Here is a 65,221-nt window from a genome sequence, read left to right as displayed (position 1 = left end):
ATCGGTTGTGTAACGCTGTGTGGAAGCTACCTGGTCTGTCGCTCCGCACTAAGCTTCAGGTGTTCTCGGCCACGGTCATTCCCTCCCTTCTCTACGCTTGCGAAACGTGAACCCCCCTAATGGAACATCTTCGCCGGTTAGAAACATTTAGGCTGGCCTGCCTACGATCCATCCTGGGTTTAACCAGGCTGGATTGTGTGAGGAGCTCACAAATCCTTGAAAGATCTGAGCAAGGTCCCATCGGTGAGCTCCGCAGGCAAGGCTGCGATGGCTGGGTCATGTAGCCCGCATGCCCAGCCACCGCATGCCGAAACAGCTTTTGTTCGGCCGGATTGAGGGGGCTAAACGGGCGCGGCACGGGCTAGAGAAGAGATGGAGTGATGTGGTACAGGAGGACGTGGAGCTGAGTGGACTTGCCGATGACTGGTACCAGCGGTGTCAAGATCGGCCTCTGTGGAGGAGGCTCGTGAAGGACGCTGCTGGGCAGTTGGAGGCAGTCGCCCTCCAACAACAACGGAGGGCGGAGGGGCGACGCTCACAACAACGAGCGGAGCGCCGGGTGGCTAAAGCACAGCAGGTTGGCACAGTAGGGGGCACAGGTGGTGCATCAGCCAGTCATCTCAGTCAGTCGACCCGTGGCAACTGGGTCTGCCCTGTGACCTCCTGCCAGCGGGCGTTCGACTCTTCACGTGGCCTCAAGGTGCACATAGCCTGGCACAAGCGTCGTGGTGACGTCACCGCCACTTAGTGGCGAATGGTGGTTGTTGTTGTGTGTGTGTACTGTGTGCGCGTGTCGACGGTCATTCAGTGTGTCGGATGCTGAGTTCCGATATCATCTGCGGCTGCTACGGCGCGCAGTGATTTACAAACACGCTATGCAACGAACCCACCCCCCCAGTTCAATTTTCCGCTCACGATCAACAACAACAATAACTTTTGATTTAAAGCTTTCGTGACTGCAGTAATTCATATTCTTAGTTCTTTCGGTAAAGTCACGTTGAAGGGAAACAATAAAATAATAAAACGTCGTGAGAATTTTTATTTTATATATTTTATTATTTTATTGTTTCCCTTCAACGTGACTTTACCGAAAGAACTAAGAATATGAACAACAATAACAACAACAATAACAACAAGAGTGAACGAGAAATGTGGACCTGTCCTCTGGGCCTCCCCCCGTGGCCCGGTGTGTAGTAAACATCGTCACTGGGTCTGTCCCACCAATCCCTCCCTCGTGTGACATCGTCTAACAAGCAGCACTTGCCCAGACAGCCCGCGAAAGGCTATTTACGGGCCGGGGGATCTTTGTCTTTGTTGTGCGTGTCACCCTTGAGTGGCAGTGACACCCCTGCGGTGGAAATTTACCTCGATTCACGATTCACAACACCACATATGATGGGGGGCAATGGGGCGAAATACACACACACAGCCCCACGACCAATGTCAAGACTAACTCTCTTCCATATACATGGGCGAATCTCTGATCGGTGATTTCGTGTGTGGGGTGTTCGATGTTATCGTATTACCACTCACCGCGGCTCGGGCTCCGATACACCACCAACCCCCCTCCCCTCCCCACGGGGATAGTGGCGATGTCTGTTGGTGCTGGAATAAACAAAACTTGGCATTACCCGACCTGCCAGAGGCTTCCAGAAGCCCAGCGTTTAGAGAAATGAAAGTGTTCCCACCCCTAACAACTCGCCATCTCTGCGGCACGCAAGTCATCACTATAACACGTTAGTCATCACTGTAACACGTTAGTCATCCCTCTAACACGTTAGTCATCCCTATAACACGTTAGTCAACCCTGTAACACGTTAGTCATCACTGTAACACGTTAGTCATCACTGTAACACGTTAGTCATCCCTAGAACACGCAAGCCATCCCTATAACACGTTAGTCATCCCTATAACACGTTAGTCATCCCTCTAACACGTTAGTCAACCCTGTAACACGTTAGTCATCCCTATAACACGTTAGTCATCCCTATAACACGTTAGTCATCCCTGTAACACGTTAGTCATCCCTATAACACGTTAGTCAACCCTGTAACACGTTAGTCATCCCTATAACACGCAAGCCATCCCTATAACACGTTAGTCATCCCTATAACACGTTAGTCATCCCTATAACACGTTAGTCAACCCTGTAACACGTTAGTCATCCCTATAACACGTTAGTCATCCCTATAACACGTTTGTCATCCCTGTAACACGTTAGTCATCCCTGTAACACGTTAGTCAACCCTGTAACACGTTAATCATCCCTATAACACGCAAGCCATCCCTATAACACGTTAGTCATCCCTATAACACGTTAGTCATCCCTCTAACACGTTAGTCAACCCTGTAACACGTTAGTCATCCCTATAACACGTTAGTCATCCCTATAACACGTTAGTCATCCCTGTAACACGTTAGTCATCCCTGTAACACGTTAGTCAACCCTGTAACACGTTAGTCATCCCTGTAACACGTTAGTCAACCCTGTAACACGTTAGTCATCCCTGTAACACGTTAGTCATCCCTGTAACACGTTAGTCAACCCTGTAACACGTTAGCCATCCCTGTAACACCTTAGTCATCCCTGTAACACGTTAGTCAACCCTGTAACACGTTAGTCAACCCTGTAACACGTTAGTCATCCCTGTAACACGTTAGTCATCCCTGTAACACGTTAGCCATCCCTGTAACACGTTAGTCAACCCTGTAACACCTTAGTCAACCCTGTAACACGTTAGCCATCCCTGTAACACGTTAGTCATCCCTGTAACACGTTAGTCATCCCTGTAACACGTTAGTCATCACTATAACACGTTAGTCATCCCTGTAACACGTTAGCCATCACTATAACACGTTAGTCATCCCTGTAACACGTTAGCCATCCCTGCAGCACGCACGCCGGCTGAGCAGAGATCGCGACCCCGGGTTTTGGCAGAAGTAACCGTGGGACATTTGGGAGGCAAAGACGTCCCCGGGGTGTGCGAGGGGCCGGACCACCACACCATCACCGATATGCGCCTTGCCGGCCTTAATAGGTGTTCGCTAACAATACTTTGCCGTAGCAATAGCGTGCTTAGTGGTTTCATAACTACGACTTCCGTCCGTGTTACCTTACCCTTTCGCAAGCAATAAAACCCCATAAACAAATGCTGTGCTCGTTTGCGGTAGCAGCGTGGGAAGTAAAATCAGATTATGAAGGAAAACAATAGGCGAAACAGGAACAAGCTGCTACATCAGATCCATGAGATATGGTGGCTACGACTTGGAAGACAGATTTATCCAGCAGTGGTTTGATCATGGCTGCTAATGCTGATGTAAGTATGAATTGTAATAATACTATAATTAAAGTCACGTAGGTATAAAATTAAATAAATTATTATACCTACGTGACTTTACCGAAATAACCAAAGGGTATGGATCATTGCAGTCAGGAAAACTTCAAATCTAGATTAATACTATAATTATCACGGGCACCAATATCATCTCAATCGTCAGTGGTAACAGCAGAAATGCCCTGAGCAGCAGCAGCAGCATGAGTGAGTGAATATATAGAATCGACAATGAAGTATAATACTGGTAGGAACCTCCTGGTTACTACACCAGCCCACAGGGGATTATTGTGTCCGTCCGTCCGTCGTGCATCCAAAAATGGGAGGGGTGGGGCTGGGTGGGGAGGGGCTGGGTGGGGCTGGGTAAGGAGGGGCTGGTCACCCCGTGTGCCCGCCCTCACAGTCGGGCATATTTGGGGAATACACCACGTAGTGCCGCCGTTGACCCTAGCCATTGACCGAGCAACCCAACGTTCCTACCAGCTCCCACCGCAGGAATGTGTTTCTGAACAATCCATAGTGGAGTGCAATCTGCGAGAGAATTTACAGCTGTAGATCGAGGAACACACTTTCGCCACTAGGGGACGCTATAGTTATATAAAACGACTTAAGGGCAATACCGCCCCCCCCCCCCCGCCTGTGATGAACCTTCCATCATTTCCCACCAGGAGCCAATTCGTCCTTCTTGCAAACCACCATTCATTTCCTACAAAGTGGTACTAATTTTATCTCACTCCACAGGAATGATGATGATGATGATAGAGGGCTGAGTTGACCCATGACCGGTGGCTGATCTCAAAACTTCCCACGGAGGATGGAGGTGGGGGGCGGGGTGATTAAAAACACGGCTCACTAAATTTGAAGCTTTTTTTTTAAATAGGACCCGAAATTAATATATACAACGAATCAATCCATTTGGTTGGTAAATATCAACAAAAACAATTGTAGTTGTTTCATGGGGTGGTGGGTGGGCGGACCAAAGGATGTTGATCACGTGGAGATTTCAGAAACTCCCAAACCCGCTGGGCTGCGAGGTGGTGGCCAGAAGGTACAGCAAGTGGGATCGTGACCTTATCTGTGTGGCAGAACTTTGAGCCTTACCCTTTCGTACACGTGGTGGTGGGTTTTGGATTCTTCAATCCATCCGGTGCGGGGGTATGTTTCAGAGAAAGAGACGTGCAAACTCCAAGTATACAGGGGTCAGGGTGGAGAACCAAACCCACGACATCCTGTATACTAGGCGAGGTCGTTAACATCTCGCCACCGCTGCACCTCTTCTGGTCTTTCATTGTAATTTCAAGCATCCACCCCCTCGGTGCTTCTTGGCGCACTTTAACGTTTAAATCGTGGTCCATGTTTGTTAATGGCCGTGTTTCTGATCACCGCTTACGACCTCGTAGAATCAAACAATAGCCAATAACAATATACAGATCGTTTGTCAATCCACTGCTGGATGAGACCCACGCGCCACGCCGTGTCGGTCGGTCGTGGGGGTTGCATGACCATACTTCACCAGGCTGGTCGGTGCGGATTCGTGACCGGGAGGGGATTTTATTGGAGTGAGGAGAGTCGCTCAATACAGGTTCATTCACCGTGGCTAGGAATCAAACTCAGGTGCTGAAGGTGATAGTGCATGGCATGGCTCGTTGGTCTAGGGGTATGATTCTCGCTTCGGGTGCGAGAGGTCCCGGGTTCAAATCCCGGACGAGCCCATTTTCTTATTATTTTATCATTATTTTTACTATCGGCGTTACTTTACGAATATGTAGAGCTTATGCACGCACGCACACACGATACGTTTTAATAAATACAAGTTATATCTTCTTTACAACTTTCGTAGCATCGGAAGACTTTTTAAAATAAAACAAAATAAAATTCTCCAACCTGTGTTGTGGCGATGTGGGCGTGCACTATCACACCCCTCCCACCCCCTCCGGCCCGTGGGCACCAGCGCAGTTACACCGCCTGTACACTCGATAGCTGTACGCCACCGCCTCCAGCATGCCGGCAGAAGTGAGCTTTACTCAAACTGTATTGTTATAGATTATTGATTAATTCAAGTTCAACGTACATACATATGTAATGACAGTAAAGTCGACATGCGGGGTGAGTGGACTAGTGGCCACGGGAGGTAATGACATGGGAGTCAGCTTCCAGTGCGAAGGAACTAGTGGCCACGGGAGGTAATGACAGGGGCATCAGTTGTGAGTACGAAGGGACTGGTGGCTATGGGAATGATCGAGAAGGGGGGCGTGGTCAGGTGACGGAAGAGGACGGTAGAGTCTGCCGGTGGAGCGAGCGTCCAGAGTCAGTGAGAAGGTTCGGGAAGGGGGGGGCGTGGCCTCGTGTTGCTATATAAGGGGGAGATGCGCGGGAGACTCGGGGCTGTTGCAGTGGGGGTCTCCGCCTATGTCAAGTGAACGTGTCTTCAATAAAGTGCCATCTCAAGAGAAGTGTGTGAAGTTGTCATTACCCATACACGAAACGTGTTACACTCGTATCTGTAGTACAACTTTAATGGTGCGGTTTGTTGCTGGCCGCTTGGCGTTTCGGGGCCTTCGGGCCTCTGCTCAGCATCCGTGATTTTTATGTATCTCGATTTTATATATTTACATATATAGATAACGAAAGATGATGTTCTGTCTCTCTCCCCCTCCTCTGTTCCGACCATGGATGAACTCGTCCGTCTGAACGGGGCCCGTAGCTATCTGTGGTGCTAAAGTTGAGGGCGCTTTGTTTCCTCTCACAGAGCTTAAAGGTCGTGATCTGAACGTGGCTCTTTCACTCCAGCGCTGTCCTACCAGACAGTCTCGTCCCTTCACCTGATGAAGGCCGCTTGTGTTGTGGCCGAAACGTCGTGAGAATATTATTGTGTTATATTATTTTATCAATTTATTATTTTATTCTCATTCTACGTGACTTTACCGAAAGAACCAAAGAAGATGATGTTCTCTTTATGATTCACTCCCAGTTCACTTTCCCCGTTCATCTGAGCACGCACCCGGCTGAACGTTCGGGGTCGGGCGAATCAGTTTTCATTCCGCTGAAACACAAATTAGTTCCACTGCAACAGACGGCCGCCTCATTTCGGAAAACGAAATGTATTCCACGTAAAGTAAATGTTCATTAAAATCCAAACAAACGGATCAAAAAGGAAATATACATCAAGGAATCATCAACAATTATTTACAAATGTACATATTGAATGAACACAAAAATGTTCTGACATTTTTTGGGGGGGACAGGGTGGGTGACAGGGGTGGGGGGGGGGGTCAGGGTTAATGGCTCCTCGTTCCCCCCCCCACCTCTTTTATCCGCGCAACTTTATACAACGCATTGCCATGTGGTTCTCCCACCCTCCCCTCCTCCACCGGCATCGCCGCGAGATATTCATCTTCAACACATAGCACACCATGAGAGAGGGTGGCAACCCCCAGCTGGCTGTGGAGCGCCGGGGAATCCCACGCTTCGATCGTCGACGTTCCGCGCCCGCGCGCAATCTTCAGTCCGAACTTTCCAAGCCCTGCGCCGCCGCCGCCGCCGCCACTCGCTCGAAGATCTGGTAAACGACGGCCCCCGGCACGCAGCCTTCTCGCAGGATGCGGATTCCGACTGCGGGACAAGACAACGACGGTGCCGTAGCATGGATACCGTGCAGGAGAAACGTAATGTTATCGCCGGAGGTGAACGACCGCCCCGCGCTCACGCAAGGCGATTTTGAACGGACGAGTTCAACGCGTGCGGGCTCAGCTTTCGCGGCCGGAAATCACGACTCTCGGATTTTGATCGCGTGAGTTAATATATTACGTCGTAAAACCCTCCTCCACCCGACACGGCAAATTAATAGAGTTGTCTGTCACGCGGTGAACAAACGTGGCCCAATGTATGGTAGCACCGCTTCAGCAGCAGCAGCACAACATTTTAATAGGCACGACGCTTCACTGATAGTTACAACCAACATTGTCAGGTAGTTGCCAGAATGTCGTAATAAAAGACGAAGGTGATACACTTATAACAACAAAAACAAAGATGCCCCATTTAGCCTCGCACACTGTTGTGGCAAGTGCTTTAAGCGTGCACGCATGAAGGCCAGCACAGCACACAAAGGGGTGGGGGTCCAGCATCACGCACGGCCGCATTAAGTTAATAGAAGTCGACTTCAAATCGACATTTTTGTTTTAATTATCGTTTTCTTCCCTGCGCATTACGTTAGCCTGAGTCGACCTCGGGGAAGCCGAGGACCGGTTCAGATAATCGTCACCGGTGTTAGCCGTAAACGGGAATCGATCTCGGATCGCCGAGTTCATAGTGCAGCAAACTCACCACACTACACGGCCGTTCCCCACACGAACACACGCAAAGACAAAGATCCCCCATGTAGACTTTAACAGACTGTCGGGGAAAGTGCAATCAGCAAGCAACCAATTATTGTCGGCTTGGCGCACGGGTGGGCAGTGTGGCCAACGCCACAGCGTCCGGCCGCCTTTGTCTCCCCCGGCTCGATGCAGTCGCTCGCACGCAGACACACGCGGACCACTCACTGCCGTCGATGTCGAGGCAGTTGACCACGGTGGACGCCACCGTCTCGTTGGAGTCTCCGTCGCACAGAACCCCGTCCAGCTTGTCGCCCAGGCGCCTGCGGGGGCCGGCGAGAGAGACTCTCACCACGGAGCGGAGCGAGCGCGGCACAGACCCACTCCGGCGGGTACTGCCGCCGTGAGTGTGTGTTGTGGTGGTGGTGGAGGTGGTGGAGGTGGTGGTGATGGTGGTGGAGGTGGTGGAGGTGGTGGTGGTGGTGGAGGTGGTGGTGGTGGTGGTGGTGGAGGTGGTGGAGGTGGTGGTGGTGGTGGTAGTGGTTGTGGCTGCTGCGTCCTTGTTGCTCTGCTGCTCACCGGATGACCATGTCGTGGTGGGTGCTGTCGGGCTCCCCGCTCGGGTTGGCCGAGGTGATGGCGATGGGGCCGGTCATGGACACGAGGTGCGACGCCACGGTGCTGTCCGGCACGCGGATCATGATGCTGTCCGCTGTGCCCACCAGGTCGTACGCTTCCCCCACACCTGGGCACACGGAGGTAGGGAGGGGTGGGGGAGGTCAGTACAGCAACAAGGACAGCAGCAAGAGTAGAAACAGCGGGAGCAGAAACAATAAAATAATCTATGAGCGGTAGCAGCAGCAGCTTCAGCAGCGACATCAGTGACAGCAGCAGCAACATCAGTGATAGCATCATCATCAGTGATAGCATCATCATCAGTGATAGCATCATCATCATAATCAGCAGCAGCGTTATCAGACTGAAAACCACTGCTGCCACTATCATCATCGTCATCATCAACATCACCATCAAAGCCACCTCCATCATGACCACCATCATCATCATAACCATCTCCTACTATCATTATTCTACAATCATCATCATCATCATTATTATCATAACCAGCAGCACCATCAGCATCGGCCACCGGCAACCGCGCGTCGCGAGACTCATCGGCAGTGCAGGTTACCGAGTCGCAGCAGCCAGTCCCCCTTGGGCACGATGCAGCTGATGCCCCCCGGGTAGACGCCGCTCATGAACTCCCAGAGCAGGGGGCTGAAGGGGGGGCGCACGGACGCGAGCTGCTCCAGGCTCGAGATGCAGATGCACACCGGCTTCTCCTGGGGCCGGTCCTGCAGGCGGGGGGGGGGGTGCAGGGGGGGGGGGTGCGGGGGGGAGGGGTGCAGGGGGGGTACAAACAGAACAGAGAACCATTTAATAATCTTTGCTCGCGGGTCACCAGTGTAGGACCCCACCCCCTCTCCACCCCTCCCCTCGCCCCCTAAAGTTCTACTGTGGGGGAGTGGGGGAGTGATCTCGTCCAGCGCGGGTACCCAGAGAGTGCTGCGATCACCACAGGAGTACTCTGATCACGTCACGAGCCCTGTGCGAGTAGCTAGAGCAGGGCTGGGCAGCCTGTGGCTCCCGCGTGCGACTCTACCGACACTGAGCCGCCTTTTGTTGTTTTGCCGAATTCTAAACAAATTTCTCTTCTCGACATTCTCCGGTTTGCCAACCCGTGACCTCGAGCCTAGACGGCGGTAGGTGCCGTTACCCCCGCCGCGTTCTACGAGTAACCCACCACCTCCTCGAGTACCTTGATGGCGTAGATGCGCTCGATGGCCCCCGGGTGTCGGCACGAGGCGGCGAGCGCGTACACGGTGTCCGTGGGGACCCCGCACACCGACCCTCGCCCCAGCAGATCCGCGATCTCGCGCAGGCCGCTCGTGCGCCGCGACACGGGGGTCACGCACGGGGGGGCCGCGGGGTCGCGGGTGGCACGGGTCTGTCGGGGGGGAGAGGGGGCGCATGGGGGGTGAGGAGAGGGGGGCACGGCGCATGCGAAGTGATTCATTCGTTACAATCGAATCATTCATTAATTTACGAATTCATCATCCATGACTCATTCATTAAATCAATGAAGACAGCGAGCTTTTTTTGCACGTCCAAGGACGGGTGTATATCGCAGTAAATCTGAAATATTCAATTTAAAATTGTTCAGCTCATGATTATTAATGAGGGGGGGGGTTGCCCCATGTGGAGTGACGTCAACCCCTCATGGTTATTGTGGAGGGGTGCGGCATGTGGAGTGACGTCACCTGCACATGATTATTAATGAGGGAAGGGGTGCGGCATGTGGAACGACGTCACCCGCTCATGATTATTGTGGAGGGGTGCGGCATGTGGAGTGACGTCACCCCCTCATGATTATTAATGAGGGAAGGGGTTCGGCATGTGGAGTGACGTCACCCGCTCATGGTTATTGTCGAGAGGTGCGGCATGTGGAGTGACGTCACCCGCTCATGATTATTGTGGAGGGGTGCGGCATGTGGAGTGACGTCAACCCTCATGGTTATTGTGGAGGGGTGCGGCATGTGGAGTGACGTCACCCGCTCATGATTATTCATGAGGGGAGGGGTTCGGCGTGTGGAGTGCGCGACCTTCTTGCGCGTTAGTGTCAATTTCCACACGGGCATGAATATTAATGAAGGGGGGGGGGGTCTCTTTTGCAGTGACGTCACGTACGGATGAAGCACTGTCCTGCGTAGATTTATTTTTTACCGTCACTTTCTGTAAAGAAACGTCATATTTGAAGCGACTTTGCGTAATAAATTATTAAATTCAGCTCGACCTTCCTCTGTGTTCGTGTAAAAATCCACCCACTCATGATTATTAATGAGGGGGGTGGGCCTCATGTGGAATGACGTCACGCGAGGGACGGACAGACATTTCTGGGTGATTATATTAGGTAATGTGAAATGGGTTTGGCACAGCCTACAATGGGCACTGTCTCCATTTCTAGCATGTTGTATTTCTCTATCCCCTGTCCCTGTGTCTCCTTGCCCCCATTTCTCCGTGTCACTCTGTCCCCGTGTCTCGCCGTGTCCCCGTGTCCCCGTGTCTCCCCATGTCCACGTGTCGCTATGTCGCCCCGTGTGTCCCCATGTCTCCCCGTGGCGTCCCGCTCACCCGCAGCAGGGCGCGTCCCAGGGGCAGCAGCTGCCTCTCGAAGACGCAGTTCGACACCGATGCGAGTGCCCCGTACGCACAGCTGAGCGCCAGCAGCGCCAGCATCACGTCTGGGGAGGGCGGCGGGAGGTGTGAGTGATGACCCGTGGTGATGGGTGACCAGGGAAGCTCATTGATGATCAGTGATGAGTACGTATCGTCGTTTTTGCATTGCTCCCTTACTGTCAAACACATGTCGCGACTTGGCAAGCCGGTGCCGTGTACGCCTTGTGCCACACAGGGACAGCTGCCACTGTGGGTTCCCTTGGCTAAATTTGCTACAGGGCAAATGGATGGTTGAGATGAGATAAGGCGCTTTGAGATTCCGATGGATTTAAGCACGCATCATTTTGCGCGCACATCTTCATCGGCGAGACTGGGATAACTGATGACAAGTGGTGGTGAGCAATGGTCAGCGATGGTCGGCGATGGTCAGCGACGTTCATCATCGACAAGTGATCAGTGATGTGCGGAGATCAGTTGTGTTGATGGATGTTGTCTTTACGGGTGCACTGATAGCTGTGTCATTGACATCATCTTCATCGTCCTCACCCTCTAGTGGTTGGGGGAGGCTCTTGAGTGTGAAGAGGAGGAGGCAGATGACAAGGATCTGCATGACGAGCGTGTGGAAGAGGAGGACGAGGTTCCCATACGCGGCTGTGGTGGCGGGGGGGGGGGAATCGGGAAGATAGGGGTCACGGGGTCACAAGACAGCGTTTGCATTATTCCACCGCAACATCACCTCGAGGAAAAGTGCAGTGCTTCTTTACGATGCGTTCTGTATAGGAATCTTGTGGTCGAGCCACGGGGGCGCGATCAGCGAAGGAGCTTAAAGGTCGTGATCTCAGCGTAGCTTTCTCACTCCAGCGCTGTCCTCCAGACAGTCTCGTCCCCTTCGCCTGATGAAGGCCGCTTGTGTTGTGGCCGAAACGTCGTGAGATTATTATTGTGTTATTTTATTTTATCAATTTATTATTTTATTCTCATTCTACGTGACTTTACCGAAAGAACCAAAGAAGATGAATCCTTGCAGTCACGAAAGCTTTAAATCGAAATATTTACATTTTATTTTTTAAACACAACAAAACAATTTGTAGAAAAGTATTTTTTATTAGAAAAATAATTTCCCATCTCCAGCAGCTTGGTGGGGTGTCGCCCCAACGCCCCTAGTGGACGAACCGCGCCTGAAGGAGACTTCCTATCCAGTGCCAGTGTCCACTTACCCACAAGTATCAAGAAGGTGTTGATGACGAGCGCGGAGATCGCTCCTGCCATGAAGCCGTCAATATCATTATCAGGGACCTGGAGTGGGGATCCTGGAAAACCATCATCAATAATCAACATCATCATCATCACCGTCAATATACTCGACGTCACCATGTTGTTGAGGCTCTGAGATCTGTCTTCCACTAAGATCGCACCGAATTCCCTACGAATCTGCAGGCCTGACCGTCAGAATCAGAGATCACAACACACATTCTTCCACCTAACAGTGGCAATAGGGGCAGCGCTGCAAGTGACACTTTTTAATGGATTTAACGAGTGATTTGGAATCGCGGACAACTGTGGCAATTTCCTTGTCTTCATTTTTGCATGTCAAGGATATGGACTTGCATTTGCTGTTCCATCACTATATAGTCCAGCAGATGTTCTATTTTGTGATTGGGTATCCGCCCAAGATGTGGAAACATTAGTGATGCAAAAGCGTGTTGGCGATTACAAGCCCATTGGCTGCACAAACATCTGGTAGCCTCCTATTGCTCTTGTTGAGATGATCTGTCCCACGCCTTCCAATCACTTCTACAAACATGCTAGCATTATTATCCGCTCAGGAAATAAAGTAACCGAATAGATAACTGTGTTCCACGGGACAACTTTGGCCAACAAGCTGAGACAGCAGATCACACATGACATTTTCCTCATCAGCCTTGCCTGTGTCCCTCTACATATGTTAATCTACAGTGGGGGTATAGGCCACCCCCCAGCCTCCTGTTGATTCCTCGCCTCGGGTTGATTGGGAGGTGATCACCACCGCTCACCCGCCAGCCGCAGCCAAGTCCACACAGCCCAGAAGGCCGCGTAGCAGAAGGGCATCACGGATCCGCTGGACGCCGGGCGCAGGAGTCCAACCCGGGCCACGAACAGCTGCAGCAGAGCCCCGGGCAGCAGCACCCAGGGCAGGGAGAGGCGAGCGCGGAGCGGCTCCGTCGAGTGCAGCGCGGACATCGCGGCCACGCCGTTGCACAGGTAGAACGCGGCGTCTGACAGCTGCGCCATGGAGGGGCCGGGCTGGTTGTTGCCCGCCTCGTTGTTGCTTCCGCTGCTGCTGCTGCTGCAGCAGGACCTGCGGAGTGCGCCCAGGAAGGCCCGCAGGCGCTGCGAGGTGATGGGCACGGCTCCGATGGGGACGAGCGGCTTCTCGGCGATGGAGTTGATGAGCCGGGCGAACGTGGCGTACAGGCTCACGGCGGCGTGCGCGCAGCACGCGGCGCCCAGGAACGCGTAGCGCGCCCTCGCCGGGATCTGCGGGATGGCCGCCACGGCGAGCAGCGCGAAGGTCGAATTCTCGGCGGTCTCCAGGACGTCCCTGTCCAGCGACACGAGCAGCAGCACGACCGCCGCCACCAGCAGGAACCAGTCGCCCACCATCGCCAGCTGCGCCGAGTCGAGCTCGCCCGCGGCAGCCGAGGCGAGGGCGACCTGCTCGGTGGACACCACGAATTCTTGCCACGCGTGCACCAGCCAGAAGACGCAGCGCAGCACCGACTTGGCCCCGTGGTACGCGTCCTCGCGCAGGAACGCGTAGTAGGCGGCGAGCAGCTGCGGCGCGGAGTTGACGCTGAGCCAGAGCGCGCCCGCGGTAAACGTGTGCGGGAACCCGAAGCAGTAGAAGGCGAGGATCACGGCGGCGACGGCGTCGCAGAGACAGCAGAGCGCCATGGGCTCGGCGTACTTGGTGTTCTTCTTGCGCTCGTTGCCACCCGCGCCGCCACCGCCTCCACCGCCTCCACCGCCGCCGCCGCTCGCTGCCCTGCCGGTACCCAGCAGCAGGACGTTAAAGAGCGCGTTGCCGAAGCCCGGCAGCACGTAGCGCTGCGTGATGCCCTTGAGCAGCAACGCCACGGAACCGTAGAGGCCCGCCGCGAGGATGATCATCTCAAAGAAGCCCGCCACTGGGGCCGCCCAACCAAGCGGGTACGCGGCCAGCACGGCCTCGAACACCAGCACGATCGTGATGGTGCCGAACACGGGCGGCATGATGTAGTTGGCGGTGGCGGAGCAGAAGGCGAGGATGGCCGACACACAGATGTACGCCACGAGGCTCGCCACGGCAGTGTGTGACACTTCTATGGTCGGTTCCGTCGTGTTGCTGATGACTATCATGCCGTGATCGTACACGAGACTAGTGATATTGGAGAGGTTGGTGGCAGCGGCGGTGGTCATGGCGCCGGAGATGATTCGGGATGCTCCGAAGCCGCTCCAGAGTGCGGCGAAGGCCAGGAAAGCCGTGCCGCCCAGATGGTCAAACTTGCGGAAGGTCAGGAGGCCGGACACCAGCTGCGTCATGCCGCCAATGAGGATCAGGTGCACGCCTGGAGATGTGGAGGGAAGGGAGGAGAGATGGCGAAAGGTGAGAGACGAGTGGGGGATGAGGGCAGAGTTGGGATGTTGTGTGGTTGAAGGCATTGTGTGGGACACAATTGTTGGTTGAGCATGTGACAAGTGTTGCAGACTTTCGTGGTTCCAAGCCCGGCAGCCGTCCTGGTTAACACTGCAGATGTATTAACCGTACATATATACCACTATCTGTTTTACAGATTATGTGATGTAAACAAATAATAGACTATGCGTGATACACGTAGGAGGCTTTCACGACCAATATTATTCATGATAAAGATTTTTGGGTTAGACCGTGTAAGTATAATTGTGTTGTAACCCTCCACCACCCGACACAGCCAATTAGTTGGGGAGTAAATCCGCAACAATTCAAACACACCGGTGGGCTGAAGTGGTAACTAATTGTCGTTTTGTTTACGTGACAAATCCATTACTAATTGGCTGTGTCGAGTGGTGAAGGGTTACAACACATTTATACTTACGCAATATAAACCAAAAACCTTCATTATGACTATGCGTGATGATTTCATGGTCCAAATTTACTGAATTTTGAAAAATTTCCCACGAGCATGGATACAAAATAGTCACTGTCATATCTTGAGAATTCCAAATAAGTATTTTTTGGGGGAGGCCTATTTAATTGGAAGTTTTTAGGCCCGCCCATTCATTTTCACAAGCCCTGCCCCTTCATGTTTGTGCCCCACCCCTTCCTGTTTGGGCCCCACACCTTCCTCTGGATATGGGTTTTTGTTGAAAGGCAATATCGATTTTTTTTCCCCTGTTAGACTTGGCAACTCTGGGCAAAAGCAAAGTTAATTTGAGTGAGAGACAGCGTGAGTGTGGTGGGGGTGGTGGAACGAGGGGGGAGCGTGCTCGCACAGCAAGAGGTAGTTGTGAGCGGGGACCATAGGGGTAGAGGTGAGAGGGATGTTGGTCATTGTGACGCCGTAGAAGCTCTGCCTATTGTCCACCCCCACCCCTACTGTCTCCACCCACCCCTACCATGCCAACCCCCTCCACTACCTCCTGCTACACGCACACAGTCTATCCCCACACCTCCAGCACTACCCACTCAGCTGTCTCTCCGTCAAGTCAACTTGGCTTTTAGCACAGAGTTGCGGCGAAGTCTCGTGGCGGAATAAAAAGCCCGTGTCCGGAGGAAGGGTTGGGGCCTAAAGAGAACCGGTGTTGCCAAAAGCGGAAGGGGGTGGGGCCTCAAGAGAAAGGGCGGGGTCTAAATATGAGTTGCGCCTGGTGAAAACACATTTGTATATTGAGGAGTGTTTCAACCATGAACCTCCCTTGGTTATTTAAAGGAAATAAAAGCGTGTAATCTATAAACTAAAACAACAACACTGTATTTTATTTCACCAGATAAGTGGCTCATCATGTGAACATTTAAAGTAGCTCTTTGCCCCAGAGGGCTTCGCTGAGTTTTGAGACTCATTTAGAGGAGGGACCTGCTTCATTGTAAAGTCTGACCCTATCGCTAAGACATGGGTCAACCAGGCTCTGATACTATAGTATATGTAACTTATATTAAATATATGTATTTTACCAGATAGGACCCACTGAGCTCTATAGCTATTTTACAGAAGCGACCTGACCACAAATGATTGCTCAACGAAGAGGCTTATCACGTGAAAACGTACTGCAGACAAATACTCTAAAACGCATGTTCCTAAATGTGTAGGGGAAAACCGGAGGACTCGGAGGAAAATCTAGGCGACCACGGGAGAACATGAAAATTATAAATATACAGGCATCAGGGTCGGGATCGAACCCGCGACCACCTGTATAACCAGGTGAAGTAGTTAACATTTCGCCACTGTGGCGGCCCATAAATAAGTGCAGCTGGCAGAAAAAAAAAACTATGCCATAAATACGACCACGGGCCAACGAGTATCCTAAATCTCACCGGGGCATCCCAGCTCTAATGAATGATAAGTCCTGTACGGTACATCACGTGAGATCATTGCTGCAGTTGAATACTGGCCCGAGACGGGGTGGTACCTCCTTTACAGAAATAAAACAAAATTGTCAAAATATAATTTCAACCTTTTGTCATTTCGCTGCTGTTCACGCAGTGTAGGGGGGCGGGCGGAGGGTGGTTTGACCATACTTCACCACGCTGGCCAGTGCATATTGGTCAAGGTTTGGAGTGTGTGACCAGGATCGGTTCAGAAATCGTACGCCACTGATGTTAGCCGTGGCCGGGAATTGAACTCCGTTCGCGGGGTTCATGGCAGCAGTGAGCGAACTCGCAAGATGTGTCGACACAAAGCCAATAATTTTACATTTGCAACAAAAATTCTGTTCTGCAGCATGCATTTGATCGTCTTTCATGAAGCCTGTGATCACAACGCATTATATGTTAAATTGTTTTCTGTTTTTTCATCTTTGCCGTACCACCATCAATCGCCATGTGAATGATCAACCGCAAAAGGCACCACCTCCTCCTCCGTCATTACCGTTTGGTCATAATGACCCCTCTAACTTCGTCATCGTAATCATCATCGTCTTCGTTAATTGCATTACATCCACCACGGCCACCTCTAAACCATCATTCAAAGAAAATTCGCCATCGTCGTTGACGCCAAATTCACGATCAACATCGTCGTCGTCATTATTAAAACTGCCACCATCAACATCATCAACTATGATCAACATCATCACCACCATAATGATCACAACCATCGCCACTACCATCAGCAAGACCACCTGCAGCATCATCACCATCGTCATTAATTTAACTACCCCTCCAAATTACGATCGTCCTCATCATCATCATCGTTTCAACCACTTCTTCCATCAGCGCGATTGTGGTCATGGGGGGCGTAGCGAGGTGTGACATGGGCCCTCGTGCAAGGAATCTTACCTCGTATCATTTTATAATTATAGAGCCCCCTTTGATCAAGGTGCTTCACGTGATTAAAAAAAAAACCCGGTATGAACAAAAACATGCTGTTTTGACATGGCAGGGGGCGTGGAAAGGATGAGGAAGGGGTGACCACGATGGCGGGTGCATCGTAGGGGTGAGGAAATAGGAGGGGAAGGAAGAAATGGAGCGGCGGGGTGTGGGTGGGGATGAGGGCAGTGTGTGTCAGTGTAACGGCACAATTGTTTAAAATGTAAAACTTTCCCGCACACTACTCAATTGGGTTTATACACACAGCTATAATTGTCACCCCCCTACTGGCAGACTAATGTCCCAGGTCACTCTTGCAAATGAGACTCATCGTGGTCTCTTGAGGTCTCACCTGGTTAAGCAAAATAAAGTTGATAATAAAAACAACCTCCATCATCATCGCCATCATGAACACAACAATCCACACGATCATTGTCATTCAACCGCCTCCATCATCATCATTATCAACACTTCCACAGCCACCATCATTATTAACATCATCACCATCGTAAACCCACCTCCACGATCATCGTTATCAATCAAAACCACCAACATCATTGTCATGAAACCATCTCAATCATAAAGATCATCATTAAAACCACCTTCATCGTCATCAACAAAACAATCCATACGATCATTGTCATTCAACCGCTTCCATCATCATCATCATTAAAACCACTTTCACAATCACCATCATCACCATCGTAAACTCACCCCTACGATCATCGTGATCAATCAAAACCAACAACATCATTGTCATGAAACCATTTCCACCATCATCATTAAACCACTTCCAAAGCCACCATCATTATTAACATCATCACCGTCGTAAAACCCACCCCCACGACCATCGTTACCAATCAAAACCACCAACAACATCATTGTCATGAAACCACCGCTGTAATTATGCTCATCATTAAAACCACTTCCATTCTCATCGCCACCACCTCCCGCCCCCCCGTACCGGACAGGATGTTGTTGGTGGGTGAGAGCTGCTCTGCAGCGCGGTGCGACGAGAAGTTGTGCATGGCCACGAGCAGCGCGCTCACGGCGTTGGCGAGGAGGCCGAGCACGCCGGGCTCGCTGTAGAGCACGGCGGCGAAACCGCGGCTCTCATCCCCCGTGCCGGACATCGCGACGCGGAGACGCGACACGCACAGAGACGCGACACAGAGACGCTGCGCAGAGACGCGACACGGAGACGCGAAACGAGGCACACAGAGACGCGACACGGAGACGCGACACGCGACACGCACAGAGACACGACACGAGACGCGACACAGAGACGCTGCGCAGAGACGCGACACGCGGGCAGACGCGACACGGAGCGACGATGATAATTCGACTGATTCGGCAGGAGTCGACGAGTGATGGGGTAGGTAGGCGCGCGACAGCAGGGATCAGGGCTCGACACGAGAGGGACGCGGCGCGGCTCTGAGCGAGGAGTCTTAAAGACGCGGAGTGGGAATTTCCAAACTCCCGCGTCTCTGCGATTTCCAGAACCCAGGTCCCTTATATTCAACTTCGCCCACCCACCCACCGCCCCGAACCTCTCACACTCCTCCCACCGCCCCCCCCACCTCCACCACACCCCCCACCACCCCCCACCACCATCGACCCCTCCCTCCTGCCATCTGCTTCCCTATACCTTAACCACATCTTGGAAATGACGTAACCGTGGAAAGGATTTCCAAATCCACTCTCTTCAGAATCCAACTCGCGTCTTGCACATTCACCCAGTGCGTCGATCTGTGTCACGGGGTATGAGGGGGCGGCGTGAGCGGGGGTGTTGAGAGCGGTGGGGGGGGGGGTTAGTCAACTGTGACGTACGTTGATGTCGGAAACGAGACGAGCCAATCAGCGCGCGAGTAAGCGATGGAAATTCCGCGGGACACGGACAACGACGACGTCACCGACGGCCAAGCCTCGACTCTTTGTTTTGCAGATTTGCTTCTTGAAATTTTTTTGACTTTTTGAGCAACTGATCTCCACGCCTCCCCCCCACCATGACCAATTTATTTCCCCGCAAATTGCAGTCACGTGAGAGACGCGGGTACATAAGGGGCGAACTCCTAGACGGAGAGGACATCGTCGACTTGTGGACCTCACGAGACTCCGACTCGACGCCCTCCTCCGCCTCTCCTCTTCGCGACTCAAGTCACCACTCGGCTCACCATGACCTCCTCGGCGTTGCTGCTGCTTTCCGCTAAACAGGTGAGATCGGCGGCGAGCGCGCTCCAAGCCCCTCGCTCTCTACTCGTGCACCTCGCTGGGTCTCAAGACTCGGTGTCTTGCCCCAGCACGCTGCTTGCTTGAGACGTTAATAGTTCACAGACCCTTTGTAAATCCACCCGCGACGCGCCAGATCTCGACAGATATCGCAAGCTAAGCCGCGTTGAGCCTGGGAAGCTGATTGGATGGGTTGAGCAGCATGCACACACAGGTTGCTATGGGGTGGCGGACCTACGTGGTGGGACGTTGTTCCCCTGCTCTCCCGTCTGTGTATATACATAAGAGGCTGTTAGGGCAAGTGTTGTTGGCGAGCACCTATGAAGGCCGGAACGGCACACGAGGAGGTGGGTGGCCAGCACCACGCCCGGTCGCCTTTGTCTCCCGAGTGGCGATGTTTTTACGCAACCGGGTACTCATTTGAGGCTGAGTCGACCTAGGGGAGGCGCAGGACTGGTTCAGATAATTAATCGTCACTGTTGGGTCGTGAGCGGGAATCGAACTCGGTTCGCCAGGTTCGTAGCGCAGCGCGCTAACCGCTAACCGCTACACTACCGCTCCTCATAAGTTCAAAATACGTACGGTGCGAAAGAAGTTCAACATATAATAATAGGGGTTTTCCCCTTTTTCTGGCAATAAAACTGAAACAAACAACAATAAGTGTGTGAGGTTATCCCACTTCCCCAAATCTGGAATAAAAAAGTATCATTTTCATTGAGTGCGTCTGAACTACATTCATGTGTTCGCAATGAATACAATGTTATTATTGTGCATACATTCATACGTATTTGAAATGTTTGAAAAAAATATATCCGTGTTATAGATTAAACAAACATATTTTCGAGTCGAATCGTGACCAATTTAATATTCAAGTACATTAAAAAAACATAAATATTCAAGTATATATCATGTTTTCCCACCTGATGACGGACGCTTGTGTTGCGCCCGAAACGTCGTGATTTATTTTATTTTACACCTACGTGACTTTACCGAAAGAACCAAAGAGTATATAAAAAAAGACTAAACCACAATAACACTCAGGCCTTCTTCAGGTGAGGAGCCTGAAGAGTCGCCGGCTATGACACGGGGCTTCAATTGCTTGTTAGTGTCTCGTACAAAGACTGCAGCTGCCGATAACTTCAAGACCAGCAGATGCCAACGCTCGCGAGTCTAAGAACTGCTTCTTGTTGTGTGTTTTTTTTATTTTGTTGTCCTTTCGCCGTGTAAACATCAGCACTGGGGAGACAAAGGCGGCCGGGTGTGGTGCCTCGGTCACCCCCCATCCCCCCGTCGCCCAACGTGGGCCGTCACCGCCCTTCATAGGCACCTCCGATTAGCGCGGTTGGCAACGTACGACGCGAAAGAAGCTCAACGTACACACGATGACATTTCTAGAATTTTTTTCGAAAAAATAATTCGAAATATTCGTGTCAATTTGTAGTTATCGATTCCGCCAAGAGCACACGAAAAATGTATTAACACCAAGTCGCTCACTCAGCCGCGACCGGCTACGTGCAATATAAATATGAATGTGCCGTAGACTCAGACCTTCGTCCAGCAGTGGATTGACCAAGGCGGGTGTTAAGTGAATGCGGTCACCGCTTTTGCACGAATCCCAAAACGCAAACATCGCGCCGCAGTGATGTTTCACGATTGTTTTCCTGAAACTAATGAAATAATTATATCTTACCCCCCACCACCACCGCCCCTCTCTACCCCCCTTCCAATTCCCCTACCGCCCCCTCGCTCTCCTTTGTCAAACGCCTTTCACTCTCCTCTATTGCTTCCCTTCCTCCTCTCCCTCCCTCTCTCTCAACATCCCTCCTCTCCGCTATCCCCCTGTACCTCTGTCGATTCTCTCCCCTCACTCCCTGGTCTTTCCCTCACTTCTCCCGCCATTCTCTCTCTCTCTGTGCCTCTCTCCCCGCCTCTCTCCCCGCCTCCTCTCCGCCTCCCCACAGACGCGACCCATGTCGAGGGTCCCCATCCTCTTTCTGCGGGGTCCGGGCTGCAGGGGTCTCCACAGCGCGACCGGGGGCAGTGGAGCCCCGCTCAGAGGTGAGACCCACGAAATGTCGCCCATAACTCAACCTCAACTCCTCCCTCAACTCCTCAACTCCACGTCAAATTAACCTCAACTCCACCCTCAACTCCACCTCAACTCCACCTCAACTCCACCCCAACTCCACCCAACTTCACCCCAACTCCATCTCAACTCCACCCCAACTCCATCTCAACTCCACCTCAACTCCACCTCAACTCCACCCTCATCTCCACCTCAAATCCACCCTAAACTCCACCCCAACTCCACCTCAACTCCATCTCAACTCCACCTCAACTCCACCCTCAAGTCCACCCTAAGCTCCACCTTCAAATCCATCTGAACTCCACCTCAACTTCTTAACTCCACCAAAACTCCACCCTCAACACCACCCTTAATTCCATCCTCAACTCCACCTCAACTCCACCCTCAACTCCACCCTCGACTCCACCTCAACTCCACCTCAACTCCACCCTAAATCCATCAAAACTCCACCACAACTTCATCACAACTCTCCCCAACTCCACCCCAACTCCATCTCAACTCCACCAAAACTCCACCCTCAACTCCACCCTCAACTCCATCTTAAGTCCACCTCAACTCCACCTCAACTCCACCTCAACTCCACCAAAACTCTCCCCCAACTCCACCCTCAACTCCATCATAAGTCCACCTCAACTCCACCAAAACTCCACCCTCAACACCACCCTTAATTCCATCCTCAACTCCACCTCAACTCCACCCTCAACTCCACCCTCAACTCCACCCTCGACTCCACCCCAACTCCACCTCAACTCCACCCCAAATCCATCAAAACTCCACCCTCAACACCACCCTCAACTCCACCTCAACTCCACCCTCAACTCCACCCTCGACTCCACCCCAACTCCACCTCAACTCCACCTCAACTCCACCCCAAATCCATCAAAACTCCACCACAACTTCACCACAACTCTCCCCCAACTCCACCCCAACTCCATCTCAACTCCACCAAAACTCCACCCTCAACTCCACCCTCAACTCCATCTTAAGTCCACCCTCAACTCCACCTCAACTCCACCTCAACTCCACCCTCAACTCCATCTCAACTCCACCAAAACTCCACCCTCAACTCCATCTCAAGTCCACCCTCAACTCAACTCCAACTCCACCTCAACTCCTCAACGCCACCCAACTCCACCAAAACTCCACCCTCAACTCCACCCTCAACACCACCCTCAACTCCACCCTCAACTTCACCCCAACTCCACCTCAAATCCACCTCAAGTCCACCCCAAATCCGTCAAAACTCCACCCCAACTGCACCTCAACTCCACCCCAACTTCACCCCAACTCCACCTCAACTCCACCCCAACTTCACCCCAACTCCACCCCAACTCCACCCCAACTCCACCTCAACTCCACCCCAACTCCACCCCAACTTCACCCCAACTCCACCCCAACTCCACCCCAACTCCACCCCAACTTCACCCCAACTCCACCCCAACTCCACCCCAACTCCACCCCAACTCCACTCACACCCCGAGTCCCCACGACTCCCGACGATAACGGCAGTAGCCCCGCGACGTCATCGCCTCTGTTCACGAATCCGGAATCCGTGGCGCTGAGCCCAGTCCGCGTGTTCGCTCCCGCAGAGAAACCTCAGCTCCAGCAGCAGCCGGAGGAACATTTTCAGCAGCAGCAGCAACGGCGTCCACGGGAGAAGCCCAAGGGCAACTTCTCGCAGTCGCTGGCGCAGCTCACGGCCGGGCTGGGCCCCGAGCACGCGAGCCCCGTGGCTCGGAGCCGCGCCTCCCGCATGATGCTCGACGCTGTCGGCGTGGGGCTCCTGGGCGCCCGCACCGAGGTGGCGCAAATCGCGCGGAGCCACGGGGAGGTGAGGGCGGCGCAGGGACACGGGGACCCGGGGGTCGTGTGACGCGCGATCGTGGTGCCCTGGGATCTGCCACCACAGCATCTCCAGTGGAATTAATTGACCGAGTCTCGTTAGCACGCGATGGCTCGAGGACAATGTTAAACAATAGAGGGAGGAATGAATGCAAATTCAAGCAATCGCCTCGATCTGTGGCTCCTATCGCTGACATCGACCTCCTTCTCACCCCCTCCCCTCCAACCCTCCGCCCGTAGCGCCTCTCGGCAGGGGGCCTCTGCACGGCGTGGGGGTCCAGCGGGGTCCAACTCTCAGCCTCGGCAGCGGCTTTCGTCAACGGGGTCTCGGTGAGTGGCATGATGATGATGATGATGATTATTCGATAGTTAATATTGATGACTGTGGTGGTTAGAATAAATATTAGCGTGCTGATTATGTTGCCGATTAATCGTGGTGATGATGGCAATTAGTAGATGATTAGTAAAAACATATGATGATGATGCTAATGATCATTATGATGATTATAATGACGATGAGAATGATGATGATACCTCGTGCACGCCACGTGGCAGGCACAGGCCATGGATTGTGATGATTCTCCGCCACGATGATGATGATGTTGACGATGACTGTGATATTACTGCTCCTGATGATGACGATGCTTCTGCTGCTGCTGCTGCTGACGACTGATGATGACGACTGACGATGACACCTCGTTTGCCTCCTGCCCGTGGCCAGATCCACGCGATGGACTTTGACGACACGTGGCACCCCGCCACGCACCCGTCGGGCTCCCTGCTCCCCGCGCTCCTCGCCGCGGCCGAGGCGGCGCCCGCGGGGCAGAAGCCCTCGGGGCTGCAGCTGCTGCTCGCGTTCCTCGTGGGCGTCGAGGTGCAGGGACGCCTGCTGCGCTGCTCGCGCGAGGCCAACGACATCCCCAAGAGGTGGGTGGGGGAGACAAAGGCGGACGGGCGAGAGTGCGGCCAGACGCGTAAAGCGTCACACGGACCCGGCACAGAGATGCGCGCACACACTCACGCACAGACTGACGCACAGAGATTGAGACAAAGACAAAGATCCCCCGTATGGCCTTGAACAGACCTTGGGGGCAAGTGCTGTTGACGAGATAATATGAAGTCCGGCACGGCGCGCGAGGGAGTGGGTGGCATTGAGCCAGACACATTGGGACAGACACATTGGGACAGACACACAGATACAGGCACACGGAGACACAACCAAGCAGACACACAGTGGGCTACACACAGTGACACCCACACTCACCCTCCACCCCTGCGCCCCCCACTAATCGCCTCCCCTCCCCTGGTCCAGGTTCCACCCCCCCACCGTGGTGGGCACGATCGGCGCGGCCGCGGGCTGCGCGCGGCTGCTGGGGCTGGACGAGGCGCGGTGCCTCCACGCCCTCGCCATCGCGGCGTCGTTCGCGGGCGCCCCGCTGGCGAACGCGGCCACCCAGGCCAAGCCGCTGCACGCGGGCCACGCGGCGCGCATGGGGCTCGAGGCGGCGGCGCTCGCGGCCTCGGGGCTCCACGCCAACGAGGCGATGTTCGACCTCGCCGAGAGGGGCTTCGGGGCCTTCTACCCCGACTACGAGACCCCGCGCACCCCGCTGGACCCATGCGGGGGGGCCCCCCTCCTGCTGGAGCAGCAGGACGTCGCCTTCAAGGTGAGGGGCGCGGGTGGGGGGTGAGCGGGGGGGCGGGGCTAGTGTCGTGCTGGGGGGGTTGCGAGGAACGCTCTTGGCAGGGGGAGATGAACACGGGGAGATCCATTTAGAGATGGTCCACTGTAAATGCGCGCGTCCCACCAACCCCGATACACGGATTGAACCTCTCAGCTGAGATGATTTGCGGATGCACCACCTGTGTTCCCCACTGCCATAACAACGACAAAGATCTCCCGCATAGCCTGAATAGACTGTTGGGGCAAGTGCTGTTAGCGAGCACCTACTGTCATCACACGCACGCAGACGTCTGTAGTATTGCATGGGACTGGTGGCCCCATCGCCCCCATGACCTCGTGACCTCACGTGCCCCCTCCACCGCCCTTTCCCCCCACAGCGCTTCCCCGCGCACCTGGGCACGCACTGGGTGGCGGACGCGGCGTTCGCGCTGCGGGAGCGAATCGCCTCGGTGTGCGGGGGCCACGTGGACACGGCGCTCATCGAGAGCCTCGTGCTGCACGTGCCGCGCAGCGCCTACGTGGATCGCGCCTTCCCCGCGGACGAACACGAGGCGCGCCACTCCTTCCAGGTGCGGGCCAGCTGCCAGGGAGCGGGCGAGCTCACCTGCGCGCTCACTCACTCACCTGTACACTCACCTGCACACTCACATGTACACTCACCCTTGCATTCACTCGCATGTGCTCTCACCTGGGCGCTCACTCATCCGCAAGTTCGCCAGCACACTCACCTGTACACTAACCAGCACACTCACCTGTACACTCACCAGCACACTCACCTGTACACTCACCAGCAACACTCACCTGTACACTCACCTGTACACTCACCTGTACACTCACCTGTACACTCACCAGCAACACTCACCTGTACACTCACCTGCACACTCACCTGTACACTCACCAGCAACACTCACCTGTACACTCACCAGCACACTCACCTGTACACTCACCAGCACACTCACCTGTACACTCACCAGCACACTCACCTGTACACTCACCAGCACACTCACCTGTACACTCACCAGCACACTCACCTGTACACTCACCAGCACACTCACCTGTACACTCACCAGCACACTCACCTGTACACTCACCAGCACACTCACCTGTACACTCACCTGCACACTCACCTGTACACTCACCAGCACACTCACCTGTACACTCACCTGTACACTCACCTGTACACTCACCAGCAATACTCACCTGTACACTCACCAGCACACTCACCTGTACACTCACCTGTACACTCACCTGTACACTCACCAGCAACACTCACCTGTACACTCACCAGCACACTCACCAGCACACTCACCTGCACACTCACCTGCACACTCACCTGTACACTCACCAGCACACTCACCTGTACACTCACCAGCACACTCACCTGTACACTCACCAGCACACTCACCTGTACACTCACCAGCACACTCACCTGTACACTCACCTGCACACTCACCTGTACACTCACCAGCACACTCACCTGTACACTCACCTGTACACTCACCTGTACACTCACCAGCAACACTCACCTGTACACTCACCAGCACACTCACCTGTACACTCACCTTTACACTCACCTGTACACTCACCAGCAACACTCACCTGTACACTCACCAGCAACACTCACCTGTACACTCACCAGCACACTCACCTGTACACTCACCAGCACACTCACCTGTACACTCACCAGCACACTCATCTGTACACTCACCAGCACACTCACCTGTACACTCACCAGCACACTCACCTGTACACTCACCAGCACACTCACCTGTACACTCACCAGCACACTCACCTGTACACTCACCTGCACACTCACCTGTACACTCACCAGCACACTCACCTGTACACTCACCTGTACACTCACCTGTACACTCACCAGCAATACTCACCTGTACACTCACCAGCACACTCACCTGTACACTCACCTGTACACTCACCTGTACACTCACCAGCAACACTCACCTGTACACTCACCAGCACACTCACCAGCACACTCACCTGCACACTCACCTGCACACTCACCTGTACACTCACCAGCACACTCACCTGTACACTCACCAGCACACTCACCTGTACACTCACCAGCACACTCACCTGTACACTCACCAGCACACTCACCTGTACACTCACCTGCACACTCACCTGTACACTCACCAGCACACTCACCTGTACACTCACCTGTACACTCACCTGTACACTCACCAGCAACACTCACCTGTACACTCACCAGCACACTCACCTGTACACTCACCTGTACACTCACCTGCACACTCACCTGTACACTCACCTGTACACTCACCAGCACACTCACCTGTACACTCACCTGCACACTCACCTGTACACTCACCTGCACACTCACCTGTACACTCACCTGCACACTCACCAGCACACTCACCAGCACACTCACCAGCACACTCACCTGTACACTCACCTGCACACTCACCTGTACACTCACCAGCAACACTCACCAGCACACTCACCTGCACACTCACCAGTACACTCACCTGTACACTCACCTGTACACTCACCAGCAACACTCACCTGTACACTCACCAGCAACACTCACCAGCACACTCACCAGCACACTCACCAGCACACTCACCAGCACACTCACCTGCACACTCACCTGTACACTCACCAGCAACACTCACCAGCACACTCACCTGTACACTCACATGTACACTCACCTGCACACTCACCAGTACACTCACCAGTACACTCACCTGCACACTCACCAGTACACTCACCTGTACACTCACCAGCACACTCACCTGTACACTCACCAGCACACTCACCTGTACACTCACCTGTACACTCACCTGTACACTCACCTGTACACTCACCAGCAACACCTGCACGCGTCTCCCGCTCAACCTCCTCGTCTCCCTCGGCTCTCTGCCTCCCCCACCCCCGCACCCGCTCCCCCCCCCTCTACACCCCCTCCCCCATCTCCACACTCACCCCTCTCCCTCCCTCCTCTCCCTCCTCTCCCCGCAGTTCGTGGGCTGCTCGGCGCTCCTGGACGGCGCCGTGACGCGCGCCTCCTTCGAGGCCCCCGCGCGCTGCCGCCCCGCGCTGCGCTCCCTGCTCGAGCGGACGCGCCTCGAGCACCCGCGGGACAACGTGCCGAGCTTCGCCCTCATGTACGCCGAGGCGAGCGCCTCGGTGCGCGGCCTCGAGGTGTCCGCGCGCTGCGACTCCTTCCTGGGCCACTGGCGGCAGCCGCTGGGCCGCGAGGCGCTGCTCGGGAAGTTCGCGAGGAACGCGGCCGAGGGCGGCGTCGGCGAAGCGAGGGCGGCGGCCGCGGCCGCGCTCCTGGAGGGGGTCGAGGGGCTGAGCGACGCCTCCGAGATCTGCCGCCTCCTGCACTGAGAGGAGCGGGGGAGGGGGGAGGGGAGGGGGGGTGGGGAGAGAGGTGGGGAGCTGCTTGACGCCTCCTGCATTGAGAGTGGTGTGGGATTGAGGAGATAGGGGGATAAGGGGAGAGAAGAAAGTGCGTGAGGTGAGAAGTTTAGAGTTACAAAATCCATCAAGTTACAAAATCCATCTCCATGCATTCATCTTCTCTGACCGTGCCGGCTCCCAGACCAAGGGGAATGGGCAGTGGAGTAAAAGATACAAAAAGATCCCCCGTGTAGCCTTAACAGGCTGTAGGGGCAAGTGCTGTTAGCGAGCACCTATGAAGGCCGGAACGGCACGCGAGGGGGTGGGTGGCCAGCACCACGCCGGGCCGCCTTTGTCTCCCCGGTGTCGGTGTTTTTACACATCGCACCAGGTACTCAATTGAGGCTGAGTCGACCTAGGGGAGGCCCAGGACCGGTTCAGACAATCGTCACTGTGTGTTGGCCGTGGGTGGGAATCGAACTCGGGTTGCCGGGTTCGTAACGCAGCGTAGCGCTGACCGCTACACTACCGCTCCCCTTACCGTGCCACCTCCCAGACTAAGAGGAATGGAGAGTGGAGTAAACATACACGCATGTGCAATTGATGCACGGGACCGCCCGAGAGCGTCAACGCCACCAAATTCCTCCTCTGCTACCCCCACTCCCACCGACCGTGGACCAATGCCCCGGCGACCCAATGCCCCTTGTGTGACTCAAGTATTCAACACAGCCGCAGTGCGCGTGTGGTCTGGTCGGGCTGGGTTGGGAGCGGAGGGGCTCCTGGGGAATTTCCCATCTGGCGACAGCTGCTGAAGTCACGGCAACTCAGCTGCTCGTGTGAACTGGACTGCAATTTATAGATGTGTTCATTGCAAGAGAGAGAGAGAGCGGACACAATCTTCCAGTTTCACTATAAATCACATCGAGCTCCATCGGCCTCTCGGCCTGTCGGACCAACGTCTTACCCGGCAAGTATTTGTTTTCGTGGCGAAAACCTTGGCCCGGCTTCGGCTACTCTGAGCCTCGTCAGCAGGTTGTGTGACCCGGTAAATAAATGCCCGACAATCCGCCGCGACGTATCAAGGTGCACGATATCACGATATCCCGCCTACGGCCAACTCAGCCGGGAGCTGAGCAGGCTTGAGCCTGGATAGTGCTGGGACGGGCGACCACCGTGGATAGCAGGGTGGTATCGGCTGCTGCGAGGGTTGTGGACAGTGGAAGGCAGGGGAAGCTACATCACCTCGATGTCTATGCTCTCACGTCCGGCTGACCCGCCTCCCCCAACCTGTCGTGACCAAAATGGTGAAATATGGTGAAATAACCTCCCCCCCCCCCCGCCTCCATGGACGAACAGCAGTGGATTGACGAAGCTATGTAAATAATTAATGTATTGTTAATAAAATGAACATTAAATACTGTCATTAAAATTCGCGTGCACACATAGGCAATGTTGTATACATGATTGTCACCTGTGTTAGTTTCTTGTCACGTGTCAATGTATATACCTGTGAATATGTTTTAAATCAAGTCTCGTGTTTGCTTTGAAATAAAATATTTTAAAAAATGGTTTGTGTTGCACAAGTACTCAATAAGTGGCGGTGATGTCACCACGGTGCCTGTGTCAGGCCAGGTGTACCTTGAGGCCACTTGAAGTGTCGAAGGTTCGCTGCAGGCATGAGGTCACGCAAGAGACCCAAATGCCATGGGTTAACTGAGATGATCGGCAGATGCACCACCTGTACTCCCTACTGCGCCAACTAGAAGTATTTTAATTCGCCTGGCACTCTGCTCGTTGTTGTGAGCGTCACTCCGCCGCCCTGCGTTATTGTTGGAGGGTGATTGCCTCCAGTTGCCCAGTGGCGTCCTTCACGAGTCTCCTCCACAGAGGCCGATCTTGACACCGCTAGTCCCGATCATCGGCAAGTCCCCTCAGCTCCACATCCTCCTATGCATCAGTCCATCTCTTCCCCAGGCCGTAACGCACCCGTTTAGTCCCCTCTATCTGGCCTAATATAATCTGATTGGGCAGTATAGCGTAGCGTGGCTTCGCATGGACCCTGGTGCAGTGACTGAAAAGGTGAAGTATGGCAAGAAATCAAGCCCGACGACCGACACGGCATGCGGTAGGCCTTTATTCAGTAATGCATTGACGTCGGGCTGCAAATTTCGTTTTTATTCACGGTTCTTTTTTTAATAAGGCGCATCAGACCCAACAAAGGGCGTCAGAGTACCGTGCAGTAAAATGTATTTCGAAAAAAAAAACGACTTCTCTGATTTATCTAACATATCTTAGAAAATCAGGAGGTATTTTTTATTATAAATGGGAGAATCTCAGCGGCCAGGCGCAGTGCTTGAGGAAGAGAGCCTTCCACATTTGAGGGCCAAGGATTGAAAAAGCCCGAGGTCCAAAACTTTTTTTTTTTACCGTAAGCGTGGCTGACAGAGGAGCGTGGTCGCTCTGCATGATGACCTCACACCTGGAACAAGGATCTGCAGTTTATCGGTAAAAGATTGAGGCGATTGCTGCAAAGACTTCTTTGTGAATGACGCAGCACAGTAAATTTGAACCTAGCAGCACGGAGCTCAATTTGAAGCCGGTGGTTGTGGGTCGAGTAACGTCTGGGAGATTGCGTCCCAGAGGGAATGACCAGTCGGTCACAAGTCGCTCAGAGGCGTTCTGGATGCCCAGCAGTAGTCTAACTCGATCGACGTACACAAGGCATTGTCATCGTAGATACGCGATGTTATTCTTGCTATAACCGTATCGTGAAATAATCTACACGTGAGGAATTATTCATCCGATCACAATTAAAAACAAACCAGGACGCTCCTTGATGAAATCATCCGCACGTCATGGCTAGTGCACAACGCCACTCGCGGCTACTACAAAGACACAATCCCGTTTCGTTGACCCGAAAGTTGATCGATCACGACGTTTCGATCGCAACAACAAGCAAACCGTCTTCAGGTGAGAGAATCAGACTGCTGTGGACGAGGCATTATATTGACCCGGGGGGGGTTTCCCGCATCGGGCAAGAGGGTGGGGCCAGCGATTGTGAGAGATGGACTGTAGGACGTGTGAGCATGAGTGTTCAATCCAAAGGACATGTGAGCATGAGAGTGTAATCCAAAGGACATGTGAGCATGAGTGTTCAATCCAAAGGGCATGTGAGCATGAGAGTGTAATCCAAAGGACATGTGAGCATGAGAGTGCAATCCAAAGGGCATGTGAGCATCAGAGTACAATCCAAAGGGCATGTGAGCATCAGAGTGTAATCCAAAGGACATGTGAGTATGAGAGTGTAATCCAAAGGACATGTGAGTATGAGAGTGTAATCCAAAGGACATGTGAGCATGAGAGTGTAATCCAAAGGACATGTGAGCATGAGTGTTCAATCCAAAGGGCATGTGAGCATGAGTGTTCAATCCAAAGGGCATGTGAGCATGAGAGTGTAATCCAAAGGACATGTGAGCATGAGAGTGCAATCCAAAGGGCATGTGAGCATGAGAGTGTGATCCAAAGGACATGTGAGCATGAGAGTGCCTGGGGCGTGTTCCCAGCGTGTTCATATTTAAATTTTGTTTTTACAATCCTCTGACCGCTATCGTGTGGACAATTAATTCAACGCGACCGCAGCGGCGACTGTGAGCCAGAGTGAAAGCAGAAGGCAGAGCTGCTACCCACGGCGCGACCGGAATCCTCCTGCCTTTGGGTTTGGCGATCGGGACTGCCACCCAGACCGCAAAGCCAGCAACACCACGCACGGCCGCCTTTGTCTCCCCCCCCCCCCCCCCCAGCGGCGATGTTCGCACACCGCACCAGGGTGCTCAATTGAGGCTGAGTCGACCGAGCTGTAGACCCCGGCTCGGTTCGGTTCATTATAACCGGTGTTGGTGTCCGTCAGCGAGGATGCCGAGTTCGTATAACGCGACGGTTCTGACCGCTGCACTCCCCTCACCCCTCGGATCCCAGTCAGCTGCCGGAGAGAAGGCGACTTTGCCCCCCTCCCCCATCATCCATGCGGCTCCTCGCGACCTCGCGTTGGGAACTCCCCACCCTACCCCCCTTCCCAAATTCCCCGGTGGAGTCACCCAGAGACGTGGGCTGAGCAAACACACCGGGCGCCTCGAGCGAACAAACATGTTCGGGTGGGCCGTGTTGTCTTGGTGTGTGTTGAGTAGGGCTGAACGATGAATCGATTTAAAATGGAAATCGCAATTTGAAACAATGCGATTAGCAAATCGCAAAGGCTGCGATTTTTTGCGATTTGAAAAGTCTTGTTACTTTATAATTGGAATTGTTTTTATTATTGTAACTTTATTTATTTAAATTGACAATTGCTCCACGTATGATTGTTCTATTTCAATTAAAACATTTTAATAAATACATGTTGGAAGCAATTCATATATTTTAAGTTCTCATCCTTGCATTAGAATATATAGAGCAGTTCATATTTTGATGGTATCATGAGGTAATGCTCTATCACATGTTTTCAATCTATTACGCAGTGAATATTGAACTGAAACTTGACTTTAAAAATATTTAATCGCAAATCAAATCGCAATATCTATCAGAAAAATCGCAATTAGATATTTTCCCCAAATCGTTTAGCCCTAGTGTTGAGTGTAGTGTGGATGCGGTGGTGTAGCGGCCAACACCAGTGACGATTATCTGAATCGGTCCTGGGCCTCCCCTAGGTCGACTTAGCCTCAAATGAGTACCTGGTGCGGTGTGTGAAAGAGCTGGACACGGTCCCATCAGTGAGCTTCTCCGGCAAGCGAGTCTGCGTTAGCATGCCCAGCCACCACATACCCGAGCAGCTTATGCTTGGGACAAACGTGCGTGGGACGTGCTTGAGAGGAGATGGAGCTGATGCGGTACAGGAGGATATGGAGCTGAGTGAACTTGCCGATGACTGGTACCAGTGGTGTCAGGATCGACCTCTGTGGAGGATGTTCGTGAAGGAAGCCATTGGGTAGTTGGAGGCAGTCGCCCTCCAGCAACAACGGAGGGCGGAAGAGCGACGCTCACAACAACGAGCGGAACGGCAGGCAGCTAAAATGCAGAGAGTTGGCACAGTGGGGAGCAAAGTTGGTGCATCTGCCAGCTATATCTGTCAGTCAACCCATGGCACCTTGGTCTGTTTCGTGACCTTCTGCCAGCGGGCCTTCGACACTTCACGTGTCCTCAAAGTGCACATTGCATGGCACAAACGCCGTGGTGACGTCACCGCTACTCAGTTGTGAACGGGGGCTGTTGTGTGTGCGGTGCTGACCACACCACGCGCTACGCTACGAACCTGGCGAACCGAGTTCGATTCCCGCTCACGACCCAACAGTGACGATTAATTATCTGAACCAGTCCTGCGCCTCCCCTAGGTCGACTCAGCCTCAAATGAGCACCCGTGCGTAAAAACATCGCCACTAGGGAGACAAAGGCGGCCGGGCGTGGTGCTGGCCACTCACCTCCTCGTGTGCCGTTGCGGCCTTAATAGGTACTCACCAATAGCACTTGCCCCAACAGTCTGTTAAAGTCTATACGGGCGGTCTTTGTCTATCTCCCTCTGTCTCTCTGTGACACTGTATATTTCTATATTTCTCTGCGTTTCTCTGTCCATATCTATTCCCTGTCCATCTCTTTGCTTGTCTCAGCTTTGGGGTACCACTTTGTGATAGGGTTAACAGCGGTTAGTTTATGGATACAGACTCGCCCTCCCTCATAGGAACGTGGAATTTCCACCAATGGGTCAGGCCTGTAAAATCAGCAGATGAACACCGATGTCTCATCAATGCTCATTTGAGCAAAAAATCACGTTTGACTTTGCCGTCTTGTGACTAATGAATGCGTTGAGTGATACAGATGCACACGGCGAATGATGCAATCCGATTAAAGAAATAACAATAATATTCATAGCGAAATAAAATACAGAAAACGGGGGAAAACCCACGCATATATATTTTACAATGGAAATAATTATTGAAAACAATGCATCGCAGTGGCCTAACTCAAGGTTCACACCTCTTTGATTGATTGCTGTAACCCCGGGGGAGTTTCCTCTGCAGGTTGATGGTCGTCCGGCTTTGCTCCCAATTCTAGATTTGAAGCTTTCGTGACTGCAAGGATCCATGCTCTTTGGTTCTATTCGGTAAAGTCACGTAAAAGTATGATGAAGGCCACTTGTGTTGTGGCCGAAACGTCGTGAATTATTTTTTTATTTTTTATTTTTTGTTGTTTTATACTTTTACGTGACTTTACCGAATAGAACCAAAGAGTTTTGCTCCCAATGTTTGACGCTTGCGGCTCGGAAATCATTGTCATCGTGTGAAAATATCTACGGCTCTACCCGCGACTGACATAATAACATTATTATTTTATGGGACCTCCCTTGCCAGTATCAAAATGCAATAATAGGTTTTACCCTTTCTGGCAATAAAACAGTTGTGTTAAGATGTTAAAGCCCCAAACTGAAACCTTTTGCAAGGGATCATGTCTGCATTAACCACATATACTTGTGGTGAACATGTGTAATGACAGGGTGCCACCTGTCGGCCTGAAGGGGTAATGGCGGTTGTGGGCATGTTACGTAATGTCTCATTATGAGGGGGGCGTGTCTGGGGTAAAGGTGAAAGGCGGAGTCAGTCGGGAAGCTCCGGGAACCTGCTCGAAGGTTCTGGAAGGGGGGCGTGGCCGGAGGCGGGGCTTAGCCGCGCTGGCTGCGTCGCTGCTCGCCGTCATCTCTCTTCGTCGTCCGGCCACGTGGCCGATCTTCTGTAACGCTCTCATCGTCGCCGTCGCTGCGCTAGTCACACAGCTGTGTAGTTTGACGCCGGCGATGGGGTTGTGTAGAATGGTCGGCTATGTGTAGCTAAGAGGCCTTCTACACGACGTGTCTTGGAAGTGGCTCAATACACATGCAAAAAAACAAAAACAAAACATGTTCTGATAGTATATGCATTGTCTTTGAAACTGATTGGTCCACACTAGAGACAGCTTTCTTTAAGAATAAGAAAGCACATACTATCAGAGCATGTTTTTTGTTGTTGATGCACGTTCACCACAAGTATATGTGATCAATGCAGACACGATTCCTTGCAAAAGGTTTCAGTTTGGTGCCTTAACATCTTAACACAGCACCTGTTTTATTGCCAGAAAGGGTTACACCTAGTCTTAGAACATTATTATTCTTAAGCGGTAGAGTGGGCTCTCAAGTTGACTCCCCCTCTTCGGCTTCTCTCTGTGCTGTGAAGAAGTAGAAGGGTCATTGCACCAACACGTCGCCTATTCTATTATTTGCGTTTTACAAAACTGAATATCTTGTGCCCCTCACCCGGATTAGACTGGACATGATGAGGAATGTGCCTTGAGGAGGAGGAGGAGGAGGAGGGGGTGGAGGAGGGGAGGTGCAGGAGGAGGAGGAAGTGGAGGTGTAGAATTAAGTTATGGAATATGAGATCAGCAATGGAAGATGAGATCAGCGGAACAGATGAGTGATAGCGGGGTATATTTGAGGATGGAGTGGTGTGTATGGTGGAAGAGTGAGTGGGGAGTGGTGGGTGGGTGGGGTGGGTTGCGGTGATGTGAGATGGAAGTGTTGGCGTTCGTGATTTTAATCGCATTGCTGTGGCAAAAAATACAATAACATCGACTCGTTTGAAAAGCTCAGATTTATTGAAAATTGAGGAACAAAAAACTTTCTGTTCTGTGTCGAGAAGAGATGATGGAAATCTCACTTTGATATATATATTGTCGGAGCAGGTTAAGTGTCAGAAATGTTGAAGTAAAACTAGACCTGTTTATTTAGTATTCATATTTGGTTTCTTTTGGGTAATGTCGTTTAAATAGAAGAAAATATATTGTTTCGTGAATCCTCCTCCTGTCCGCCACAAGCGAATTAATAAAAGTGTCACGTGACACCGGCATTTGAACGGACGAGTTGAACGCATGCAGGCTCAGCTTTCGCGACGGGAAATCACGACGCGCGGGTTTGATGGCGTTGAGTAACATGTCGCGTCGTAAACCCTTCCTCCACCCGACACGGCCAATTGCTAACGTTGCTTCGCCGGTCTTGTTGCTGCTATTGTTGCTCTTGGAGAGCCCTCTCACAACGCTTACATGGGCAACGACGTTGTTTTTTTCCTCGTGATAGCCACAATCAGCTTCGCCGGGTAGACAACGAGAGCTCAGATCTCTGAATCTAAATCATAACAATGGTAGTGTAAGCCTGCGTATATATATAAATTGTAGCAACAGCTACACTTTCACAAGCGCAGATCACCGCGTCCGTCACAGCGGAATGTGTCGCTGTGATGTCTCCAACTTATTTGTGGATCGGGAATTTTCGTTGTTAAACGTCGCGTCGTCTATTCTGAATGACCACAGTCGCACACTACTGGAGAGCTTTATATTTGCAATGTGTGCATCATCAGGGTATCCGCATCCGTTGCCATGGTTTGTGCAGTGGATGCTGTGCAGGGTGGATCCACGAGCTTCGTGGGAGATCAACACCCAGGGATCTTCTGCGTTGGGTCTTTCACAAACCACTTGTTTATTTGTGAGTTATTTTGAACTCCATTCAGCTTTCCAAGCTGCATCCTTGTTTTTTTCTTCTTCTTATTCTTCTTCTTCAAGCTCTGTATATGTGAACAATACAAAACAATGCGACCTGTGATTGTTCTTGTCTGTTCCTTGAGTCGTTGTTCTAATTTCTCCCTCTCTCATCCGGAGACATTCACAGGGCATTGGGAGCCAGATTTGGTGATGTATGTGGGGTTACTCCCCACCCCGCACATTTAAAGACATCTCGCAGATGTTTTCTTCGATTACATTTATACATAGAAGAGCATGCACATCGTCATGTGTTCAGTCAGCAGACGCAAGAGTTAAAAAGCTGAAATATTTATATACGGAGATATATATTAGATATTTAATGTATAGTCGACTTTATTGCCTTTAAGACCACAGCGTTGTCGACGAACGTGTTGTGTCATTTCGCAGTGGAACGTAGAACGCGCGGCTCTGTCAATCTCTCTCGCAGATTGTATCGCCGGATTCGTGGAGGGCTTCGGTTAGGAGGAGGAGGGGGGGGGGAAGTGGAGGAGAAAATAGGGTTAGAGGAGGAGTAGGAGGGGAATATAAAGAGAAGCGGGGGGAGGATTAACGTTGCCCCAAACAAGGTGATATTAGAGAACAAGTGATAGATTGAGAGCGTGACGGTATGAGAATGCGAGAGGGGTGAGTGCCAGGCACTGCTTTGACATTTGATGTGTTTTTGCTTTCTCATCGACAATCGCAAAGTGTTGTTATCTCCAAGGTCATAAGAATGTGGAACGTCCCATCATCCGATGCGGAAGAGAATGCTTTCGATTCTCTAATCTCATTCCTTTTTTCATCTTATCAGTCAGCTATCAGCCACCTGCACTCAGGCGGGCTGTGGATTATTCACGTCGCCTCGAACGACCGTCAGAGGTGGCGCCGGTGGAATCCGGAAGCATTCATTCAGCAGTGAAAAGAGCATGGCTTATGATGATGATCCAAATACAAACAAATATTAACCTGATCCCGATGGAGGGCGGCGAGGGGGAAGGGGGGGGCGATGGGAAGGATGGTGGGGGACGATTTCACACTCTATAAAGGTGGCTAAGTGGCAGCCGAGGGATGGAACGCGTCTTAGAGCACGTACACCGAGGAGATGGAGCGATGACATAAGATTTACTGCGCAGATGTTTTGTGGATTTTTACATCGCAGGATCGTGAGAGGTGGTGGCGCCTTGGGGAAGGCTTCATTGAGCAGTGGATTGAACATGGATGATGATGATGATGGTGGTGGTGAAAAATGAATTTGATTCTTAACTTCAACCTGGCAACTTCATCACCATCTCGGATGGACATGTGTCGCGTCTCCATGCTCTCGTTTTTGTCGGTGGTGTTGAACCAGTGTGAGGAAATTCCCCATTCCTATGACGAGAGCCAGGACCTCTGTTTAACTTCCCACAAAGTGGGTTCCAATTTTATCTGCCGCGAGAAGATAATGGGCTGAATTAATCTCTCGCTGGACTTTGAACTCGAGTCCTTCCATTTGTGAATAGAGAATTATTATATATATTTTAAAAACACTACTTGGTCAGCTTATGATGAGAACGTTGAGGTGGAAAAGGTGAAGGAGGAGGCTCATGAGGAATGCCTGCGCCTGTGCCGATGTCGATGATGTTGCCGCTACTGCAGCTGATGACGTAGACATGCATGTTGATCTTCTTTCGCACCGTACGTAGCCAACCATGCCAATCGGAGGTGCGGGGAAGGACACAAAACCAAGAGTTCTCAAGAAATGAGTTTTCAAACCAGATTTGGAAATGCATAGCTCCAGTGGCTTCCTAATATCGCAAGGAAGAGCGTTCCAGACGGCCGCAGAAGCGCATCTGAAAGCGCGCGATGCGGTGACCACCGCCTTTGTCCGATGGGCCAGCCAAAAGCCGCTGCCGCGAGGATGACCACAGTTCGCGTGACGGTCTATTGCTGCTTGACGAGACCATCAGCAAGGTATTGTGGTTACTTTGTGTATTCGTTCAGCAACCGGAAGCCACTGCAGCTTCAGCGAGCACCGTACGGACACGGTCGGACCTGTCACGACACGTGCCAAATAATTTTTGTACAGGCTGCAGCTTGGTAATGGGTTTTTTTTTCCCAGACATCTCGTTAAGTCATCAACATCATCAACACGACATTGCCATGTGTCATCACGTCATTGATTGTGCATCTCGCAGTTTTGTGTACGAGCTCCCGGAACGTGCTGGAGCACGGCGACTCTGCCACTGAGTGGATCATTAACAGCGAGAGGGTGGCAGCTCGCAGGCGCTTGAGCCGAGGGCACTCCAGGTCGTTCCTGCAAGTTTCTGTAGCGGGGCGATTCTTGATTTGATATGTTCACAGATTTATTTCATGTGAGGCCGTTAAATGTCAGACGTTTTGCCAATAGCAACACCGATATATCTTTGGCGTGGGGTCGTAGCGCACCGCGCTACCACAGAAGGATACAATAAGGGTGGCGTTTGCTGCGTGGTTGTTCAGGTTTGAAAGCACCCGCGGTGGTTTTACAATAATTTAGTCGGAGTCTCCAGCGACGGAAAATCTGCCTGACGATGCTCATGTTGATGATTAATGATTGACGCTGATGTCCCATGATGATGACACTCACGATGATCATGACGATCATAAGTCACTTGTGGTGATCGCCTCGTGAGCGCCAACCGCGAGATTTTTTTTTTGTAACCGCGGCCCTCTCTCTCTCTGGGGGGATTTTTGTTTGTGTACTTCCCCATGCGGTGACCGAGCTGACCTTTTAAATCAATTACTTAAAAAATATTAAGATCTCGTCGCCTGCGTCGGCGACTCCGCAACATCACTCCCACGGTGACGTTCAACTTCTTGTCAAACCGTCCCCGGCGCCTCTCATTCCCCTTCTTCCCCCTCCTCCTCCTTCTCTTCCTCCCGTGGACAGTTCCTCGTGCCGAGTTGCATCACGCGTTCACCCGTCCAGCGGAACCGTGCCAAGCGACTTGTTGCCGCACGGACTGCGGAGAGAGCCGAACGTGAGTGCGTGGCACACGTGCGGGTTTGCATGAGTTTGCGTTGGGGCGTGCGTGTGATGGGGGGGGGGGAGCGGTGGCGCTTTGGTTAGCGCGCTGCACCACTGAACCCGGCGACCCGACTTCAGTTCGCGGCTTCACGGCGATTTGAGCAGTGGCGAATATTCGAACCGCTCGAGGGTCTGCACCTAGGTCCGCTCAGCCTTAAAAAAAAGTATCTGGTGCGGCGTGTAAACATCAGCACTGGGGAGACAAAGGCGGCCGGGTGTGGTGCCTCGGTCACCCCCCATCCCCCGTCGCCCCTCGTGGGCCGTCCCGGCCGTCATAGGCACCTCCGATTAGCTTGCTTGGCTACGTACGGTGCGAAAGAAGTTCAAAATACATACAAACACAGGTGCTCACGCACAGCACATACCCCAACAATCTGTTAAAGGCTACACGGGGAATCGTTTTGACATTGTATTTGCTGTGGGGGCGCAGTGGTGAGCGGCCTGCACTACGAACCCGGCCAACCGAGTTCGATACCCGCTCACGACCATTTTAACATCCATAAAAGATGTTTTTTTTGTTAGATCGTTTAAATATATATATAAATGTGTCATTAAACCCGCCACCACCCCACACAGCCAATCAGTAAGGTTTGTCACGTAAACAGAACGTGGCCAATTCGTCACTAGTACAGCAATACCGGTGTGTTGGAGAGCCAAGCCACAACATTTACAATCTGAGTACGACGTTTCGCCAGTAATTACAACCAGCTTCATCGGGCGCCATCCAAATTTGTGTGTAGGGTTTAACGACAACATTTAGATATTTACGCGATCGTACAAAAACAAATCTCGATTATGGATGATATTGGTCGCGAAAGCTTCCTACGTGTTTAACTGAAACATTTTAACAGTCGGTGAATATCTGAACCGGTCGTTGACCTTCGCCTAGGTCGACTTAGCCTTAAAAATGAGCACTTGGTTGCGGAGTGCAAACACCGCTTAGTAACACAGCCACTGGAACTCCCGTACGTGAATCAACGTACGCTCTCGCCTCGCCGGACATACGGAGCAGAAACGTGGGACAATGAAAACTTAAAAGGAAGAAGAGAAGAATGTGATTGCGCGAAGAAACGCGGAGAAGTGTGCACGTTGAATAACGCTGAGAGGTCAGCGAGGTCAACCTCGTTTCCTTAATAAAATCAAACTAATTATTTGGTGCACAATCACAATTCACAACGAACAACTCAACACCGCCTTTAACATAAATAATGTGCGACGTTTCGGGTAATGATCGTTCTTCACAAGCACACACACACACACACAGAGAGACAGTCTCTATCTTCCGTTTGAAGGCCCACGGTGTTACATCGGACGAGCGCGTTGGAGGTTGTTGACTTGGGGCAGGGCACGTCGTGGCTGGGCGAGGAGCGATGACAGCCGATCGTCAACATATTTACGGCGGAAGTCACAGCGAAGATTCGGAACGCGTCCGAGATGACATCCAAAAGCGATAAGAATATCTCGAAGTGCCTGCGCCATGGTAGATTATCAGATCGAGGCATGCAGTATACTGGGTGCATGCATTGAATAACACCGAGAGAGACAGAAAGAGGAACTTAGAATATCACCGAAACACAGACTGGAGGGCTTTGGGGGGGGGGGGGGGGGGGGGGGGTGCATCAGGCGGGACCATACGCAGGTTGGAGACATCGTATCGACTGTTAAGAATATTCATTAATTCATTAATTGAGCTTAGGCAGGACTCGTCATGGACATAAAATGCACGATGGCCGGCCCATGGTCGAGACTAGCAATGGAACGGCAGTCAAAGGAATGGAAACACGCCCGGGAGGACGGCGTCCACCGAGCAAATGGATGCAAGATGTTCACTACCTCGCCTGGTACACAGGAGGTCGTCGGTTCGATCCCGACCCTGACGCCTCTAAATTTGGGGGTTGCGTGTTCTCCCCGCGGTCGTGTGGATTTTGTGTCTCCGAGTACTCCGGTTTTTCCCTACACACATTTAGAACCAAACATGCGTTCAGAGAATGTGGCCGCTGTAAATTTCCGCGCGATGCGCCACTCTGTCGAGCTATCGTTTGTGGCCAAGTTGTTCCTGAAACAAGAGACGCATCGTAGGCTCAGTGGGCCTTAACTGGTAAAACAAAATAAAATAATGTTTAGTAGTTTAGCGTTGCGTGCAGGAGCTCCAGGCGGATTGTTGCACCGCGAGGACCTTGGGAATGCAAACGTCTCGAGAGTGTTTGTCATCCAGCAGTGGATAGATGGCGGCTGATGATGATCGTAGTGGTGGATAGTGCGATCGAGTGCTCAGTGGGTTAGAAGGTATTTCGCTTCGTTCCAGACCTGCTTGGTCAGCGCCCTGTTCCACCAACCTATACCCACCTGAGTTCAATACCCAAGCCAGCTTCGATTCTTCTCCGAGCACAGCATGGGCCGCAAGTGGAATCATATGCGGGGAGCGGTGGCGCAATGGTTAACTCACTGTGCTACAAACCCCGCTACCAATGTTCGATTCTCCGTCACGGCTAACGTCAGTGGCGTGTGGTTATCAGAAGCAAACCCGGAACCTTTTCTCGCCTCAATTTAATAATCCCCAAATGAGTACCGCGGTTCAGTGTGTAATCGGCGACAGTGGAGAGACAAAGGTGGCCAGGAATGGTGCTGGCCACACTACACCACACCTTCGTACGTTGTTTTCGGCCTTAATAGGTGCTCGCTAACAGCACTTCCCCCGATAGTTTACAAAGACTGGACTTGGTATCGTTGTTGTTGTTGTTGCTTGCAGTGACAAGCAGTGAGTCTGCCAGTCACCCCAGCATTTCCTTCTTCCTTGTTCGTCCATCAAAGGTTGATGATGACCGTGACACGCTTCATTGGGATGAGTCTGGGGTAGGCTGGCCAGGGTGACGTTGAGGTAGACGATGTTCGGGGCACCTTTTCTAGCCCCGTTCCTCGTGCTGGCGATGTGAGCAGTGTGATTCTGAATAGGGCTGCTCAGTCGCCCAGGCTTCCGCCGAGTTCCAGTGCCTCTTCGGTCCTTTGAAAAGTGACCCCGGTAACCCGAGCCGTCCGTGTGTGGGCCCACGGCCACAAGTCCCCGGTGCATCCACGTCTGCCACGTCGTCGTTCGCAACGTCGCCACGGAACTTTGGATGACGGAGTCGTGCATTGCGCTTTGAGTTGGATTTAAGCGAGGGAGAATTGCGTCGCTTCGACCTCACTCTCTCGTCCAAACTCATCTGTATCCAGTGGCAAGATTGTGTGCAGGCGGCTGGAGATGATGCTGGGTGAGGTGGGTGGTCTGAGGAGACCTTCTGAGGCTATTTCCTCCACTAAGAGTTTCACGGACCCAACTCAGATACCGAGTTTGCCGGGTTAGTTAACCGCCGCACGGGGTTTGGCGTTGGCAGCTGCTGGCAGTACCGACTCACCAGGTAAGCAGCGAAGGTGTTCCCAGCAAAGACTGATTGAACACCCGGTTGGCCAGACACCCCTGGCCAGTTAAGCCGTAACACAGCAAATGACACCCCGCTTCAAAGTGAACCTAGCCTGGCACCGCAATTGTCATTGCACGCGCGTTCGTGCGAGTGCGAGTGTGCCCTTTTTTCAACGGGTTGTCAACGGTTTTATTTAACTTCACTTGTGTTTGTCGTGGTCAAATATTGTAATCAACAGTTAGTCTCCTTCCTGTGGTGCAATCAATTCCAAATTTTGCACACGTACTCAGATCCGGTGACAACGCATGCCTGTATGAAAATCGGTATAAATTATTTGCCTCCTTTCAAGCAATTACAATTTTTGTATGGACGGCTTATTAATTATATATTTTTCTGTAGGTCAAAAACGTCACGGTACCTAAACTGTGGAATCGGCTCGAACAAAAAGCAGACGCCACGTGTCTCAGGCGCCACTGACGTACTTCTCGGCCGTGAGTTAAACGAAGTTGCTAATAAAACCGTTGTTTAATTTTGGTTTTAAAGGAGTTTATTTCTCTTTGTGGCAGCCACGCGACAAATCCACGCGACTCTCAAAAAGGCCACCCTGACCGGACCACGAGTGCCCCGTGGTGCCGCTGCTGAGTCGGGTGACGGTGCGCAAGGGGAGATGGAAGTGGTGTCTAATCTGTCTCCAGCACTCTCCTTGCGACTTGCGGCACACGGAAACAAGAACAAAAAAATCATATCGGTGGGGTGGGGGGCAAGGGGGGGGGGGAGGTGCCTGCACTGGGCAATCAAGTTCCTCAAATAGGACCGACGCATCCCCCCCAAAAAAACGGTCCACGTATGGTCGAGATGTTCTCGAGGTCGGGGCTGAAGTTTCAGATACTAAAGTAAAAAAACTATTTGCGTTGATCTGAAGAAGAAATGAGCCGAGACCTGGTTGTTGGTAGAAGAGAGGCTTTGAGTCGGCGGTGTGGGAGCTCTCCAGGAGAGAGGACCCATCGCGGCCAGACGAGATGAAGTAAAAACAAACTAAACATTTTTTTACATTAGGAGACCTCCTTTGCCAGAAACAAGATATAGGAATAGGTTTTACCCTTTTAACTGGCACAAAAACTGACACCTTTATTCAAGGCATCATGTTTGCAAAAAACCACAACACAAGCAGTCAGAATGCAAACAAAAAAGACAACTCTGATAATATGCACTGTCCTTGAATTTGATTGGTCCACACCCGAGACAGCTTTTCTTAGAGCCTAGTCTCCATTGGTGTTGGACCAGAAGACGCCAAAAGGCGTACAACTCAAAAACAGCGCACCATCAGAGTATTGAGGGCTCGGGGTGAGCATTTACATTAGGAGACCTCCTTTGCCAGAAACAAGATATAGGAATAGGTTTTACCCTTTTAACTGGCACAAAAACTGACACCTTTATTCAAGGCATCATGTTTGCAAAAAACCACAACACAAGCAGTCAGAATGCAAACAAAAAAGACAACTCTGATAATATGCACTGTCCTTGAATTTGATTGGTCCACACCCGAGACAGCTTTTCTTAGAGCCTAGTCTCCATTGGTGTTGGACCAGAAGACGCCAAAAGGCGTACAACTCAAAAACAGCGCACCATCAGAGTATTGAGGGCTCGGGGTGAGCATTTACATTAGGAGACCTCCTTTGCCAGAAACAAGATATAGGAATAGGTTTTACCCTTTTAACTGGCACAAAAACTGACACCTTTATTCAAGGCATCATGTTTGCAAAAAACCACAACACAAGCAGTCAGAATGCAAACAAAAAAGACAACTCTGATAATATGCACTGTCCTTGAATTTGATTGGTCCACACCCGAGACAGCTTTTCTTAGAGCCTAGTCTCCATTGGTGTTGGACCAGAAGACGCCAAAAGGCGTACAACTCAAAAACAGCGCACCATCAGAGTATTGAGGGCTCGGGGTGAGCATTTACATTAGGAGACCTCCTTTGCCAGAAACAAGATATAGGAATAGGTTTTACCCTTTTAACTGGCAATCAAATTCAAGGACAGTGCATATTATCAGAGTTGTCTTTTTTGTTTGCATTCTGACTGCTTGTGTTGTGGTTTTTTGCAAACATGATGCCTTGAATAAAGGTGTCAGTTTTTGTGCCAGTTAAAAGGGTAAAACCTATTCCTATATCTTGTTTCTGGCAAAGGAGGTCTCCTAATGTAAATGCTCACCCCGAGCCCTCAATACTCTGATGGTGCGCTGTTTTTGAGTTGTACGCCTTTTGGCGTCTTCTGGTCCAACACCAATGGAGACTAGGCTCTAAGAAAAGCTGTCTCGGGTGTGGACCAATCAAATTCAAGGACAGTGCATATTATCAGAGTTGTCTTTTTTGTTTGCATTCTGACTGCTTGTGTTGTGGTTTTTTGCAAACATGATGCCTTGAATAAAGGTGTCAGTTTTTGTGCCAGTTAAAAGGGTAAAACCTATTCCTATATCTTGTTTCTGGCAAAGGAGGTCTCCTAATGTAAATGCTCACCCCGAGCCCTCAATACTCTGATGGTGCGCTGTTTTTGAGTTGTACGCCTTTTGGCGTCTTCTGGTCCAACACCAATGGAGACTAGGCTCTAAGAAAAGCTGTCTCGGGTGTGGACCAATCAAATTCAAGGACAGTGCATATTATCAGAGTTGTCTTTTTTGTTTGCATTCTGACTGCTTGTGTTGTGGTTTTTTGCAAACATGATGCCTTGAATAACGGTGTCAGTTTTTGTGCCAGTTAAAAGGGTAAAACCTATTCCTATAAACATTTTTTATTTATGTTACCAGGTAAGGCCCGCACTGAGCTATATCGCTCTTTTTCAGAAGCGACCTGGCCACAAATGAAAGCTCAACGAAGTGGCCCTATCATCATGTGTGGAAATATATAGCAGCCAAATATTCTGAAGGCACGTTGATTCTAAATGTGGAGGGAACGAACCGGAGGAGCACGGATAAAAATCCACGCGACCACGGAGAGAGGGACACGCAAACTCCAAGTATACAGCAGCAGCAGGCGTCAGGGGCGGGATCGAACCCACAACCTCCTGCATACCAGGCGAGGGAGATGATATCTCCCAGCCACCGTGATGATGATAATGAGAGAGAGGGACACGCAAACTCCAAGTATACAGCAGCAGCAGGCGTCAGAGGCGGGATCGAACCCACGACCTCCTGCATACCAGGCGAGGGAGATGATATCTCCCTAGCCACAACTATGCGAAGTCAGACGGTGACTTGGTTCGAGCTGCGAAGTCGACGCGAGCCGATTTTAGAGAAGAATGGACTGACGATGTCCGAGGGAGTTTGAGAACTCCCCTCACTGTTCTCGACACTGGCGCCAGGAACGAGAGTGGCGACCAATGGTGCTTCTTAGAGTATGGGATTAAAGATGAAACACTATCGTCAATAACGCTGTGGCCTTGTAAATAAAATAAAAAATATATATGTATGTTGAACTTCTTTCGCACCGTACGTAGCCAACCGTGCTAATCGGACAACAAACTAAACACAAAGAAATGAGTTTTTAATCCAGAATTAAAAGTGCGTAGCTCCAGTGGCTTCATAATATCGCAAGGAAGAGCGTTCCAGACGGCCGCAGAAGCGCATCTGAAAGCGCGCAATGCAGTGACCACCGCCTTTGTTCGATAGATTAGCCAAAAGCCGCGAGGATGACCGTAGGTCACGTGATAGTATATGCTCATTTATGGCTAAGCAGTTTGTGCATCGGAAAATGTTCCTTCTTGAAATGACACAGAGAGGCCAGAGAGGTAGAATCCACTCTAGAGTCCTCTCTACCTGTCTGCCCTCTCTATGTGTTTTCAAGAATGGCCATTACCCGAAACGTCACCAGTCCACTCCAAACTCCAATCTACCTGTCTGGGCCGCTTGATGTGCTGCTTTCAAGAAAGGCCATTGTATGCGTGCATGTATGTCGAACTTCTACCGCACCGTACGTAGCCAACCGTGCTAATCGGATGTACTGGAAACGTCACATATTACATTGCCCGACACGTCACATGTTACATTGCCCCGACACGTCACATGTCATACATATTTAAATGCCACTGCGTTGTTATTGACAAACGTGTGAAGTTTGTGTTGTTGTTTATTGTCGTTAATTTATCTTAGTGCACCCCTGCCAAACGTAGCAGCAGCATCCCGACCACGTGGTTTGTTAGAAAGTGGAGAGGATTTGACTTTTTTAACGATTGTTTTGTTTTTCTCCTTCTTCGGTGGAGCGGTGGCGCAAGTGGTTAGCGCACTGCGTAAAGAACTCGCCCGTGTGCGAACGTCAGCGTGGAGCGAACTCGAAACCAGTTTTTGGATCCCACCCTCGCCAACATTTCCCCCCTATAACCCCAACAGACTCTTAGGGAAAAGTGCTGTTAGCGAGCACCCATGAAGGCCGACACTGCACACGAGGGGGTGGGTGGCCAACACCGCGCCCGGCCGCCTTTGTCTCCCCGAGTGGCGATCTTTTTACGCACTTCACCAGGTACTCATTTGAGGCTGAGTCGGACCTATAGAAGGCGCAGGACCGGTTCAGATAATCATCACCGGTGTTGGCCGTGAGCGACAAATGCCCAGCTCGCTCGCTCGCACACACGCACGCTCACTCACCGTTAAACCGACGTGACCCATCGAACGCGTCTCAGTTTCATCATCCCAGCAGTTCCTCTTGCTGTCGCTCAGCGCAATCTCAGGAAGCGTGAACATGGAACAAAGTAATGCGGAGCAGTTAAAATGAAGAAGTGTGCGACAGTGCATGCTGGGAATTACACTGTCGAGCGTATTAACGTGGGCGCCGCGGTGGCGAGATGTTAACTACCTCGCCAAGTATACAGCAAGTTGTGGGTTCTATCCCGACCCTGACGCCTGTTGCATCTTTCTCTCCCCGTGGTCGCGTGGATCTTTTTCTCTGGTTCCCCCGGTGTTTCCCTCCACGTTAATCAACGTGCTGCTCTAACTTTCCACATGATAAGCCACTTCATTGGGATATCGTTTGTGGCCAGCTCGCTTCTGAAAAAGAGCTATATAGCTCAGTGGGCCTCACCTGATAAAATAACTAAAATAGTTTTACTTGATGCATTGTACTTCTTGTTGCGATTGTCATATTGGATATTCTCGGTGCCATCACCTCCGATTAGCATGGTTGGCTACGTACGGTGCGATAGAAGTTCAACATACATACAACATACATGTGAAATGTCCATCATTGGCTCAGAGCCACCGACAGAAATGAACACCCGCTCTACGCTCAACCTGTAGCAGGCATTCTCTGTAACTTTGTAAGTTATACAATATTTGCATCAATAGCTCTGAATCAGCTTGAGATTCCCGTAAATCACGTGACTTGTGTGTGGCCACCCCCACTCTGAATCCACCCCCCTCTCCATACCGCCCACTGTGAAAATCGACGCCGATTCTCCGTGCAGCTCACTTCTTCATGCCTCTTCTCTCTTCTCCATCCCCCCCCTACTCTCCATTCATCATCATCATAATCTCTCATCATCAACGACATCTCGGCCCGGCCATTCCTTCTTTTTGCTTCAAACGTTGCACTCCTATCGTGTGTTCGTATTGCCTGTTATTTGTGACTTTCTGACCCGCCCCTACTGGGCGTCTTTGGGAAAAAATAAAGAGCTTCTCAGCTCCAGGATAAATAAACATCCTGATTCTCACCTTTTCCTTTCTCCTCCCATCGCTTCACCCGGTGCTCCTTCCTTGTTCTCACTGCTGCTCACCTGGAGGAGCCCACACTTTATATTTTATCCGTCTTCGCGGTGTGCCACGGGTAAAAGGTTTCGTATTATAAGAATCATCATCATCGTTATTATTGTTGTTGAGAGACACGGTACCACATGCGTTCAGAAAGAGAGTAAAAGAAGGTAAACTTTGTAGTAGTCACCAGACTAAAAAAACGCGTTCAATCAAGAAGGACGCTGCTGGGATGGAAGGGCAGTGAAGGATGTGGGTGAGGGATTAATTTCACCATATTCAGTACAGCTTTTGTCATGACCGTGGCTACGAGTCACGTGCCAACCTACTGGTTTTGGCAGTGCCACGGATTTTTTTGTTACAATACTGGACTGTATTCAGTGAGACATAAAGCCCCGATCTGGGTTGTCTCGGAGATGGGATCTGCGTTGATCTGAACAAAAAATGAGCCGAGACCTGGTTGTTGGTAGAAGAGAGGCTTTGAGTCCGCGGTGGGTAAGGCCCACTGAGCTAGATCGCTCTTTTTCAGAAGTGATCTGGCCACAAATGATAGCTCAACGAAGTCGCTAATCGCGTGGAAATTTATAGCAGCAGCCAACTACTCTAAACGCATGTGGATTCTAAATGTGTAGGGGGGGGAACCGGAGGACACGGAGAAAAATCCACGTGACCACGGGGAGAGAGACATTCAAACTCCAAATATACAAACAGGGTCTGTACTGAACCCACCACCTCCTGTTGACCGGGCGAAATAGTTAACGTCTCGCCACAGTGGTGCCCAGATCAGTGCCCAGGGACGAGACTGGTCACGGGATGGCAACACAACGAACGCCCCTGACAGGGCGCCCGCCAGCTCACTCGATGCACGAGTGAAATACGTAACACCATCGATGACGACCTGCTGCCCACTGATGGGATGAAGGCTCCTCCGAGCCGCCTCCATGCTTCACGGTCTCGCGACAGAACGATCCACGAGATGATTGGATCGCTCCGTCTCTCCCGTGGTGGCGGTGGTGGTGGTGATGGGACAGAGGATCTGGGTTCCGCCGCTATTTTAGGGTGGACACTACTGCTCCTGCCATGGCGTGACCGTCAGTAGGGAGGGCGAAAAGACTCGCCGTGTCTCGCGAGTCGTATGGCAATGCGTGTCAAGTGACGCGATCGCCACAGCGAGGAGACGCGCGCACACACACAGACACGGTTACGACCTTCGGTGCGGCGCAACAAATTTATTCACGAGAAGCAAAGACGCAGACAGCAGCAACAGCAACACTAAACACAGTCGTGGCCAGGTTCATCATCGTCATCATCATCACGATCCATGGGCATATAGCCCGTAGGTGTCGACTGGACAAATCGTCATTTGTTTCCACTTTCCTCTCTGTCTTGTGACGATACGCTCATGTAGTGTGCCACATCTTTCTGGCACCAATCTCTGATGTCGTCGTGGTCAAGGCGGTGTCTGCTAGGTGTTCCTCTCTTTCCGATTCCTTCCGTTTTTTTCCGAACGACATCAACAACAACAACAAACACACTTAAACATTTTCCTGTTGCTGTCAATCCTACATGGGTGTCCAAATAACACGTATGTAGGATGGAGAGCCGATCTGGGTCAGCGGACGAGACAAGGTATGGGTCAACTGAAGAGGATCTTGGTCAGAGGAAGAGAGAATGGGGGGGGGGGTGGGGGTCACCAGCGCCCCCACCTTCTGACCACCGCCCCCCTCACCCCTCCCCTGCCCCCCTCTCCCCGCCCGCTCACGCGAGCTTGAGCATCTCCTGCACCATGACGCCGACGCCGTCGTACACGTGGTGGATGGGCGCCGTGGCGCACATGAAGGCGCTCGTGGTCACGATCTTCAGCTTGGTGTCCACGTGCGCCTCGCCCACGTCCGTGCACACGTGCGTGCAGCCCAGCTCGCGGATGGCGGCGGCCGTGCCCGCGTAGGGGAACCTGGCGCACGTGGGGGTGGGAGACGCCGTGAAACGGGGGGGGGGGGGGACGCGTGTGTCTACACGTGTGTGTGTACACACGTGTGTGTGTACGTACACACGTGTGTGTGTGTACACACGTGTGTGTGTCTACACGTGTGTGTGTGTCTACACGTGTGTGTGTGTCTACACGTGTGTGTGTGTGTGTGTCTACGTGGGGAGCGGTAGTGTAGCGGTTAGCGCTACGCTGCACTACGGACCTGGCGACCCGGGTTCGATTTCTGCTCACTGGTGCTGGGCCTCCCCTAGGTCGACTCAGCCTCAAATTAGTACCTGGTGCGATGTGTGAGCATCGCCACTAGAGACAAAGGCGGCCGGGCGTGGTGTTGGCCACCCACCCCCTCGTGTGCCGTGCCGGCCTTCATAGGTGCTCGCTAACAGCACTTGCCCCTGCAGTCTGTTAAGGCTGTACGGGGAATCTTTCTCTTTGTCCGTGTCTGCACGTATGTCAGTCAACCCATGGCACCTGGGTCTGTCCCGAGACCTGCTGTCAGCGAGCCTTCGACACTTCAAGTGGCCTCAAAGTTCACCTAGCCTGGCACAGGCACCGCGGTGACGTCACCGTCACTTAGCAGCGAATGTCAAGTGTTGTTGTTGTTGTTGTGTGTACTTGTTATCATTATCTATGATCTATCCACTGTTGGATGAAGGCTGCTCAAACTCGTTGCCATCCCCATACCTTTCTCACCTACCCCCTGCCCCCGTCACCTCCCGACCTTCACCTGCGGCCCCATCCAACCCCCCTCTACCCCCCCTCTCACTTCTACCTCCCTCTACCCCCGCCCCTCTCCCCCCCACTTATCCCCTCCACTCTCCCCCCCCCCCGCGCCTCTCTCCCCCCCCCGCGCCCCGCCCCTCTCACCTGCCCCCCTGCTCGCTGTCGCCCCCGACCGTGAGCTCGCATCCCGGGAAGAGTCTCGCGGCCAGCACGGGGGCGATGCAGCAGAGCGCCACGGGTTTGTCCGCCTCCCTGAAGGCGCGCAGCGCCGCCTCCACGCCCGGCAGCAGCGAGCAGCGAGCGCCCTCGGAGGCCCACGAGCTCAGATTCTTGGCCACGCCGAACCCACCTGGAGAGCGGGGAGGGGGGGGGGGTGAGAGGAGAGGTAACGATGTGTGGTTCATTGAGCCACTAAAGCCTCCTCCAGTCTCAAGGCTATTCTCTTGGGGCGTGATGTGCATGCAATTAATGAGGCGCCATATCCGAAACGTCGTCTCGATGTTCACGTGAATGAACACGCTCCCCGAACTGGGACTTGTTGAGCAACCATCGGGTGCGTGTAGAGCAAGTATAGAGACTGGAGCGTGGGCGCTGCTCCTATTGCTCGTCGACCTTGTGTATTACTGTGGTGGTGGTGGTAGTCGTTGTTGTTGTTGTTGTTTACCGGGCACGAGCAGCGCGTCGAAGTCGGCGACGCGGAGCTGCGCCAGGTCCCGCGCGGCGCCGCGCGCGATGCGCGAACTCTCGCGCAACACGTTCCGCTCCGTCTCCCCGCTCTGCTCCTTGCCGCTCGCGTGGTCCACCACGTGCTGCTGCGACACGTCCGGGGCGAACACCGTCACCTGCACGGGGGGGGGCGGGGCACGGGGGGGGGGCAGCGAGATTAAATAAATTAGAGCGACAGCTGATGGAGTGTGGTTACCTGTGGAAGAAAAGGGGGGAGGGGGTCACGGGGAGGTACCGGAGGTTGGGGGGGGGGGCGCATGGAAAGGTCCTGATAGGGGAGCACAAGGGGAGAGGTGGGGAGCACAGGGAGCGGCATGGGGAGGGGGGGACGGGATGGATTGGCGCACGGTGGGGGGCAGGGTACGGGGGGGGGGGTGCCGTCACCTGCGGAGGGCGAGTACGGTCACGGACACGCACGCGCGCGCACTTGTACATGACGTGTACGTGTTCCATGGAGGTGTACTAGTTATGTTATTATCTAGGACTGACCACTGATGTTAGCCGTGTCCGGGAATCGAACTTAATCAATATCGTCTGGGTAGATGAGGAAGCGCCTCAGTCCGCAGTGCGCTAACCACTGCGACACCGCTCCCCACGCGCGCACACTGTTATAACTGCCATGTTTATTGAACTTCACTCTTTGATTCAACCACTGCTCTTGCACGCGCGTACACAAAAACAAATACCCCCCACCCAATAGCCTTAAGACGGTTGGGGCAAGTGCTGTTAGCGAGCACCTATGAAGGCCTCCCCCAGTGGCGATGTTTACACATCGCACCAGGTACTCATTAGAGACCTGAGTCGACCTAGAACCGGTTCAGATAATCGTCACCGGTGTTGGCCACTACCGCCACACACACACACAAGACAAAGATCCCCCATATAGCCTTAATAGACTGTAGGGGCAAGTGCTGTTAGCGAGCACCTATGAAAGCCGGAACGGTACACGAGGGGGTGGGTGGCCAGCACCACGCCCGACCGCCTTTGTCTCCCTAGTGGCAATGTTTAAACACCGCACCAGGTACTCATTTGAGGCTGAGTCGACCTAGGGGAGGCCCGGGACCGGTTCAGATAATCGTCAATGGTGTTGGCCGTGAGCGGGAATCGAACCTGGGTCGCCAGGTTCGTAGCGCAGCGCGCTAACCGCAACACTACCGCTCCCCACACACACGCCTGCACACACGTGTACACACACACACGTGTGTACACACACACACACACGTGTGACGAGACTCTCACCTCGGCTCCCGCTCTGCTCAGGTGAACGAGGGCCGCGGACGCTTCGTGGATTTCGCTTCCGTCATAGGCCCCGCACCCCGCCAGCAACACAGCCACGCGCTTCCCCATCTCTGATGATAATGATGCTGCTGCTGACGATGATGCTGCTGCTGATGCTGCTGATGCTTCGGCCGGAGATCGAGCGGATGAAGCTGCGGTTCGGAGCGGCTCCTCTTTTTATAGCGGCTCGGGGAGGAAGAGGGAGGGAGGGGAGCGAGTGGAGAGAGATACGAGTCTGGAGAGAGGGGAGCGCGAGCGTGGGTGAGAGATGGGGGGGCGGGTGATGCGAGAGAGGGAAGAGGGGAGGAGGAGCGTGAGGTGAGAGCGAGCGTTGTCACGAGGGTTGGGCACTCATGGGGGGAGGGATGGGTGGAAGGGAGGGGGAGAGAGTGGTTGTTTGTCTGGAAGTGAAGTAGTGGACTTTCCAAAAAATCACGCGACAATCGGTCTCATTTTGAAATAAATAAATATATGAGTGAGATAATAATAAGGGGTTTTCCTCTTTTTTTTCTGGCAACAAAACTGAAACTTCTTTTTTACAAGGATTCATGTCTGCATTAACCGCAATACCTGCAGTCAAAATGATTACTTTAATAGTGCATTGTCTTTGAGCTGTACGCCTTTTGGCGTCATCTGGTCGAGCACCAATTGGGTCGAGGCTCAAAAGAAAGCCGTCCCTTGGTGTGGACCAATCAGTTTCAAGGACAATGCATAAATTATCATAGTATGTTTTTTGTTTGCATTTTGACTGCAGGTATTGTGGTTAATGCAGGCATGAATCCTTGTTAAAAGGTTTCAATTTTGTTGCCATAAAAAAGGGGAAAACCCCTTATTATTACATTTTGGTACTGGCAAAGGAGGTCTAATGATATGAGTGAGAATTCGCGGCATCACTTCCTAAAATCGCCATGTTACTCGTGGCGCTGATTAGACGTCTGTGAAAAAACTTCATAGCTCATCGGATTCCTCCAATGTAAATACAGAGTCTGATTGATGATTGTGGTGTGACTCGTGGTGGTGGTCATAGCAGTGGTGCATCTGTCAATCATCTCAAGCAGTTAAGCCATAACACCTGGGTGTGACCCTTGACCTGCGATCAGCGAGCCTTCCACACTTCACGAGATAGCCTCAAAGTGCACCTAGCCTGGCATAAGCGCTGTGGTCATGTCACCGCCACTTAGTGGCGAATGGCGGCTGTTGTTGGTGTGGTCATGGTGGTGGTGACTGATGGTGCTGCACGTGGTGGTGGTTTTGCTGGTGAAGGGTGAAGACGTTCACGGTGGTATTGATGTGATCATGACAACGGTGGTGGTGGAGGCTGATGATGGTGTTGCTCTTGGAGGACGTGGTGATGGTGAGGATGACAGTGGTGGTGAATGTTGTGTTGCCGATTGCAAGCTGTACACGCGCGACTTCAATCCACTGCCAGATGACAGCCTCCCCGCGCCCATATCCGCTCGCCGAGGACGTTTGACCATACTTCACCGCCCTGGAGGTCAGTGTGGATTGGTGCGGGTAAAGTGTGCGGCGGGTGGGCGTCCGATTGTCTGGGTGTCTCGAAACCGGTTTTACGCACCACCGACAATCGGGGGGTAAAGTAGCGCGGTGCGCTAACCGTTGCGCCACCGCTCCCCCCCCCCCTCCAACTCCACCTCTGCCCGCCAGGCACTGAAGCGCATCACCGCGAGTGAACTTTAAGGGCGGCAAACGGCGCTGTCGGCGACGTTTCTGGAAGTTCCACGAGGAAGAGGGGAATTCCGGCCCTGCCAAGGGCGCGCGTCTGGATTTCAACACTCCCCGCGTCTCTCTCCGCGGCTCGGAGGGCGACTCGAGACGCCCCCGCAAGTCCCCCCCCCTCTCTCCACCGCAACTCCATTCCCGCACCCCCGGATCCATCGCGGGCTCCAATTCTCGCTTCCACATCCCCCCCCCCCCCCACACGCGCGCGCCCTCCTTTTTCCTTTGCTCTCTCCACACTCCCACAAAACTCCCCCCCTCCCGCCCTCCTCGCCCCCCACCTCCATCCCCACTCCGTCTCCCCACACTCCTCCCGCCTGTCGCTTGCCCTTTATCTCGCCCCTCCCTCCCTCCTGTCACTGCCACACGAGCGGACGGAGAGGCGGAGGAGCGCATTGCGGCTTGCGAGCCTCGACTCGTTCACATCACCCCCCACCACCACCACCCGACTCCCCGGGTTCTCTCGCGCCTGCACGGTTTGTCCGTGAGTTTCGCCGAAGACAGCTGCGTCCAACATGAGCTCACCGGCCGAGATCACGGGGCGTTCGCCCCCCAAACTCCACAACTCAGTGGGGGTCTTGGGCATCGCCGCAGGTGAGGCGTCGTCTGATGCTGAAACTGCTGCGGATGATCATGATGATGATGATGACGTTGCTGATGATGATAATAATGTTGATAAATATGAAGTTGTTGATGATGATGCTACTTCTGCCGATGTCATGATTGCTGCTGCTGCTGATGTTGTTACCGTTGCTGCTGATGATGTTGTTGCTGCTGCTGCTGATAATGACGTTGACGATGATGATATTAATTTTGGGACCTCGTGTTTACATTCGTGAACAAATGCGCGCGTGAATCCCGTGCCTGGTGAACACACGAGCGCGCGTATGAGCGGGCACACGTGAATGCGATTGCTCATCGGTGCTCGCGAACAGCACTTGCCCCAACAGTCTCTCAAGGCTATACGGGTGATGTTTGTTTTATTTTTCTGGTGTGTGTTTCGGGATGGACTGCGCAGTTGTTAGCGCACTGCACTACAAATCCGACCACCTGGGTTAAATTCCTGACCACGACAAACACCGGTGGGTTGGAAAGTAATATCTGAAACTCCCCTGCGTCTCTCCCCGAAATCCGCTCAGCCTTTAACGAGTACCTGATACGGTGTGTACTAAACACCGGAACTGGGGAGACAAAGGCGGCCGTGAGTGCGTGGTGCTTGGTCACACCGACGCCTCCAGCTCGTGCGCCGTGCCGCCTTTGCTAACGAAGAGAAGCGAAAAAGTTTAAACCCAGCAGCAGGAACATTGGTGGGTGTCCGGTGATGGCTGGCGGCGCTCAGCCTGGCAGTCCGCGAATGCCACCGGCCGGCGGAGTGTGTGGGTGGGCGTCTCTCTCTCACCGCGTATCTGGCGTCCCCCCCCCCCCCATCATCCCCCCCACCATCCCCCCACCAACCCCCCACCAACCCCCACGTTCTCCACCCCCCACCACCACCCCACCCGCCCCCCCCACCACCACACACCCCACCACCACCCCCCCCCCCACCACCCCCCAACACCACACACCCCACCAACACCCCCCACCATCCCCCCACCAACCCCCACGTTCTCCCACACACCCCCCCCCACCACCGCCCCACCCATCACCCCCCCCCCCTCCACCAGCACCCCCACCACCCCCCCACCATCCCCCCCACCATCCCTCCTCACTACCCACCACCCACCACCACAACCCCACCACCCCCCACCACTACCACCACCCCCACCATCCCCTCCCCCCCACCATTCACCCACCAACCCACCACCCCCCCACCATCCCCCCCACCATTCACCCACCACCCCACCACCACCCTAGGGTCCCTGCTGGTCTCCATCGAGAGCTACGCTCCGGGCCGCTTCGAGCCCACGGCGCTGGGCCTGCTGCTCCTCGTCGTCTCCGCGCTCCTCGCATTCGCAGGTTCGCCGCCCCCTCCTCCTCCTCCGCACTGCGGGCGAGGGCTGCGGTTGGGGGGTGGCGGGTGGCGGATTTTCTCCACATTTATAAACATGCGTCGAGATTATTTTGACCGTAATACAGATTTTTTTTGTGTTAGATCGCGTAAATATATAGATGTGTCGTTGAACCCGCCACCACTCGACACAGCCAACTAGTAAGTTTTGTCACGTAAACAGAACGTGGCCAATTCGTTACTTAGTACAGCAACACCGGTGTGTTGGAGAGCAAAGCCACAACATTTACAATCTGAGTACGACGTTTCGCCAGTAATCACAACCAGCATAATCAATTTGGTATGTTGAAATCGCAACGTCGTGATATTTTAAGAATTTTTCTATCTACGTAGCTTTACCGAAAGAACCAAAGAACATTAATTCCTGCAGTCACGCAAGCTTTAAGTCAAGATTTAAACAAAATACGGTTTAGTTTTATTTGTATACATTTTTAAAATTGATTTGTTTACCTTTTCTATACTTTTCACTCCTATATATTTTTTATTGTTTATTATTGTAACGTTCTGACCTGCCCCAACTCGACATCTGTGAAAAAGAGCGTTACAGCTCATTGGATTTCTCCTGCAGTATAAATAAATGTTCTGATTCTGACCTCACCCACCCACCTCACCACTTCCTCCTCCTCCTCCTCTTCACCCCTTGCCCAACCCGCTTATTCCTCTTAGGTGGAACCAGTGGTTTTGGAGAAGTGGTGGAGGTGTCTGTAGGGTGGGAGGGAAGGGAGCCTCCCCTAGGTCGACTCAGCCTAAGAGTGGATACCTGGTGCAGTGGGCAAACATCGCCACGAGGGAGACAAAGGCGGCCTGGGTGTGGTGCTGGCCACCCACCCCCTCGTGTACCGTGGCGTCCTTCATAGTCGCTACTGACGAACGGTGCTTGTCCCAATAGTGGCAGGCACCCCCTCCCCACCCCTCCAGGTTACAGAGTCCCTTGTGGAGTCTATTTAAACTAAACTATTTGTGTTTTTTTATTTTATCAGCTAATAAGCTCAACGAGCTGCAGCGCTCTTTTTCAGACGTTATCCAGTCGCAAACGATAGCAGACAAACACTCTAAACGCATGTCTCTACGCGGTCTTAGTCAGGAATGTGTGTTCGTGCTGTGTAATTGTGTCCTGGTGTTTGACTCGCATAGCCCCCGCGCGCATTTTCGAACTTCTTCTGCACATTATCCATGCCGCGGCCTGCATCCCCCCACCTCCAATGTGAGTCTTCGGGTGTCTGTGTGAGTCTACAGGTCTCGTGAGTGTGACTCTATGGGTCTCTAGCACTGATCAAAAAAGTCACTGCTACCTCATTCCAGCTTCTCAATGCGCGCGACATCTGCGCCTGGGAGACCACGGGGCTGGATTGGTGTAGCCTCTCGTCACGTGTCCCAAGCAACGATTAACGCCCCAACGTGGGCCCATTGCATTTGTCCCGGCCATTCACTGCGTAACTTTATTTTCCTGCCCTCGTTTTATCTGTGCTGCCCCCGTTCTAACTGTGCTGCCCCCGTTCTATCTGTGCTTTCCTCGTTCGCACCTCCTCCGCCCCCCTCCCCACAGCCATCCGCAGGCTCCAGTGCGAGGCGTCGGTCTTCGTGAACCTCTGCCTCATCCTTTCGGCGCTCTGGGCCGGCCAGGGGGTCATCATGGTGCTCATGGGCCAAGGGGCGATCGGCCACGACGAGCAGAGCACGCGGCTGGCCCTGGCCCCGGGCCTCGTGGCCTTCGCCCCGGCCTGTCTGCTCCTCTGCTTCGTGGGCCTCGTCAAGGGCCCCGTGCTGCTCGCCGCGATGTCGGGCGCGGTGGCCTTCGCGCTCTCGCACCGCATCGCGCTCCTCTACGCGGGCCCCTCCGCCGCGCCGGGATTCGGCTCCTCCGGGGTGGCCGCCAGCTACCTCGTGGTGGCCCTGGTGGGCCTCTACTACGGCGCGGGCCGCATCGCGCACTACCTGAGCAGGGGCGCGCTGGGCCTGCCCGGCACGGCCGGCTCCAACAAGCAGGGGGCCCGCGGCGGAGAGGCCGCGGGGAGGAGGAAGCGCGTCCCGGGAGACGCCAACGAGACGGCGGTGGCCGGGTACGCGGCGTGCGCGCTCGCGGCCAGCGTCCTGGGCTGCAGGGCGCTGGGCATCACCGCGCAGCTGAGCGGGGGGCAGGTGCCGTGGCTGGGCGCCGCCTTCGCCCTGCAGCTCCTCGTCTCGGTCCTCTCGTTCCGCTCCAACGACGCGCTCGGCGGCGTCTTCTTCGCCTTCGCGTCGCTCGTCAGCAGCGGCGCCGGGCTGCAGCTGGGCCTCTGGGCGTGGCACAGCGGCGGCGTCGTGGACGGCTCCGTCTCCCTGCTGCCGCCCCCGGCCCCCGTCGTCCTCGCCGTGCTCTTCCTCGTCGCGTCCCTCGCCGCCGCCGACCGCAGCCTGGCCGAGGTGGCGGTGGGCCTGGTGCTCGCCGCCTCCTGCGTGGCCGTCGCCTCCGACTCGAGCGGCTTCCTGGGGGTCGCGTCGCTGCGCGCCGCCGTCGCCGTCTTCCTCGCCGCCCTCGCCTTCTTCTTCGTGCGCCTCTTCAACCTCGCGGGCGGCGACATCCGCATCCCCGTGGGCCAGGGAGTGGTCACGCGTCTCGTCTGCCGCCGGGGCGGCTACGCGGCCGTCTTCCTCACGGCCGATCACGACTCCGCGGCGCCCGTGCTCGGCTACTCGCGCTACACGGACGCCGAGTCGCTGGGCCACGCGTGCAACGCCCTGGCCGCCTTCGGCATGACGCTGGCGGCGCCGGCGGACGCAGCGGCGGGGCCCCTGAGCACGCTGGTGCTGCCCTGGGTGGTGGTGGCGGGCGGGCTCCTGCAGTTCGCGGCGGGCGCCATCTCGTTCTCGCGCGGCAAGACGCTCGAGAGCACCGCGTTCGTGTTCTACAGCCTCATGTGGCTCATCTGGGGGGTGACGCGCTACGCGGGCCTCGCCGCCGCTGGCGAGCGCGGCTTCGACCTCTCGGCGGGGGTCATCTGCTTCATGGTGCTCAACCTGTTCGTGGCGCTGGGCACCGTCTTCCTCAGCAAGATGTGGTTCGCGTCGGCGCTCTGCTTCGAGCTCATCATGGTGAGCTTCCTGCTCGAGGCGCTCGGCGCGCTGCCGCGCCGCTACGACGAGGCCGTCACCGTCATCTTCGGCCTCGTCAGCTGCTACTGCTTCGTGGCGTCGCTCTCCGCGCAGACGCTGCACCGCTTCGCGCTGCCCGCGGGCAAGCCCTGGATGCAGCTGGGGGGCCCCGCGGGCGCGGCGCACGCCTCCTGCCCGCACCTCCCGTCGCGCAAGGCCTCCTCCGTGCAGCAGATCGCAGGTAATGGACCGGGGGAAGGAGGGAGTGGTGGTGGGGGATGTGGGGGAGGGATGGACATGGGAGGAGATGCGAGCGACACCGTGAACTCTATCACTATGCGCATAACACCATGATGGTGATTGTGATCATTCTGATGATCATTCTGATGATCAGGATGATGATCACAATCGTGATCATCATCCTGATGATCATCCTGATAATTCTGATGATCAGGATCATGATCACGATAGTGCGTCATGATGATGTCGTAACTTGCTGACCCGCCCATACTGGACATCTGTGAGAAAGAGCTTCACAGCTCATCGGATTCCTCGTGCAGTCTAAATAAAGATTCCGACGATGACACATTCTCTCCGCACGTGTGCGCTGCCCGTTCTACTACTGACCTGCCCGTCGCGCTGTGACCCTGACCACTGCCCCCCGCCCCCGCAGAGATCATGAAGAACGGGGGCACGTGCGGGGTGCCCACGGACACCGTGTACGTGCTCGTGGCCGCGTGCAACCGCCCCGAGGCCGTGAGGAAGGCGTACAGGTGCGGGGAGACACGTGGCATGGGGGGGGGGGGTAGAGGGGGGCTGAGAGAGAGGAGAGAGTGGAGATGGGAGAAAGAGGAGGGGGAGAGTCGGGAGAGAGAAGGAGTCGAGGTTATGGGAGCGAGAGAGTTGAGACAGAGAGAGAGAGAGAGTGGGTACATTCCTCGCGCTGTGAGCATCACGACACGAGACGAACAACAACTCCCTTTGGGGACTCTCAGAGCGAGTAGTGCACCACCTTGTGGCTTCCATTCCTCCCTCACCTCGCCTCGCCCCCCCCTCCCCCCCGCCCCTCGGCAGGAGCAAGAAGCAGGCCGAGCACCGGCCCATGTCGCTGTGGATCTCGGGCACGCGGCAGCTGGAGCCGGTGCGCCACCTCTTCTCGCCGCTGCTCTGGGGCCTCATGGAGGCCGCGTGGCCCTCGTCCATCAGCCTCGTCATCAAGAGGGGTACCGCTCCGCGCGCAGAAACCTCATCATCATCATCATCACCAGCGGCGTCACCGTCACCAGCAGCATCATCATAACCGTCATCAGCATCGCCGTCATCATCAGCACAACCATCATCAGCTGCAGCATACTCATCAGCGGGCACGATCTAACCACGGCTGGATCCATGAGTCCCAAGTCGTCGTCGTCTGTCGGCTTCTCGCGATGCGACGATCCACGCAGCGCCTGCACACGAGCCGCCCTCCCCGCTCCATCTCCTCCGTGGACGTCCCCTGCGTGCGCCTCGCCCAGCAGCGGAGCGGCCTTCGCAGGCGCCGCTCGCTAACAGCACTTGCCCCAAGAGTCCGCTAAGGCTACGCGGGGGGTCTTTGTCTTTGTCGCCGAGCAGGGGAGTGGGTGGACAGCCTGGGCATGGGCGACGCCGCGTCGCTCATCGGCACTCCGGACAGCATTGCGGTGCGCTACCCGGACTGCACGGTCACCACGCAGCTCATCGACCTGGTGACAGCCCCTCCCCCTCCCTCGCTCCCCCTGATCCCCAACCTCCCTCCCTGCTCCCCCGATCCCCTCTTTCCCTGTTGTCATCCCCTCCTCACTCCCTCTGTCTCTCATTCACTCCTGATCCCTTTCCCCTGATCCCTGCCTCCCACTCTGCCACCCCACGCCCTCCCTCCCTCGTTCCTACTCTCCCATCCCCTGCTCCTTCTCCTCTCCCCTCCTCCTCGCCCCCCCCCCCCATTCTCTCTGCGTGCTCCCCCCCCACTCACTCCCCCCACTCCCCCACTCTCTAACCACCCCGCCCCTCCCCCTAATCCCCAAATTCCCTCCCTCCGATCCCCGCCCCTCCTCCCCCCAATGACGCGGGTCCCGTGCCCCCTCCCCCCTCCCCCAGGTGGGCCCCATCGCGGTGACGTCAGCGAACCCCACGGGGGAAGCGGACACGACTCATCACAACCAGGTGTACGCCAAGCTGGGGGCACAGGTACGGGTGGTGGGGGTGGTGGGGGGGAGGAGGGGAGGGTGGAGGGGTGGGAGGGCTTTGGCGAGGTGGTGGTGGGGGGGGGGGGCGGTGGTGGGGGGCGGTGGTGTGCGGGTGGTGGTTGGGGGATGGGGGGTGGTGGGGGGGATGATGGTCGTGGTAGGCTCCATAATGACAACGATGATGGTGGCGGTCTTGACGACGATGACGATGGTTGTAGTGGTAGTCTCCCTTGACTGACTCGGTGATGTTGATGATTATGGTGGTGGTGGCGGTGGTACCGGTAGACTTTCTTGATTGAATAGATGCTGATGACGATGATGTCAATGATGATGTCAATGATGATGTCGATGATGATGTCGATGATGATGTCGATGATGATGCAGGTGGACGGGGTGCTGTGCGATGGCCCCTCCCCGGAGAACATCGCCTCCACCGTGGTGGACTGCACCAAGATCGAGGAGGGCGTCCTCAAGTTCTTCAGAGTCGGCCTCGTGCCTAAGAGCAAGGTGAGCACACCGCGGCATCTGCGGATTTCTACTCGGAGTGTGTGCTGCTGCCGCGGATTTCTCCCACGACTGGTGTCTGATGATGAACAACGGTCATGATGTGATGCCACAACACCATTCGTGTGCCGTGCGCGTGTGTGACTCTACTACGTACGTGTGCACGTGTGTGTGTGTGTGTATGCGGTAGGATTGGCAGTGTAGCGGGTAGTGCTTTGCGCTACGAACCCGGCTCACCCGAGTTCGAATCCCGCTCATGACTAACACCAGTGACGATTATCTGAACCAGTCGTGGGCCTCCGGTAGGTCGACTCAGCCCCAGGTTATTACCTGATGTGTGTAAACATCGTGGCTGGGGAGACAAAGGCGGTCGGGCGTGGTGCTGGCGACCCAAATTCGTGTGCCGCTCCGACCTTCATAGGTGCTCGCGAACAGCACTTTCCCCTACAGTCTGTTCAGGCTATACGGGGGATCTTTCTTTTTTGTCGTGGTCGTGTAGTGGTTAGCGGTGGGGTAGTGGTCAAAGCACACCGTGCTACAAACTCGACGACCCGAATTCGAATCCCGCTCCCACTCGCGGCCAATCTACAGCCTCAATTCAGTACCTAGAACGGTGAGTGGTCATCGTGACTCGGGGAGGGGGAGGGCATCTTCAGCCGTGACATTGTGTCGCGCCCCTGCAGGTTCTCAAAATGTTCGAGGAGGTGCGCGCTCGTCTCCAGCCGCCGGCCCAGGGCGGCATCACCAACGTGGGCTTCGAGCAAGGAGAAGATGAAGACAAAGACCGACACCACCACCACCACTACCACGAGGAAGAGGATAGAGATGACCAACAGCAGGACATCACACCGGCCGTCTTGGTCGCCGGCGCCGCGATGAGAGAGGAGTCGGACGCGTGACCCCCTCGGCGTATTTCCTGGGAGGAGGTGGGGGGGGGGGGGGGTAGAGCAGTGTCGGATTAAGCTAGTGCGGGGCCTGTAACATATGTTAAAAAGGAGCCATAAATAAAAAAACACATACATATCAAAACACACATTTTCAACTTGCACAGTAATGTAATTGTGTTTTTTTATTTGCTATACGGCCAGATAATACGACAAATCGCCAACCTTTTAGCGCGGGGCTCTTGAAAGTGCGGGCCCGTAGCTACTTATGTAGCTACTTTTGCTACGAGGATAATGAATCCGCCACTGGGGTAGTGTTCCCGAACTGGTCTCAAGCTACCCCCCCCCCCGACTCTTGGTCCGACCCGGGTGGTGACATCAACAAGACGTCCGTGCCCAGACAGCGCTCGTTTAGCTTACATACCCAGCCGTGAACGTGCGAAACGTATTATCAGCATCCAGCAGCTGTGATAAATCCACCTGCTTCATCCTTGTAACTGTATGGTAATTAATTTGTGTTTTGCTTTCGATGTTTTGGTGAGCCCCCCCCCCACCCCCGGTCACACTTGCGAATGAGACGCATCCTCGGTCTCTTGAGTTCTCGCCCGGCTACGCAACATAACGGTGGAGGTTGAAGCACTGCTGGATGCGCAGGAGCTGATTTCATCGCTCCATCTCCATTGTCGAGGTCCTGCCGGG

The 65,221-nt window shown here is 53.5% G+C and overlaps 4 protein-coding genes and 1 non-coding gene across 5 annotated transcripts in view; 3 read left to right on the top strand and 2 right to left on the bottom strand.

Annotated features, from left to right (window-relative positions):
• The first annotated feature begins 4,972 nt into the window (after positions 1–4,972).
• Positions 4,973–5,044, top strand: TRNAP-CGG (transfer RNA proline (anticodon CGG)). Its single transcript has one exon. It is a non-coding gene; the product is annotated as a tRNA-Pro (tRNA).
• Positions 5,045–5,832: 788 nt separating this feature from the next.
• Positions 5,833–18,891, bottom strand: LOC116943650 (uncharacterized). The gene is made up of 10 exons (XM_032956684.2): positions 18,364–18,891; positions 12,913–14,466; positions 12,097–12,189; positions 11,426–11,530; positions 10,835–10,944; positions 9,462–9,650; positions 8,835–8,997; positions 8,225–8,390; positions 7,874–7,968; positions 5,833–6,944 (listed from the first exon to the last, which is right to left on the bottom strand). Exons 1-10 carry the CDS (start codon positions 18,530–18,532, stop codon positions 6,835–6,837), a joined length of 2,754 nt encoding a protein of 917 aa, XP_032812575.2. The 5' UTR covers positions 18,533–18,891; the 3' UTR covers positions 5,833–6,834.
• Positions 18,892–19,454: 563 nt separating this feature from the next.
• LOC116943649 (cis-aconitate decarboxylase-like) lies at positions 19,455–30,191 on the top strand. The gene is made up of 8 exons (XM_032956683.2): positions 19,455–19,613; positions 21,590–21,686; positions 23,304–23,545; positions 23,797–23,886; positions 24,278–24,483; positions 24,869–25,223; positions 25,618–25,809; positions 28,238–30,191. Exons 1-8 carry the CDS (start codon positions 19,575–19,577, stop codon positions 28,610–28,612), a joined length of 1,596 nt encoding a protein of 531 aa, XP_032812574.2. The 5' UTR covers positions 19,455–19,574; the 3' UTR covers positions 28,613–30,191.
• A 20,929-nt stretch (positions 30,192–51,120) lies between these two features.
• On the bottom strand, positions 51,121–54,283 carry LOC116943648 (putative glutamine amidotransferase-like class 1 domain-containing protein 3B, mitochondrial). Its single transcript, XM_032956682.2, has 4 exons — positions 54,075–54,283; positions 52,774–52,951; positions 52,254–52,458; positions 51,121–51,353 (listed from the first exon to the last, which is right to left on the bottom strand). Exons 1-4 carry the CDS (start codon positions 54,180–54,182, stop codon positions 51,158–51,160), a joined length of 687 nt encoding a protein of 228 aa, XP_032812573.1. The 5' UTR covers positions 54,183–54,283; the 3' UTR covers positions 51,121–51,157.
• A 1,950-nt stretch (positions 54,284–56,233) lies between these two features.
• Positions 56,234–65,221, top strand: part of LOC116943647 (uncharacterized) — a 9,202-nt gene continuing 214 nt past the window's right edge. The window contains exons 1-9 of the mRNA XM_032956681.2: positions 56,234–56,444; positions 57,705–57,806; positions 59,405–61,171; positions 61,604–61,703; positions 62,005–62,153; positions 62,542–62,654; positions 63,046–63,135; positions 63,519–63,641; positions 64,322–65,221. The exon at positions 64,322–65,221 is cut by the window's right edge and continues 214 nt beyond it. Coding sequence (XP_032812572.2) covers positions 56,366–56,444; positions 57,705–57,806; positions 59,405–61,171; positions 61,604–61,703; positions 62,005–62,153; positions 62,542–62,654; positions 63,046–63,135; positions 63,519–63,641; positions 64,322–64,537 — 2,739 coding nt within the window. The 5' untranslated portion in view covers positions 56,234–56,365 and the 3' untranslated portion in view covers positions 64,538–65,221. The remainder of the gene's footprint in view (positions 56,445–57,704; positions 57,807–59,404; positions 61,172–61,603; positions 61,704–62,004; positions 62,154–62,541; positions 62,655–63,045; positions 63,136–63,518; positions 63,642–64,321) is intronic.

The sequence above is a fragment of the Petromyzon marinus genome, chromosome 18, assembly GCF_048934315.1.
Source record: "Petromyzon marinus isolate PM22_M1 ecotype Great Lakes invasive population chromosome 18, UKy_Petmar_22M1.pri1.0, whole genome shotgun sequence".
Lineage (NCBI taxonomy): Eukaryota > Metazoa > Chordata > Hyperoartia > Petromyzontiformes > Petromyzontidae > Petromyzon > Petromyzon marinus.
The sequence above is the reverse complement of the archived record's forward strand: the minus strand, read 5'-3'. Positions and strand labels throughout refer to the sequence as shown.

What these genes read in the sequence shown, in the direction of transcription:
- LOC116943650 (XM_032956684.2), bottom strand. Translation starts at nt 18,532, where the DNA reads ATGTCCGGCACGGGGGATGAGAGCCGCGGTTTCGCCGCCGTGCTCTAC. An exon ending in CCTCCCCCAACCACTAGAGG is followed by an intron (nt 10,945 to 11,425) that starts GTGAGGACGATG and finishes CGCCCTCCCCAG; the next exon opens with ACGTGATGCTGGCGCTGCTG. An exon ending in AGCGCATCTACGCCATCAAG is followed by an intron (nt 8,998 to 9,461) that starts GTACTCGAGGAG and finishes CCCCGCCTGCAG; the next exon opens with GACCGGCCCCAGGAGAAGCC.
- LOC116943648 (XM_032956682.2), bottom strand. Translation starts at nt 54,182, where the DNA reads ATGGGGAAGCGCGTGGCTGTGTTGCTGGCGGGGTGCGGGGCCTATGAC. An exon ending in CGACGCGCTGCTCGTGCCCG is followed by an intron (nt 52,459 to 52,773) that starts GTAAACAACAAC and finishes CCCGCTCTCCAG; the next exon opens with GTGGGTTCGGCGTGGCCAAG. An exon ending in GACAGCGAGCAGGGGGGCAG is followed by an intron (nt 51,354 to 52,253) that starts GTGAGAGGGGCG and finishes CACGTGCGCCAG; the next exon opens with GTTCCCCTACGCGGGCACGG.
- LOC116943649 (XM_032956683.2), top strand. Translation starts at nt 19,575, where the DNA reads ATGACCTCCTCGGCGTTGCTGCTGCTTTCCGCTAAACAG. An exon ending in TCGCGCGGAGCCACGGGGAG is followed by an intron (nt 23,546 to 23,796) that starts GTGAGGGCGGCG and finishes CTCCGCCCGTAG; the next exon opens with CGCCTCTCGGCAGGGGGCCT. An exon ending in AGCAGGACGTCGCCTTCAAG is followed by an intron (nt 25,224 to 25,617) that starts GTGAGGGGCGCG and finishes TTCCCCCCACAG; the next exon opens with CGCTTCCCCGCGCACCTGGG.